This window comes from Triticum urartu, chromosome 7A (genome assembly GCF_056163025.1).
Source record: "Triticum urartu cultivar PI428250 chromosome 7A, HENAU_Tu73, whole genome shotgun sequence".
In the NCBI taxonomy this organism is placed as follows: domain Eukaryota; kingdom Viridiplantae; phylum Streptophyta; class Magnoliopsida; order Poales; family Poaceae; genus Triticum; species Triticum urartu.
This window is the reverse complement of record NC_141879.1, coordinates 745,671,910-745,743,553: the sequence shown is the minus strand read 5'-3', so window position 1 is coordinate 745,743,553 and position 71,644 is coordinate 745,671,910. Positions and strand designations below refer to the sequence as shown.

Genomic DNA, 71,644 nt, shown 5'->3' with positions numbered 1-71,644 from the left:
CAATATTGCCGCATCATCTTGGTTAGATCATCACACACTGAAGCCGGCAGTTTGAACACACTCATTACATAGGTAGGAATCGCCTGAGCCACAGCCTTGATAAGAATCTCTTTATTTCCAACTGAAACATATTGTTCACTCCAATCAACAAGAATTTTCCTCAATCTATCTTGCAGTGTCTCAAATTGCCCCTTGTGAACTCTTCCTTCAGGGACCGGGAGTCCAAGGTATTTTGGTTCAAACACCTGCTGCGTTACCTCCAATGTACTCTTGATCTCATCCACGACTGACCCACCGCAGTTGTCAGAAAACAGGATGGAACACTTCTCGGGATTTATAAGTTGACCCGTCGCCGAGGAATAAGTGTTCAACAAACCTTTAACAACATCCGCCTGCTGGCCTGAAGCTTCAAAAAATAGCAAGGTATCATCCGCAAAGAGGAGATGAGAGATCTCTGGTGCACCCCGACAAATGCTCACCCCGTTCAAACTGCCTTCATTCACTGATTTAGATAGGAGAGAAGATAACGCGTCAGCGACAAAGGGAAACAAAAACGGAGACAATGGGTCACCTTGACAAAGGCCTCGTGATGGTGAAAAAACCTCCAGAAGTTTCCCATTCAGTTTAACCGAGTAACGGACAGATTTAACACAAGACATTATCCAAGCTATCCACTGTTCCGAGAAGCCCCATCTACTCAGCGCCTTCTCTAGAAAATCCCAGTCGACCCGATCGTACGCCTTTGAGAGATCGAGCTTGTATGCACAGGCCGCCCGACTGGTATTTTTCAATGATTGTATGTGGTGGATGCACTCAAAGGCAATAATAGAATTATCCGAGATGAGCCGGCCCGGAATAAAATCACTTTGATTTTCAGAGATCAACTCCGACAGACAAGGCCGGAGATGGTTAACCAAACATTTATACACCAACTTGTAAATAACATTGCAGAGGCTGATCGGCCTGAAATCCTTAAGCTCCTTGGGATGAGGAACTTTCGGGATGAGGACGATCGCCGTATCATTAACCCCCTCTGGCATGGAGCCAGAGACAAAGAACTCCAACACGGCAGCAGTGATTTCAGATTTTAGAGTTGCCCAATTCCGTTGATAAAACCTTGTCGGGAAGCCATCCGTGCCCGGAGCTTTAAGCGGGCCAATTTGAAACAGTGGATTCGACACTTCCTCCTCGGTAAATGATGCACATAACATGGCGTTCATCTGGTCAGTTACCTTAGGGACAATAGCCTAGAGAACGACATCGGGGTTGAGAGTCGGGTCCTTGGTGTACACTTCCTTGAAGTAGGAAGTAGCCATGCGTTCCATGTCCGATGGAGAGGAGCACCATGAGCCATCAGACCGCCGAAGTCTCTGTATGTAGTTCCTCCGCGCCCGCCATACAGCTCGCCTATGCAAATATGCCATGTTTCGTTCTCCCTCCTTCAGCCACGTAATGCGCGATCTCTGTAACCACATCATCTCTTCCCTATATAATAGCTCATCGAGTTGGGCCATCTTCTAGCGAATCAACGAGCGATCCGCATCTCTTAGCTGTAGATCAGCCAGCTCGGATCTCAACTTCTCCAATTCTGTGACAACGTGCCCAAAATTCTTCTTACTCCACGCCCTAAGGTCATTCATCATTTCATGTAGGGCGTCCCGCACCGCCGCCAGATTGCCGGCCGGTCTGCTTTTCCTCCATCCATTCGCCACCACCTCTGCCAGCGCCGGGTGGCGTTCCCACATAATCTCATATCGAGGGGAAGCAGAAGTCCTCCTCGAATCCTCAAGAACCAGTCGAACCAAGATCGGACAGTGGTCAGAACATGACGAAGCAAGGTGAACAACTTGCGCGGTCGGGAAGAGCTCCCTCCACCCCTCATCCGCACAGGCACGATCCAGGCGAAATCGCACGTTCCTCTCTCCAAACTGCCCATTATCATATGTAAATGGATACCCCGAAAAACCGAGGTCCCATAATTCGCATGCCAACAAACAGTCCCGGAATAACCCCATTTGATTTTCAGAGCGCTGGGCTCTAGACATATGCTCATGCTGCCACATTGCCTCATTAAAGTCTCCACATACTAACCACGGCTCCGACGAAACCGCACGAAGCTGGGATAGAGAACTCCACATGAGATGACGGTTTTCAACTCGGGGTTCACCATAGGGGCTCAACTTGCATATACGTAAGCCTAAATGTGATTGCTGTCTACTGTGTGTACCACCGGAACAATAGAGGGATGGTTAACGGCAGTCACGGTGAGCCTAAGCCTGTATATTCAAGTCAAATATAGGAGAGCAAATATAAAGGAACAACAATAATTTTGATAGTTGTTCAATCTAGTTCATTCTCTACTAGGAGCTAACGCCCGCTTTGCCACGCCGTTCTTCATTTGTGGGATCTTTTTTCCTTTAGCAGATTACTGCAGTCGGTTGTTTTGTTTTCGTTTTATCTGTATTGGCTGGGGTTTCAATTATGTTTTGGTTTTTTTGGGGGGGTTTATATGGGGTACTGCTAGAGAAGGTATTTGTTCTGAGAGCAGAGTGGAGTTGTTTGGTACGTGGTGTGGTGTCCTTACAAATTTCAGCCTTGGTGTCAGCTGGGGGTCGTTGTGTGAACGCCTTGGGAGATCCTATTCCAAGCTGAAGTCATGGAATTTCAACCATAACGTTCACATGGGCCTGCCCACGAAGCTCCCACTCACCTCAGTCAGCTCCCTTCTACACTCGCTCGCTTAACAATTTCCACTCGCTCGACTCTGATCTTATAAAAAGCCAGCTAGTTCCTTTCAAAAAAGTTTGTTATATCAAAAGATGTTCATGGATTTATAAGAATCTTCAATTTTTATAAATGTTGCTAATTAGAAAGCATGAATTTTTAAAATGTTTGGGAATTCTAAAAATAATCATGGATTTAGAAATATTTGCAAATTCAATAGAAATTAAACTTTAAAATATTCATGATTTTTAAATTTTTTCATGAATTTAAAAAACATTAGTATTTTTCAATCATCACAAATTTTAATAAATATTCTTTAATTAAGGTAAAAATGTTAAAATAGAAAATAGAGGAAAATTGTAACAAAAATTAATAAAAAGAAAGATAAATGTCAACCAACGACACACATCCTTACAGGTGGCCCTAGTGACTCCACAACCTTAGTATCTTAATATTCTATATGCCAACACCATGCCCCCCCCCTCCAATTACAAATAATCACCAAATTTGTCCATAATAATTGTGCGTTGGATGTGTTGTTTTATGTTGGATCCCTAATTCGTCAAGTGTGGATCTCTCTTTGCTTTGAGGTCACGGTTGTGTGTTGGATGTTGTCTGGATGGCTGATGCATGGCGTCATGTTGCAGCATGACTTGCCATGGGCACCGGCCACGTCAAATAGGTCCCTCTCACCGATATGTGGACGAAGCTCTAGAACCTACATAATTAAATATAGGTATATGCATCGATGAATATAGTAGACTAAATATTGAGGTGCCGTGGTAATTTGTATGGTAGTTCAATCTAGTTCATTGTATATGTCAACGCCCTCACAGTTGGGGAACGTAGTAATTTCAAAAAAAATTCTACGCACACGCAAGATCATGGTGATGCATAGCAACGAGAGGGGAGAGTGTTGTCCACGTACCCTCGTAGACCGAAAGCAGAACTGTTAGCACAACGCGCGCGGTTGATGTAGTCGTACGTCTTCACGATCCGACCGATCAAGTACCGAACACACGGCACCTCCGAGTTCAGCACATGTTCAGCCCGATGACGTCCCTCGAACTCCGATCCAGCCGAGTGTTGAGGGAGAGTTTCGTCAGCACGACGGTGTGGTGACGATGTTGATGTTCTACCGATGCAGGGCTTCGCCTAAGCACCGCTACAGTATTATCGAGGTGGACTATGGTGGAGGGGGGCACCGCACACGGCTAAAAGATCAACTTTATCAATTGTTGTGTCTATGGGGTGCCCCCTGCCCCCGTATATAAAGGAGCAAGGGCGGTGGCGGCCGGCCTAGGAGGAGGGCGCACCAAGGGGGGAGTCCTACTCCCACCGGGAGTAGGACTCCTCCTTTCCTTGTTGGAGTAGGAGAGAAGGAAAGAGGGGGAGAGGAAGAAGGAAAAGGGGGCTTTCCTTGTTGGAGTAAGAGAGAAGGAAAGAGGGGGAGAGGAAGAAGGAAAAGGGGGCTGCACCCCTTGTCCAATTCGGACTAGAGGGGGGCGCGCGCCTCTTCCTTTTGGCCTCTCTCCTCTATTCCCGTATAGCCCAATAAGGCCCATATACTCTCCGGCGAATTCCCATAACTCTTCGGTACTCCGATAAATACCCGAATCACTCGGAACCTTTCCGATGTCCGAATATAGTCGTCCAATATATCGATCTTTACGTCTCGACCATTTCGAGACTCCTCGTCATGTCTCCGATCTCATCCGGGATTCCGAACTCCTTCGGTATATCAAAACATATAAACTCATAATATAACTGTCATCGAAACGTTAAGCGTGCAGACCCTACGGGTTCGAGAACTATGTAGACATGACCGAGACACATCTCCTGTAAATAACCAATAGCGGAACCTGAATGCTCATATTGGCTCCCACATACTCTACGAAGATCTTTATCGGTCAGACCGCATAAGAACATATGTTGTTCCCTTTGTCATCGGTATGTTACTTGCCCGAGATTCGATCGTCGGTATCTCAATACCTAGTTCAATCTCGTTACCGGCAAGTCTCTTTACTCGTTCCGTAATACATCATCCCTCAAATATCTCATTAGTTGCAATGCTTGCAAGGCTTAAGTGATGTGCATTACCGAGAGGGCCCAGAGATACCTCTCCGACAATCGGAGTGACAAATCTTAATCTCGAAATACGCCAACCCAACAAGTACCTTCGGAGACACCTGTAGAGCACCTTTATAATCACTCAGTTACGTTGTGACGTTTGGTAGCACACAAAGTGTTCCTCCGGTAAACGGGAGTTGCATAATCTCATAGTCATAGGAACATGTATAAGTCATGAAGAAAGCAATAGCAACATACTAAACGATCGTGTGCTAAGCTAACGGAATGGGTCATGTCAATCACATCATTCTCCTAGTGATGTGATCCCGTTAATCAAATAACAACTCTTTGTCCATGGTTAGGAAACATAACCATCTTTGATTAACGAGCTAGTCAAATAGAGACATACTAGTGACACTCTGTTTGTCTATGTATTCACACATGTATTATGTTTCCGGTTAATACAATTCTAGCATGAATAATAAACATTTATCATGAAAGAAGGAAAAAAATAATAACTTTATTATTGCCTCTAGGGCATATTTCTTTCAATCTCCCAGTTGCACTAGAGTCAATAATCTAGATCACATCATCATGTGGTTAACATTGATAGTTCACATCATCATGTGATTAACGCCCATAGTTCACATCGCCATGTGACCAACACCCAAAGGGTTTACTAGATTCAGTAATCTAGTTCACATCGCTATGTGATTAACACCCAAAGAGTACTGAGGTGTGATCATGTTTTGCTTGTGAGAGAATCTTAGTCAACGGGTCTTTCACATTCAGATCCGTTATGTATTTTGCAATTTTCTATGTCTACAATGCTCTGCACGGAGCTACTCTAGCTAATTGCTCCCACTTTCAATATGTATCTAGATCGAGACTTAGAGTCATCCAGATCGGTGTCAAAGCTTGCATCGACGTAACTCTTTACGACGAACCTTTTGACACCTCCATAATCGAGAAACATATCCTTATTCCACTAAGGATAATTTTGACCGCTGTCTAGTGATCTACTCCTAGATCACTATTGTACTCCCTTGCCAAAATCAGTGTAGGGTATGCAATAGATCTGGTACACAGCATGACATACTTTATAGAACCTATGGCTGAGGCATAGGGAATGACTTTCACTCTTTTTCTATCTTCTGCCATCGTCGGGCTTTGAGTCTTACTCAATTTCACACCTTGTTACACAGGCAAGAACTCTTTCTTTGACTGTTCCATTTTGAACTACTTCAAAATCTTGTCAAGGTTTGTACTCATTGAAAAAACTTATCAAGCGTCTTGATCTATCTCTATAGATCTTGATGTTCAATATGTAAGCAGCTTCACCGAGGTCTTTCTTTGAAAAACTCCTTTCAAATACTCCTTTATGCTTTGCGGAATAATTCTACATTATTTCCGATCAACAATATGTCATTCACACATACTTATCAGAAATGTTGTAGTGCTCCCACTCACTTTCTTGTAAATACAGGCTTCACCGTAATTCTTTGACGGTGCTTTCTTTCAGCAGATCCGTTTTGTTGGTGAGCATGAGGACAAGAGACATGGTGTGATATGCCAAGCTTTTGAAAGAAAGAATTTAATTTTTCATACTCACCACCCCAGTCACTTTGCATAGCAATGATTTTAGAGTTCAGTTTGCGTTCAACAAGATTTTGGAAATTGAGAAAAACTTGGAATACATCAGATCGTTTTTTCAATAGGTAAATCCAAGTAAATTTACTATAGCCATCAATAAAACTTACATAATAGGAAAATCTACCAACTGAAGTAGGAGCTGGCCCCCATACATCTAAAATGATAAGTTGTAAAGGGGCAGTAGACACACTAGTATAAATTAGGTAAGGTAACTGATGACTTTTTGCTTGTTGACACGGATCACAAACTGACTCAACACTAGGCTCATAAGAGAGTTTATTTTTGCTAAGAACATATCTAACTATGACTGAAGATGGATGACCCAAACGACTATGCCATCTTGATGTAGATATCTTGGTGACAATATTTGCTTGTTTATTGGACCATGAAGATGATGATGATATGAGTGGGTAGAGGCCTCCCACGCACCGTCCTCTAAGAATGACTCTCCTTGTTCTCAAGTCCTTAACCAAGAAAAAATAAGGAGAAAATTCAATAAGAACATTGTTATCAAGAGTGAATCGATGAACGGAAACAAGATTTTTAGATGTTTGAGGGACATGCAAGACATTGGTCAAGTGTAAATTTTTCACAGGGTTTTCAACAAATGAACTGCCAATGTGTGTGATATCCATACCAGAACCGCTTGCCGTGCGAATTTGGTCGCCTCCATTGTACTTCTCCCGCATCGTCAACTTGTCAAGTTCACCTGTGATGTGGTTTGTTGTTGCACTATCGGCATACCAGTTGGTGTCCACGCCATAGGAGACTGCATGCGCCTCCTTTTCTTCTTGTTCGTTTTCTTCATAACGCCACCAGCAAACTCGTGCACCTCCTGGATGGTGTCTGTAGCATATCTGACACTCTGGATAGTCATGTTGTTGCTCATGAACCTGCTGTTGCTGTTGCTGTCGAGGGCGGCCTCTGAATCCGCCGCCTCCATTGGAGCAAGAGGACTGACGATCACCGCGGTCACCACTATCACCACGGCCACACGCCCTTCCTCCGCACCCGCGAGATCTGCCGCGGGACTGGCCACGGCCTCTGTAGACCGCATTGGCGGATGAGTGGAACCCGCCTGAAGATGAGTCGCCTAGCATCTCCATCCTTTGATCAAGGGCAGAGATCTGAGCAAATAGATCGTCGGCTGTGATGGTGTTTTTCACAGCGCCGATCGCCGCCACCACGGAGTCGTAGTCACGGTCCAGTCCGGCCAAGATATAGTCCACCATCTCCGGATCAGATACGGGACAACCGACAGCAGGTAGTTCACCCCCAAGACTTTTCATCTTCGCCATATACGCCGAGCTTGACATGGTGCCCTTCTTGGTATTGGTGATGGCAGTTCTTAGATTAGTAATCCGAGACTGAGATTGTGAGGCGAAGAGATTTTTCACCGTCGTCCAGAGCTCAAAGGTGGAATCTTTCCCAACGACTTGTGCAAGAATTTCTGGAGACATGGAATTGAGAAGGTATGATAGAACCTGCTGGTCTTTGGCGATCCAGGGTCCGTATAGGTGGTTCGGCTCTAGGGCCGTGGTCTTGTCTGCCTTCGTGATCTCCACCATCCTGGGCGGAGCGGCGTCGGTGTTGTCCAGGAGCCCCGTCACCTGCGCGCCTCGCAGGGCTGGGAGGACCTGCGTCTTCCAGAGGATAAAATTACCTCTTGCGAGCTTCTCAGACGGCGGCGATCCGAGGTTGAGGGAGACGCCGGCGGAGGAAGCCATGGAGACGATGATATGTGGTTTCTAGGGTTTTGGTTTGTGGCTAGATGTATAAAAAGAGGTGGCTCTGATTACCATGAAAGATATCAAGCGTTCCTACTCCATTGAGGGAGCCGCGTGGTGTTTATATTGATATGTGGCCGCAGCCCTTGGCTTGGCGTACAAGGTTATACAAGAGGAGTTTGAGTAGAATACAAGAGAAGGAAGGAGGTTGAGATTACAACACGTATATTCTAACACGCATATATTGTGATATACAATTATACATGATGAATGGTGAATTAGCAGCAGATGCCACATCAGAAAAAACAGAGAAGAGGGGGGGGGGTGCAACTGCAATGTCGTCTGACGACTCCGTGATCCCGTCATGTGACCGTCACTATGAGGAACAAGGATTGAGGTGGCAGAAGATCATGTCCAACCAAGCCTCCTCTCTCATTTCCCTCAACTCAGCTCACATGAATGGCATGACAGATGGAGTTTGCAGCAGCAGAGCGGTCCTATTGGCCGGTACATAGGCTCAATCGAGAGCAGCTTTCATCCTGCGAGCAATGGACGGGTGAAGGACTCGTGGATGAAGGTCCATTTGGAGCTCGACCACATGGAGACCCCGCCATTCTCTGCATCGGCAAAGCTCGGCGGCCTTGGCGATTTCGGCACTACGGATTTCAACCCGTTCAGAAACGAGCCAGTGTTCTTCGCGCTGGTATCCAGGCTGCTCGTGTCCATATTCAAACGCATACTGGAAATAGGCCTCGGCAAAAAACTTTGGGAGAAGAAGAAACTGGGAGCATTTCGCTGCCAATACCTTGGGAGCTTCCCTTGCTGTACAAGGACATCTCAGTACTGCAATCCATGTCGTCTCCTCTTTGAGAACTCAGGCCGTAGTAGCTCTGCAAGCTGCTCATTGCGAGCGACGACTGCTGCTGTCTAGACTTGTCAGAATCTAATGAATTCACAATGTCTACACGTCGTTTGCACTTTACAAAATTCATGGCATATCAGCATCAGATACATACATAAATGTACGTGCTCATGTACTAGTGTCTTTGAATGTTGGAAACAATCATCAGTCAAGCCACCGACAGAGAAGATGTACACTCTTTTGCAGAAGATGTATACTCAGCCGCCTTTCACACATATCGTGTATATATGGATCATTACGTACAAAAAAGGTTTAGATTGCCGCGGCGACTCCCGCCGCGTCAGCCTACGTATCAGAGCAAGACGCCGTCGTTCCCGAGCACGAACCCTTGGTTGTCGCCAATGAACCTTCAACATCCATTGTGTTATTTGGCTGGCATAGTTTCAGACAGACGATAAATAGACTAAAACTGCAGAATTCAGTTGAGCCAAGTGCTTACTTTACGGAGTAGAGGTTCCCGGGGATGTTATCAGCGGACCCTCAATTGAGCGTTCCTCCGCCATCAAGGATGGAGAGGGAGGCGAAGCCCTGATGGTAGCAATACAGCGCTCCAAGCGCCCAATCTGCTTCCGAATAGAGCCGAAGGCCTCCTTGCTCCAGGATCGCAAAGAGCCATCAACATGCTTCAGGTTAGACCATGTTGACTGAAGTGAAGGACAGCCATCCCTCCCCTCAAGTCCTCAACCCACACCCGCTCAAGAGTTTCTCTGTAATCATCAGCCAGTAGCCACATCTCCTCATAACGGAACCCTTGCTGGACCGGAGATCGTCGTGCCTGTTGGGTCCTGCCTCCCAACAGAACCAGCATGGGGTAGTGATCCAAAGAAGTGGCAATGAGATTCTCCACCCCGCACCCATCGAACATACCAGTAAAAGCTCCATTGGCCGCAGCCCTATCCAAGCGACATTTAACATGACAATCCGGGTCTTGTTTGTTGCACCACGTAAACTTCGGACCGGAGTAGCCCACATCAGTCAAGCTACAGTCCATCAGGCAATCCCTAAAAGCAGTTATCTGAGCCTCTGACCGGTCTTGAGGACCACAATGTTCATCCTAAGCCAAGACTTCATTGAAGTCCCCACAACATAGCCACGGTCCATCCCACATTGGTTGAAGACGTCTGAGAAGCTCCCAAAACTGAGGTCTATCTTCTCTCCTGGGCTCCCCATAAACAAAGGAGGCACGCCAGACCACCCCCTCGTTGATCTTCACATGAGTATCAATACATGTTCAACTTGAGCATGAGTTTCCTACCTAGCTTCAAGTTGAGCATGCAGTGGATGCAGCAGGAAATTAGATGCAGATTAATTGCATAGTACAAGAAACAACAAGTTGTGCCTCTGTTTTGGTTGATCTGTAACTCTGTTTGATTGGAACATGTACTAATTAATGTGCTGGTTCTAGATTTAAATTAGCAAGATTAGTTGCAAGCCCGAGGTCGAAGCAGAGAGGTCCACGCGCACGCCCTCCTAGTCAACCGCCTCGCCGCCGAACTTGTCAGAGTTCTCTGCAATTTTCTCCAATCACTGAACTTGTGAAGATTTACCACACAATGCTTGTTCTTCTTGTGTTTGTCCTCGGTGCCGGGAGGAACGGCACGAGTAAATATAGTAGAGTAAATATCAAGGAACTACAATAATTTTGATGGTTGTTCAATCTAGCACATTCTATATGTCAATGCCCTCTCTCAAGTAAAGAGAAAGACCATGAAGGGCTTGGGGGGGGGGGGCTGGCCCCCACCCCAATCCAAATGATTTGTGTTCTAAAGTAATAGCAAACATGGTTCGTCCCACGCTTATGCGTGAAAAACATTCTTAGGTGCAATTAAAATGAAGAAGCAAGAAGTTTCGAGGATACTGAAGGCGGGTTTTTGTTGGACATCGAAATTGATATCACAAGTTTTCAGGTGTTCAGACAGGTCACTTGCGTGAACGAACCGTTCCTCGAGAAGGGTCAACCGAGCGAATAAATTAATTTCCCTCTGACGTTCGCTACGCGCGGATTCTAGAGCAATGCAAGCTAGCCCAGAAAAAGGGCTATGCCCAATCAGTTGCTTTTTTGAAAAACAAAGCGTCAGCAAAAATCAAATATTTTGTGCAGAAAAGACAGAAAAACCATAAATTTAACAGGAGAGAGAAACATAAATGTTTCCATACCCATAAAATTTCCATCTCAAAAACAATCGTGAAAAGGGGGGAAATACATAAACATCGATATTGGGATAAAAATGACAGAAAAGTAAGGTTGCCATGATCATGATTAAAATCTACCTATATATAACAGAAAAATTGACCGTGTTCAAGATTTCGTATAAATGGATAAGTATAAAAACTGAGATAAATTTCCGTGACATGATGAAAATTAATCCACCTATAGGTAAATGTAAAATTTCCATACTGCATTAAAACATTTTTCCATGGTATGCTCAATAAATTTTCCATGCTATATAAAATAAATTTGCCATGTAACAATACAGACACAAACATATGGATGATAAATGTCCATGATATTGTATGAGTAAACATGCACAACTAAAATTTGATGGAAAATGTTCTATACAGTAAGGAAAAATCATGACAAGTTGTTAGAAACTTGTTGGGGGGAAAAGTTGAACTTATCATGTGACAAATTAGAGAAAGAAAACAGAATTCACTAAAAAAATTATACACAACCATACCAAATTGTGAGCATGTATGTTTTGTTCACTTTTTTTTTGTTTCGTTAGTTTTATATAGATGGCAGGGCAGAGTACGTGGAGGTGGAGGCCTTCGCCAGCTCCAACTTGCGAGTTTTGTTGTTCATGGCTCCTGAGATCTGCCAGTGTATGGAAGATGGTCAGGAACCACTTGTTAGCAATGGTCAGGAACCGCCCGTGTATGGAAGCAGCCGATCAAATTGGCAGGGGAGGTGTAAGGGTTGTCGGCATAACAGCGCGTGAAGTCAGAGTCCGTTGTTTCAGAGTAGAACAGGCAAGAAAGCTCCATAGTCTTGTGAACCATGGTTGATCTTAGGAACTGCTGCGGTGCAGATCCTCTGTAACCTTGCATACATATTGCTGTCACTCTGAACTGAAATGAACTGAAGCCATTGCAGAGCCGCTATTGTACGAAGAAAATAGAAATGCCAACAGTTTTTCGATGCTACCGTCGCAAAACTGTAGCAAAATTAGAACTTCCTACATTTTCACCTGTAGCAGGATGAAAAAGAAAAACAATCAAGAGAACTCGTGCTGCCTCGGTACTGAATATTTCAGACATAATAAGCTCAGTTCAACAAATGGTCTGTGCGTCTGCAGAGCAGAGTATTCAACGAACGGGTGAAGGACTCGTGGTTTGTGGTCCACTTGGAGCTCGACCACATGGAGACCCCGCCGCCATTGCTGTACGAGCACATTTCAGTACTGCAATCCATGTCATGTCCTCTCTGAGAACTCAGGCCTTAGTAGCTCTGCAAGCGACGACTGCAACCTGGAGAAAGCACCTGGATATTGCCACATGTTGACAGGAGATATATATATCCTGACCACAACCTGTTTTCATGTTTTGCAGCAGGGAAGTACGTACTGGCAGCCTTGATGTATGCAGTTCTTTTGCACCTCACAAAATCCATCGCATATCAGGATCAGATACATACATAAATGTATGTGCTCACGTCGTACTGTACTGTATGCCTTTGAATGCTGGAAACAATCATCGGTCAAACAACAGTAATAGACAGATAAGATTTACACTCTCTTGCGGAAGACAGAACGTCGGGACAATCAGCAGCCTTTCACGTGTGTGTCTATATATGGATCATTCTTACATACAAAAAGGGTTTCAGATAGCCGTGGTTTTTTCCGCCGCTTCAGCCAACATATCGGAGCAAGACACCGTCATTTCCGAGCACAAAACCTTGGTTGTCTCCAATGAACCTGCAACATCCATCACAACCATTGTAAAATGTTGGCAGAGTTTCAGACGTGAAACAGACTCAGACCCTGAACAAGTAAGATAATGATATCTCCTGCGGAATTCAGGCGATCCGAGTGCTTACTTTACAGAGTATAGGTTGCCGGGGATGTTATCTGCGGCCCTGTCGTGCACCCAGGTCTTGCCGCCCTTGGTTGTTTTCAGCAGGACACCGCTACCACCGGCAGCCCATGCCTCATCCTTTAAAACAGAACCACAGATCAGCTAGTTGTTGTTCAAGGTTACTTAGTAGTATCATGTAAACATAGTACAGTTCGTTTCAGTTAGTGTTACCTTTGAGCGGTAGCCCACGTCCAGAATCCCAAACCCCCGGCTTTGCACCAACGCTTCCTCGAAGTCCTCAACTATCTGGAAATGGATCCTAGTTAGAATATGTTAATGAGCGCTTAAAGGAACTGCATTATGCTGTGTTTGCCCATTTTGCTAACTAAACTGATCGAATCGAATAAGAACTAGCACTCACCCCTGTTCCTTTACTGAGGAAGAGCCCACCGCCGCGCACGAGGAGCCAGAGACCACCATCTGCTCTCCATCCCATGTTCTATATCCGCCGTGCCACAGCCCTGTTGTGCGGTTGCCAATATAGCTGCAATTGCAGGTGTACATAGACACTTCAGAACAAAACCCCGGCCAGATATTTCACCCGAATCGATACTGCTAAGTAGTAGCATAATATCATCGAACCTGCCCAGGCTCCCATGTCAAGAAGAAGTTGCCGCGGCTGGAGACAGCGACGTAGCTGCCGTCAGGTGAGCGGTTCACCGTGTTGAAACTTGAAAGTGCCGGTGTAGTAACTCGCACCGCTAATGCCGCTTGAAACTGTTCTGCACCACAGACAAAAACGACAGAGCAAACAATGTCATGCCTTGATCGCCCAAGTGGATTTTCCGGCACGAGTTTCATCCGGACGGCACTCTCGCCCGGTACAAGGCGCGGTGGGTGCTTCGCGGCTTCACGCAACAGGCCGGCGTCGACTACGGCGAGACCTTCAGTCCGGTGGTCAAACCAGCCACCGTCCGGACTGTCCTGAGCCTCGCCGCCGGCAAGTCGTGGCCCATACATCAGCTGGACATCAAGAACGCCTTCCTCCACGGCCATCTTGCGTAGACGGTCTACAGCCACAAGCCTTCCGGCTTCGTCGACGCCACCTCGCCCTCGCATGTGTGCCGGCTAAACCGTTCTTTCTACGGTCTCAAGCAGGCGCCTCGGGCGTGGTTCACCAGGTTCACGACGTACCTGCGGAGCCTTGGCTTCGTCGCGTCGCGGGCGGACTCATCGCTCTTCGTCCTTCGACGTGGTGCTCACCTCGCCTACCTGCTCCTCTACGTCGATGACATCATCCTCACCGCCAGCTCGGGCGCGGTGCTCGACTCCGTCATCCAGGCTCTTCACCGCGAGTTCTCCATGACCGACCTCGGCGCGCTCCACCACTTCCTCAGCATCAACGTCACCACCACTGCGCGTGGCTTGTTCCTTTCCCAGGAACAGTACGCCCTGGAGATCCTCGACCGTGCCGGCATGCTCAACTGCAAGCCCATCTCCACTCCGGTCGACACGCTGGCCAAGCTCTCCACCGACACTGGCCCGCTCTTCCACGACCTGTCGCTCTACCGCAGCCTGGCCGGGGCGCTGCAGTACATCACGTTGACGCGGCCCGATCTCTCTTATGCCGTTCAACAGTGTTGTATGTTCATGCATGCCCCCCGCGACTGCCACTTCCAGCTCATGAAGCGCATCCTTCGGTATCTGCGTGGCACGACTCACCTTGGCCTTCAGATCCATCGCGACGCCGACACCGAGCTCGTGGCTTACTCCGACGCCGACTGGGCCGGCTGCCCCGACACGTGCAAGTCCACCTCGGGCGATTGTGTCTTCCTCGGCTCCAACCTCCTCACGTGGTCATCTAAACGGCAGAGCACCGTTTCTCGTTCGAGCGCCGAGGCCGAGTACCGGGCGGTCGCCAACGCCGTCGCCGAGTCGGTGTGGCTACGCCAACTACTTGGCGAGCTCCACCAACCGCCATCCCGTGCCACGGTCGTCTACTGCGACAACATAAGTGCTGTGTACATGTCGAGCAACCCGGTGCAACACCAACGCACGAAGCACATCGAGATCGACCTTCACTTCGTGCGCGAGCGTGTGGCACTGGGTGAGATCCGTGTTCTCCACGTACCGACGAGCTCGCAGTTCGCCGACATCTTCACCAAGGGGCTGCCAACGGGCGTCTTCCTCGACTTTCGGTCCAGTCTCAATGTCGACGAACCCCACGTTTCGACTGCGGGAGGGTGTTGGAACGTGCCCACGTCCCTCTCGTCAGGTGGCTAGCCATGCAGCCCGCGTCGTGCGCGTCTCCAACAGCCCACGTACTTCATGTTTATCCTCTCCTGCATGGTAGCGATAGCCGGCTAAGGCCGTTGTACTCTCCCACGTTCCTCTGCTTCCTCTCCTGTAAACTGTATAAATATACCCGATGGATGAATAGAAGCAGTGTGTGAGTGTTACATATCTCAACTATTAGCTTACTCGTTGCTCATTACAAAATGTGCCATAGAACAAAAAAGACAATCAGAAAACCATGATACAACTCACGAATCATGATTCTATCGCTAGCATGCATATGCCACCCATACCGTAGTTCAGTATGTCACATGTATGTCTATTTGCACCCCACCTCTCGCCCCTTGTAACCTGTAGGTACCGTATGTTTCCTGTGCTAGTGATAAGTTTATAAAGGTTACAAAAAGTATTTTATTGGATTTGTATTTAAAGGTAGTTTACAATGAAACTATATTTGTTACATAGTTAAATTTATAATTAAATATTGACTCAAAATACAAAGGAGACCTAGATGGAGTAATTAACTACTACCTCCATTTGAAATTAGTTGTCGCTCAAACGAATCTATCTAGACGTATTTTAGTTTAGATACATCCGTTTAAGCAACAACTAATTTCGGATGGAGGAAGTATTTGCATAACCAGACAATATCTTACCACATGCCAGCCTCGACGCTTGTTCGTGGTTTTCTCTTCGACGGCGTGTGTGCGTTCTTGTGTAGGTTGCCAGGTCGCCCTGTGTGCCTTGTTTTTGCGGGCATGTTGACGGTTTTCGCCCGGTTTTCCGTTAATTAACTGGACACCTCTCTTCGACCTTTTTTAATGAATTGGGCTCTAAGGACCGCATTTCCAAAAATAAAATATCTTACCACATGGGCGAACATTAATGTGGTCCAGACTTTTCAACTCTAGGCATGGACTGTCTATCTGATTCCTAAAGAGACGTGCGGCTGGTTTGGGTGGTGTACACTTGCACTTGTGTTAACGGACAGCAACAGCCACACACATGGTCATCAGTCATGAGTACACTACTGACTAGTATTCACTTTCCTCTTAGGTTGAGAATTAAGATACCAAGATATTATTCGCGTTTTCTACACCAATCTCTTTTATCTATGTGAACTCTAGCTACTTGTAAACCAAGGAAATGCTCTCCAGCTTGCCACTTTTCTTACCCAACACTTCAATGGCGCCCCTGAAGGAACTCTTCCATATCTCACTTCTCTTGCTAGTATGCGCAGCCAAGGCCACCAACCTGGAAGCAGAAGCACTTCTCCGATGGAAGTCCAGTTTGGTTGGCGCCAACTCGCTGTCCTCATGGTCGACTATGAATTCCACCTGCTCTTGGTTTGGCATCTCATGTGACACTGCCGGGCATGTTACAGAGCTCAGCCTTCCCAACACTGAACTCAAAGGTACGCTCGATTACTTGTATTCGGCAGCATTCTTGAACCTCACCAAGATCAAACTCAACAACAACAGCCTTGCTGGAGCCATCCCGGCAAACATATCCAAGTTGCTCACGCTCACCTTTCTGGACTTGAGCAGCAACAATCTTGTTGGCTTAATACCCCGCTCATTCTCAAGGCTCCAAAATCTCAAGGCACTGCAGCTCTCTGCAAATAATCTCACGGGAGGAATTCCAGAGGAGCTGGGGATGATATCTGGGTTGCGAGATCTTATAGTGGGCAACAACCCACTTGGTGGGTCGATCCGAGCCTCACTCGGGAAACTTCAGTTCCTACAGGAGCTCAACTTCAGAAACGCTAGTCTGGTTTCTACTCTCCCACTAGAGCTAGGGAACCTCACTAGTCTTAAGTACATGACCCTGGGACAGAATCAGTTATATGGAAGTGTGCCACCATGTTTTGCCAGGATACAAACATTGTTGACATTTTACTTGGTTGAAAATAATATAAATGGTACCATCCCGAGAGAGATGTTTACAAACTGTACCAAGCTCGAGTTATTTATGGTATCCAGAAACTTGTTAATTGGAAGCATCCCATCGCATATCAGCAAGTGCAAGCAGCTCCAGATATTTGATGTATCCGGAAACATGTTAACTGGAAGCATCCCATCGCATATCAGCAAGTGCAAGGAGCTCAAGGGTTTTGATGTATCCAGCAACTTGTTAACTGGAAGCATCCCGGCGGAGATAGGGAGCATGCGGAACTTGCAAGCATTGTCCTTGTCCAAAAATCACCTTACTGGAATTGTGCCAACAAATATTGGTAATGCAATATCTTTGATATTCCTTGAGGTCAACTCCAACCATCTCGAGGGTGAGCTTCCTGAAACCATCTCCTTGCTGGTAAATCTCATTGCTCTCGACATGTCGGGCAACAAGTTTACGGGTATCATTCCTAATCATGACAACAGGCAGTTGCCAATTGTCAAGGTGGCTAACAGTACAGACAATAGCAGCTTCTCAGGAGAATCATGGTCTCCCTTTTGTCAATTAACACTCCTGGTGCTCTTGGATCTATCAAACAATGAGTTGTTTGGAGATCTTCCTGGTTGCATCTGGAACTTGAAAGATTTACAGTTCTTGGATTTGTCGGGCAATGCTTTAGCTGGGGAAGTTCCAACCTCAACTTTCTTCAACTCTTCACTAAGGTCACTGCACTTGTCAAGTAATAAATTCACAGGTTGCTTTCCAATGGTGTTGAAGAAGTTCAAAAGCCTTGTTGTTTTGGATCTCCGGGACAATAAGATTTCTGGTGTAATTCCTCCGTGGATAGGGGAAAGCAATCCTTCGTTGAGGATTCTCAGCCTCCGCTCAAACAAGTTCTACGGGAGTATTCCTTGGCAGCAGTTATCACAACTCCCCCATCTCCAACTGCTAGATCTTGCTGAAAACAATTTTGTAGGTTCCATACTAGAAAGTTTGGTCAACATCTCCCTGATGAGACAGACATTTGTGACACAACCAGTTGTAAAAATTGACATAGCACTTACTTCCCACAGATATTTTTATGTTTACAATGGAAGCATGGACATAATTTGGAAGGGACGGGAGTGCACCTTCAAGGGAAGGCATGCATTTGTGACTGGTATTGATCTCTCTGGTAATTCTCTATCTGGTGAGATCCCTTCAGAGCTCACAAGTCTCAGAGGCATGCGGTTACTAAATATTTCAAGAAATAATCTGTCTGGTAGTATCCCCAAGGATATTGGCAATCTAAAGCTATTAGAGTCCCTTGACCTCTCCTGGAACAAACTATCAGGTCATATTCCGCCTAGTGTTTCAAACCTGATGTCCCTCAGCAACCTCAATCTCTCCAATAACCTTCTGTCTGGAGAGATACCTACAGGCAGTCAGCTTCAAACACTCGATGACCCATCAATCTATGGCAATAATCTTGGACTCTGTGGTCCCCCCTTAAGACCATGCACAAATAATTCGAGTAGTACAACACCAATGGATGGAGCAGAGGAACATCACCATGAACTCGAAACACTGTGGCTGTACTACTCGGTGATTGCTGGAATTGTCTTTGGTTTCTGGGTATGGTTTGGAGCATTATTTTTCTGCAAGATCTGGCGGGTTGCTTTCTTCAGTTCTGTCGATGCCATGCAGCAGAATATTGTGCACAAGATGAAGCGTATCTGACTGTATTTATGATGCTTCGCACTAGATGCACAATTTGGCAGAAGAGGCTGCTTTATCTGCAGTCCGCATTGTATAATGTATTTTTCATGACCCTGCAGCTGCGGTTGCAGCTGTTTGTTTTGTTTCACCAATAAGCTACAAATTTATGTGCCTTTTGTGGGCAGAATTGGCTTGTAGTTGTTGTATGATGTGACCAGTGTTCTACAGGATTGCATTAGGTTTTATTATCTGAATTTTTGTGCTTTCCTACAATATTAGTTCGACCGGATATTTAGCAAGAGGTATAACCTCGATAAATTCTTTGGAGTGACATCCACTCAATCTCCATAGTATTTTTTGTGTTTTTTACGTGGTGCAACCAAAGAACAACAATTATAGTATATTGTGTTTCCGCTTGCTGTAGGATTTGAGATGTCAACGATTATAGTATGTTTTGGAGCATTATAGTATATTGTATTTCTGCTTTTTCATGTTCCAGTGTTTGTTGAATCATGCGACCAAAAAGGCCCTTACGCATGATTTACTGCTGTATGAGAAAAGTCAAGATTGATGTTTCAAACTCTAATGAGAAAATGTACATCGATAAGCAAATACCTCTGGGGAGGATTAATATTGCATTTAAGTAGAGACTAGAGTATTAAATCAACTCAATTAACAAGTTTTTTGTGTGGACGTGTATAATAAAAACCAACCACAGATTTTTGTCTCCTCTCTAAAAGAAATTAACCTTGACAGGGATTAGCATTTGAAGTATTTTTTCCCCATCTGCATCAATTACGATGAAAGACTGAAATGATCTGCCAGGAGTACCTGGCACGGGAGGTGTAAGAGCTTGTCGACCTAACGCCGTGTGGATCCAGAGTGGTTTGTTTGTTCTGCCTTGCATTTACCGTCGGTTTTTGAGCGCTGTGAGTGCTGCACTTCAGATTCTACAGCTTTGTATACACATTGCTATGTATGCAGGGTTGGATTTTGTGTTTGTCGAGACGCTCTCAACTGAACTGAAACCATTGCAGAGCTGCTGCTGCCGACCAAGAAAAAGAAACCCTGCCGCCATCATCACAAAATCTGAATATCCTGCCTTTTATTGTGTTATCAGATTGAAATATTCAATCTTATGTGGATGGTCTGTTTTGATAACATAATAAGTTTACCAAACGGACTACGTATCTACATAGCATAGTTTTCAACCTGCGGGCAAAAGGTGTCCTGTTTCTGCTGTATAGTGAAGCCCTTCCTTCTGCTATCTTCCAATGCATAGTTGCAATCATGATTGTTCAAAGCCTTCTACTTCTTATTTTTCTTCATCAGGCATAGAGGCGGCGGTGGAATCCGGAAAGAGCAAACAAACAATGTACATGCATGACGAAGATGGATGCTTGACAGCTCGATGACTGGTGGACGCAATGGAAATATTGACCCACGATGGATAGTACTCTCTCCGTCCGAAAATACTTGTCGAAGAAATGGATAAAAATGAATGTATCTAGAACTAAGATATGTCTAGATACATCCATTCCTCCGACAAGTATTTCCGGACGGAGAGAGTATATGCAGAGGAAGATAAACCGCTTGCGTTTGCCCGCGGTTCAGGTTAGACTTAATGGACATAGATTAAAGGTTTCGTTGAACAACTTTGGTCATGATTCAAAACCGTCTAAGATTCAACCCTGAGACCGGTTTTGACCTTGTTGACCGGTTTTGAACCCATTGACCAGCCAGTCAGCGTGTCACATGAGCGACACTGTTCATAACACTGTTCATGAATTCATTTTCTGCCAAAAAATCAGAAAATTTCATTTTCTGGAAAATTCTCACGCGAACAGTACTGTTCACGTGGCGAAAAATGAAATATTCCCGAATTCACTGCATATGCGGTGAAAAAAATCATTTTGAAAAAAGTTTGAAGAATTCCGTTTTCGCCACGTGAACAGTAATTTCGGGATTTCGTTATCCCCCGCATGAACAGTACATTTGAAATTTTTTTGTCCACTAGTACTGTTCACATGTGTGAAAACTGGGAATTTTCGAAAATTTGTGCTGATACTTTTTATATTTTTTTCAAACTTTTCCTGAGTTACTGTTCACGAGACGAAAAATTATTTTTCCTTCTAAAAATGGTACTTTTTATTTTTTTTTGAATTTACTATTCATGCAGGATTTTTCCCCTAGAAATTGAATTTCTCAGTTTTTTGGGGGGGAAAGTTTCAGAAAATGAATTTGTGAACAGTGTCGCTGATGTGGCACGCTGACTGGGCGGTCAACAGGTTCAAAACCGGTCAACAGGGTCAAAACCGGTCTCAGGGTTGAATCTTAGATGGTTTTGAGAGTTGGGGGTTGTAGATTAGACGCTTTTGAAGTTGAGGGTTGTATATTAGACTAGGGCAAAAGTTGGGGGTTGAAATATGCACTTCTCTCTTCAGAAAAGGCTCAATGCTACTGGCTTCTTCAGGTATAATGTACCGAGTGAGCCTTAATGACGGTATGGGCCTTCATGGGAGAGGTATGAGCAATGTACGGAGTGATGCCCGATACTAGGAACCTACTTTTGTTCGTCGTTGATCACAAGCTCTTGAATATCTACAATCTGATTACGCCTAGTTTTGAGATATTGCCTACCTAGGTCAGTTTACGCCTGATGTTGTGAAAGGGGCCGGGCTGGGAAGGAGACACTGGAACAAGGATGTGCTGCAAGCTCAAGCACATAGTCCTGATGATCAGAACAGCATAGTGCTGATGCGAATGCTGGAACCAGGAGATGGTGGTGATGTCGTGCTGCAACTCCAGAGTCGATCACAGGTTCATCAGTCATAGGGTCATCTAGAACTGACCTGGAGTTCACCTTGTGTGGCTTCATGTGACGATGATTGGTACGCTTCCTGGGTAAGGTACGTAGCGAGAATCATCAACGATGTTTAGTTTCTGCACAATCAGCAGGTTTTTTTTTGCGACAGAAAGAGAGTTTTATTCCATAATCAGAGGGTTACAATCGAGAGGCACCAACTCCTCAATACAAGGTGGGCTCCTTCCCAGCCATACGGCAGTAGTGGACTCCGTACGACTATACAATGCCAACCGATGTGCTACCCTATTTTGATCACGCTTTATTTTTGATGGAACAAACTCTCGATCCTGAAGATGACGCTTGATCTCTAGTACCAAGTGCCCATAAACAGACCTGGACAAACCGTCCCCGGGGTCATTGCAGCTAGTGCCGTAGATGAGTCTGACTGAACCACAATTGGCAAGGATGAATGCTGCAGGGCCAAGGCCATACCCTGCATTATTGCATGTAGTTCCGCTTCCAGCGCGTCGTTACAGTTGAAGATGCATCTATATGCCGCGAAGATCACACCACCCTCATGATTCCGAAGTATCATACCTGCTGCCGCCGACCCGTCCTCTTGCATGAAGGCACCATCCACCGAAAGCGCTGCCCAGCCCGTGGGCGGCCGCGGCCAGTGAAGGGGTATTGGCGGTGCGGATGCTTCGGCGTTTGCAACTCGGACCACAGGCATCTTCCCTTTGAGAATTTCATCCGTGGAGAAAGGCCCACACAGGGTCAAAGAATTCATATAACTTTGAAGGTAATCTGACGTTGCCGTTACGGACGGAACATCCTTTCTGTGTGTAAGGTCCGATCGTAGCGACCAAATCCTCCATAACAACATGATCGTGCAATCCCGCATGTGATCATCGCAATTTGCCAGGACGTTTAAAAGCCATTCCTTCCCAGTATCATGAAGGAGCTCCTGACTCGGTAGACGCCACACAGTTCTCATCTGAGCCCATATCCCCTGCGCATGTTCACATGACACTAGAGCATGAAAGCTAGTCTCCTTTTCTCAGCCACACACCCGACAGCTATCTCTCGTAGATATGTGACGATACTTCTTGCATTCATTTGTAGCTAAAGCTCCAGAGACCACCTTCCAGGCCATAATTCTCATTTTCAGAGGCACTTTAGAGCTCCAAATCCGCTGCCAAATCGGCCTCCGACCCGAAGCATTACTGCTTGACGAGCTGAGCCTCATGGAGTGTTGGACTTCCATTGCAAGATGATAAGCACTACGCACAGAGAACTGTCCAGACCTCTCCGGGGCCCAAGCGATGAAATCCTGCCCGTTCCTTGGAGATGTGCGTATCTTCACAATCTCCCTGACATCCATGTCCCAAAAATGCTCCCTGAGCCGTTCCACATCCCATGCTCCATGTTCATTCAGAAAATCAGCTACCCGATTGAACCGACAATTCCTTTTAGGAGTAATCGGTCTGAAATTGTGACCACGAGGGATCCAAGCATCTCTCCAGGTTTTTATCATTTCGCCGTTGCACACGCGCCATATAATGCCCTTTTTCACCAAATCAAGACCATGAACAATACCCTTCCAGACCGCCGAACTGTTAGACGAGAAAACAATGTCAAGCAGGTTTCCCCTAGGGTAGTATTTGGCCTTCAATAATCTCGCACAAAGGCTATCTGGGCTATCTAAGAGGCGCCAAGCCTGCTTGGCAAGCAGAGCTTGATTAAACGCCCTCATGTCTCGGAATCCCATGCCCCCCATTGCTTTGGGTAACATCATTCTCTCCCAACTTGGAAGGGACGGGAGTGCACCTTCAAGGGAAGGCATGCATTTGTGACTGGTATTGATCTCTCTGGTAATTCTCTATCTGGTGAGATCCCTTCAGAGCTCACAAGTCTCAGAGGCATGCGGTTACTAAATATTTCAAGAAATAATCTGTCTGGTAGTATCCCCAAGGATATTGGCAATCTAAAGCTATTAGAGTCCCTTGACCTCTCCTGGAACAAACTATCAGGTCATATTCCGCCTAGTGTTTCAAACCTGATGTCCCTCAGCAACCTCAATCTCTCCAATAACCTTCTGTCTGGAGAGATACCTACAGGCAGTCAGCTTCAAACACTCGATGACCCATCAATCTATGGCAATAATCTTGGACTCTGTGGTCCCCCCTTAAGACCATGCACAAATAATTCGAGTAGTACAACACCAATGGATGGAGCAGAGGAACATCACCATGTACTCGAAACACTGTGGCTGTACTACTCGGTGATTGCTGGAATTGTCTTTGGTTTCTGGGTATGGTTTGGAGCATTATTTTTCTGCAAGATCTGGCGGGTTGCTTTCTTCAGTTCTGTCGATGCCATGCAGCAGAATATTGTGCACAAGATGAAGCGTATCTGACTGTATTTATGATGCTTCGCACTAGATGCACAATTTGGCAGAAGAGGCTGCTTTATCTGCAGTCCGCATTGTATAATGTATTTTTCATGACCCTGCAGCTGCGGTTGCAGCTGTTTGTTTTGTTTCACCAATAAGCTACAAATTTATGTGCCTTTTGTGGGCAGAATTGGCTTGTAGTTGTTGTATGATGTGACCAGTGTTCTACAGGATTGCATTAGGTTTTATTATCTGAATTTTTGTGCTTTCCTACAATATTAGTTCGACCGGATATTTAGCAAGAGGTATAACCTCGATAAATTCTTTGGAGTGACATCCACTCAATCTCCATAGTATTTTTTGTGTTTTTTACGTGGTGCAACCAAAGAACAACAATTATAGTATATTGTGTTTCCGCTTGCTGTAGGATTTGAGATGTCAACGATTATAGTATGTTTTGGAGCATTATAGTATATTGTATTTCTGCTTTTTCATGTTCCAGTGTTTGTTGAATCATGCGACCAAAAAGGCCCTTACGCATGATTTACTGCTGTATGAGAAAAGTCAAGATTGATGTTTCAAACTCTAATGAGAAAATGTACATCGATAAGCAAATACCTCTGGGGAGGATTAATATTGCATTTAAGTAGAGACTAGAGTATTAAATCAACTCAATTAACAAGTTTTTTGTGTGGACGTGTATAATAAAAACCAACCACAGATTTTTGTCTCCTCTCTAAAAGAAATTAACCTTGACAGGGATTAGCATTTGAAGTATTTTTTCCCCATCTGCATCAATTACGATGAAAGACTGAAATGATCTGCCAGGAGTACCTGGCACGGGAGGTGTAAGAGCTTGTCGACCTAACGCCGTGTGGATCCAGAGTGGTTTGTTTGTTCTGCCTTGCATTTACCGTCGGTTTTTGAGCGCTGTGAGTGCTGCACTTCAGATTCTACAGCTTTGTATACACATTGCTATGTATGCAGGGTTGGATTTTGTGTTTGTCGAGACGCTCTCAACTGAACTGAAACCATTGCAGAGCTGCTGCTGCCGACCAAGAAAAAGAAACCCTGCCGCCATCATCACAAAATCTGAATATCCTGCCTTTTATTGTGTTATCAGATTGAAATATTCAATCTTATGTGGATGGTCTGTTTTGATAACATAATAAGTTTACCAAACGGACTACGTATCTACATAGCATAGTTTTCAACCTGCGGGCAAAAGGTGTCCTGTTTCTGCTGTATAGTGAAGCCCTTCGTTCTGCTATCTTCCAATGCATAGTTGCAATCATGATTGTTCAAAGCCTTCTACTTCTTATTTTTCTTCATCAGGCATAGAGGCGGCGGTGGAATCCGGAAAGAGCAAACAAACAATGTACATGCATGACGAAGATGGATGCTTGACAGCTCGATGACTGGTGGACGCAATGGAAATATTGACCCACGATGGATAGTACACTCTCCGTCCGAAAATACTTGTCGAAGAAATGGATAAAAATGAATGTATCTAGAACTAAGATATGTCTAGATACATCCATTCCTCCGACAAGTATTTCCGGACGGAGAGAGTATATGCAGAGGAAGATAAACCGCTTGCGTTTGCCCGCGGTTCAAGTTAGACTTAATGGACATAGATTAAAGGTTTCGTTGAACAACTTTGGTCATGATTCAAAACCGTCTAAGATTCAACCCTGAGACCGGTTTTGACCTTGTTGACCGGTTTTGAACCCATTGACCAGCCAGTCAGCGTGTCACATGAGCGACACTGTTCATAACACTGTTCATGAATTCATTTTCTGCCAAAAAATCAGAAAATTTCATTTTCTGGAAAATTCTCACGCGAACAGTACTGTTCACGTGGCGAAAAATGAAATATTCCCGAATTCACTGCATATGCGGTGAAAAAAATCATTTTGAAAAAAGTTTGAAGAATTCCGTTTTCGCCACGTGAACAGTAATTTCGGGATTTCGTTATCCCCCGCATGAACAGTACATTTGAAATTTTTTTGTCCACTAGTACTGTTCACATGTGTGAAAACTGGGAATTTTCGAAAATTTGTGCTGATACTTTTTATATTTTTTTCAAACTTTTCCTGAGTTACTGTTCACGAGACGAAAAATTATTTTTCCTTCTAAAAATGGTACTTTTTATTTTTTTTTGAATTTACTATTCATGCAGGATTTTTCCCCTAGAAATTGAATTTCTCAGTTTTTTGGGGGGGAAAGTTTCAGAAAATGAATTTGTGAACAGTGTCGCTGATGTGGCACGCTGACTGGGCGGTCAACAGGTTCAAAACCGGTCAACAGGGTCAAAACCGGTCTCAGGGTTGAATCTTAGATGGTTTTGAGAGTTGGGGGTTGTAGATTAGACGCTTTTGAAGTTGAGGGTTGTATATTAGACTAGGGCAAAAGTTGGGGGTTGAAATATGCACTTCTCTCTTCAGAAAAGGCTCAATGCTACTGGCTTCTTCAGGTATAATGTACCGAGTGAGCCTTAATGACGGTATGGGCCTTCATGGGAGAGGTATGAGCAATGTACGGAGTGATGCCCGATACTAGGAACCTACTTTTGTTCGTCGTTGATCACAAGCTCTTGAATATCTACAATCTGATTACGCCTAGTTTTGAGATATTGCCTACCTAGGTCAGTTTACGCCTGATGTTGTGAAAGGGGCCGGGCTGGGAAGGAGACACTGGAACAAGGATGTGCTGCAAGCTCAAGCACATAGTCCTGATGATCAGAACAGCATAGTGCTGATGCGAATGCTGGAACCAGGAGATGGTGGTGATGTCGTGCTGCAACTCCAGAGTCGATCACAGGTTCATCAGTCATAGGGTCATCTAGAACTGACCTGGAGTTCACCTTGTGTGGCTTCATGTGACGATGATTGGTACGCTTCCTGGGTAAGGTACGTAGCGAGAATCATCAACGATGTTTAGTTTCTGCACAATCAGCAGGTTTTTTTTTGCGACAGAAAGAGAGTTTTATTCCATAATCAGAGGGTTACAATCGAGAGGCACCAACTCCTCAATACAAGGTGGGCTCCTTCCCAGCCATACGGCAGTAGTGGACTCCGTACGACTATACAATGCCAACCGATGTGCTACCCTATTTTGATCACGCTTTATTTTTGATGGAACAAACTCTCGATCCTGAAGATGACGCTTGATCTCTAGTACCAAGTGCCCATAAACAGACCTGGACAAACCGTCCCCGGGGTCATTGCAGCTAGTGCCGTAGATGAGTCTGACTGAACCACAATTGGCAAGGATGAATGCTGCAGGGCCAAGGCCATACCCTGCATTATTGCATGTAGTTCCGCTTCCAGCGCGTCGTTACAGTTGAAGATGCATCTATATGCCGCGAAGATCACACCACCCTCATGATTCCGAAGTATCATACCTGCTGCCGCCGACCCGTCCTCTTGCATGAAGGCACCATCCACCGAAAGCGCTGCCCAGCCCGTGGGCGGCCGCGGCCAGTGAAGGGGTATTGGCGGTGCGGATGCTTCGGCGTTTGCAACTCGGACCGCAGGCATCTTCCCTTTGAGAATTTCATCCGTGGAGAAAGGCCCACACAGGGTCAAAGAATTCATATAACTTTGAAGGTAATCCGACGTTGCCGTTACGGACGGAACATCCTTTCTGTGTGTAAGGTCCGATCGTAGCGACCAAATCCTCCATAACAACATGATCGTGCAATCCCGCATGTGATCATCGCAATTTGCCAGGACGTTTAAAAGCCATTCCTTCCCAGTATCATGAAGGAGCTCCTGGCTCGGTAGACGCCACACAGTTCTCATCTGAGCCCATATCCCCTGCGCATGTTCACATGACACTAGAGCATGAAAGCTAGTCTCCTTTTCTCAGCCACACACCCGACAGCTATCTCTCGTAGATATGTGACGATACTTCTTGCATTCATTTGTAGCTAAAGCTCCAGAGACCACCTTCCAGGCCATAATTCTCATTTTCAGAGGCACTTTAGAGCTCCAAATCCGCTGCCAAATCGGCCTCCGACCCGAAGCATTACTGCTTGACGAGCTGAGCCTCATGGAGTGTTGGACTTCCATTGCAAGATGATAAGCACTACGCACAGAGAACTGTCCAGACCTCTCCGGGGCCCAAGCGATGAAATCCTGCCCGTTCCTTGGAGATGTGCGTATCTTCACAATCTCCCTGACATCCATGTCCCAAAAATGCTCCCTGAGCCGTTCCACATCCCATGCTCCATGTTCATTCAGAAAATCAGCTACCCGATTGAACCGACAATTCCTTTTAGGAGTAATCGGTCTGAAATTGTGACCACGAGGGATCCAAGCATCTCTCCAGGTTTTTATCATTTCGCCGTTGCACACGCGCCATATAATGCCCTTTTTCACCAAATCAAGACCATGAACAATACCCTTCCAGACCGCCGAACTGTTAGACGAGAAAACAATGTCAAGCAGGTTTCCCCTAGGGTAGTATTTGGCCTTCAATAATCTCGCACAAAGGCTATCTGGGCTATCTAAGAGGCGCCAAGCCTGCTTGGCAAGCAGAGCTTGATTAAACGCCCTCATGTCTCGGAATCCCATGCCCCCCATTGCTTTGGGTAACATCATTCTCTCCCAACTTGGAAGGGACGGGAGTGCACCTTCAAGGGAAGGCATGCATTTGTGACTGGTATTGATCTCTCTGGTAATTCTCTATCTGGTGAGATCCCTTCAGAGCTCACAAGTCTCAGAGGCATGCGGTTACTAAATATTTCAAGAAATAATCTGTCTGGTAGTATCCCCAAGGATATTGGCAATCTAAAGCTATTAGAGTCCCTTGACCTCTCCTGGAACAAACTATCAGGTCATATTCCGCCTAGTGTTTCAAACCTGATGTCCCTCAGCAACCTCAATCTCTCCAATAACCTTCTGTCTGGAGAGATACCTACAGGCAGTCAGCTTCAAACACTCGATGACCCATCAATCTATGGCAATAATCTTGGACTCTGTGGTCCCCCCTTAAGACCATGCACAAATAATTCGAGTAGTACAACACCAATGGATGGAGCAGAGGAACATCACCATGAACTCGAAACACTGTGGCTGTACTACTCGGTGATTGCTGGAATTGTCTTTGGTTTCTGGGTATGGTTTGGAGCATTATTTTTCTGCAAGATCTGGCGGGTTGCTTTCTTCAGTTCTGTCGATGCCATGCAGCAGAATATTGTGCACAAGATGAAGCGTATCTGACTGTATTTATGATGCTTCGCACTAGATGCACAATTTGGCAGAAGAGGCTGCTTTATCTGCAGTCCGCATTGTATAATGTATTTTTCATGACCCTGCAGCTGCGGTTGCAGCTGTTTGTTTTGTTTCACCAATAAGCTACAAATTTATGTGCCTTTTGTGGGCAGAATTGGCTTGTAGTTGTTGTATGATGTGACCAGTGTTCTACAGGATTGCATTAGGTTTTATTATCTGAATTTTTGTGCTTTCCTACAATATTAGTTCGACCGGATATTTAGCAAGAGGTATAACCTCGATAAATTCTTTGGAGTGACATCCACTCAATCTCCATAGTATTTTTTGTGTTTTTTACGTGGTGCAACCAAAGAACAACAATTATAGTATATTGTGTTTCCGCTTGCTGTAGGATTTGAGATGTCAACGATTATAGTATGTTTTGGAGCATTATAGTATATTGTATTTCTGCTTTTTCATGTTCCAGTGTTTGTTGAATCATGCGACCAAAAAGGCCCTTACGCATGATTTACTGCTGTATGAGAAAAGTCAAGATTGATGTTTCAAACTCTAATGAGAAAATGTACATCGATAAGCAAATACCTCTGGGGAGGATTAATATTGCATTTAAGTAGAGACTAGAGTATTAAATCAACTCAATTAACAAGTTTTTTGTGTGGACGTGTATAATAAAAACCAACCACAGATTTTTGTCTCCTCTCTAAAAGAAATTAACCTTGACAGGGATTAGCATTTGAAGTATTTTTTCCCCATCTGCATCAATTACGATGAAAGACTGAAATGATCTGCCAGGAGTACCTGGCACGGGAGGTGTAAGAGCTTGTCGACCTAACGCCGTGTGGATCCAGAGTGGTTTGTTTGTTCTGCCTTGCATTTACCGTCGGTTTTTGAGCGCTGTGAGTGCTGCACTTCAGATTCTACAGCTTTGTATACACATTGCTATGTATGCAGGGTTGGATTTTGTGTTTGTCGAGACGCTCTCAACTGAACTGAAACCATTGCAGAGCTGCTGCTGCCGACCAAGAAAAAGAAACCCTGCCGCCATCATCACAAAATCTGAATATCCTGCCTTTTATTGTGTTATCAGATTGAAATATTCAATCTTATGTGGATGGTCTGTTTTGATAACATAATAAGTTTACCAAACGGACTACGTATCTACATAGCATAGTTTTCAACCTGCGGGCAAAAGGTGTCCTGTTTCTGCTGTATAGTGAAGCCCTTCCTTCTGCTATCTTCCAATGCATAGTTGCAATCATGATTGTTCAAAGCCTTCTACTTCTTATTTTTCTTCATCAGGCATAGAGGCGGCGGTGGAATCCGGAAAGAGCAAACAAACAATGTACATGCATGACGAAGATGGATGCTTGACAGCTCGATGACTGGTGGACGCAATGGAAATATTGACCCACGATGGATAGTACTCTCTCCGTCCGAAAATACTTGTCGAAGAAATGGATAAAAATGAATGTATCTAGAACTAAGATATGTCTAGATACATCCATTCCTCCGACAAGTATTTCCGGACGGAGAGAGTATATGCAGAGGAAGATAAACCGCTTGCGTTTGCCCGCGGTTCAGGTTAGACTTAATGGACATAGATTAAAGGTTTCGTTGAACAACTTTGGTCATGATTCAAAACCGTCTAAGATTCAACCCTGAGACCGGTTTTGACCTTGTTGACCGGTTTTGAACCCATTGACCAGCCAGTCAGCGTGTCACATGAGCGACACCGTTCATAACACTGTTCATGAATTCATTTTCTGCCAAAAAATCAGAAAATTTCATTTTCTGGAAAATTCTCACGCGAACAGTACTGTTCACGTGGCGAAAAATGAAATATTCCCGAATTCACTGCATATGCGGTGAAAAAAATCATTTTGAAAAAAGTTTGAAGAATTCCGTTTTCGCCACGTGAACAGTAATTTCGGGATTTCGTTATCCCCCGCATGAACAGTACATTTGAAATTTTTTTGTCCACTAGTACTGTTCACATGTGTGAAAACTGGGAATTTTCGAAAATTTGTGCTGATACTTTTTATATTTTTTTCAAACTTTTCCTGAGTTACTGTTCACGAGACGAAAAATTATTTTTCCTTCTAAAAATGGTACTTTTTATTTTTTTTTGAATTTACTATTCATGCAGGATTTTTCCCCTAGAAATTGAATTTCTCAGTTTTTTGGGGGGGAAAGTTTCAGAAAATGAATTTGTGAACAGTGTCGCTGATGTGGCACGCTGACTGGGCGGTCAACAGGTTCAAAACCGGTCAACAGGGTCAAAACCGGTCTCAGGGTTGAATCTTAGATGGTTTTGAGAGTTGGGGGTTGTAGATTAGACGCTTTTGAAGTTGAGGGTTGTATATTAGACTAGGGCAAAAGTTGGGGGTTGAAATATGCACTTCTCTCTTCAGAAAAGGCTCAATGCTACTGGCTTCTTCAGGTATAATGTACCGAGTGAGCCTTAATGACGGTATGGGCCTTCATGGGAGAGGTATGAGCAATGTACGGAGTGATGCCCGATACTAGGAACCTACTTTTGTTCGTCGTTGATCACAAGCTCTTGAATATCTACAATCTGATTACGCCTAGTTTTGAGATATTGCCTACCTAGGTCAGTTTACGCCTGATGTTGTGAAAGGGGCCGGGCTGGGAAGGAGACACTGGAACAAGGATGTGCTGCAAGCTCAAGCACATAGTCCTGATGATCAGAACAGCATAGTGCTGATGCGAATGCTGGAACCAGGAGATGGTGGTGATGTCGTGCTGCAACTCCAGAGTCGATCACAGGTTCATCAGTCATAGGGTCATCTAGAACTGACCTGGAGTTCACCTTGTGTGGCTTCATGTGACGATGATTGGTACGCTTCCTGGGTAAGGTACGTAGCGAGAATCATCAACGATGTTTAGTTTCTGCACAATCAGCAGGTTTTTTTTTTGCGACAGAAAGAGAGTTTTATTCCATAATCAGAGGGTTACAATCGAGAGGCACCAACTCCTCAATACAAGGTGGGCTCCTTCCCAGCCATACGGCAGTAGTGGACTCCGTACGACTATACAATGCCAACCGATGTGCTACCCTATTTTGATCACGCTTTATTTTTGATGGAACAAACTCTCGATCCTGAAGATGACGCTTGATCTCTAGTACCAAGTGCCCATAAACAGACCTGGACAAACCGTCCCCGGGGTCATTGCAGCTAGTGCCGTAGATGAGTCTGACTGAACCACAATTGGCAAGGATGAATGCTGCAGGGCCAAGGCCATACCCTGCATTATTGCATGTAGTTCCGCTTCCAGCGCGTCGTTACAGTTGAAGATGCATCTATATGCCGCGAAGATCACACCACCCTCATGATTCCGAAGTATCATACCTGCTGCCGCCGACCCGTCCTCTTGCATGAAGGCACCATCCACCGAAAGCGCTGCCCAGCCCGTGGGCGGCCGCGGCCAGTGAAGGGGTATTGGCGGTGCGGATGCTTCGGCGTTTGCAACTCGGACCGCAGGCATCTTCCCTTTGAGAATTTCATCCGTGGAGAAAGGCCCACACAGGGTCAAAGAATTCATATAACTTTGAAGGTAATCCGACGTTGCCGTTACGGACGGAACATCCTTTCTGTGTGTAAGGTCCGATCGTAGCGACCAAATCCTCCATAACAACATGATCGTGCAATCCCGCATGTGATCATCGCAATTTGCCAGGACGTTTAAAAGCCATTCCTTCCCAGTATCATGAAGGAGCTCCTGGCTCGGTAGACGCCACACAGTTCTCATCTGAGCCCATATCCCCTGCGCATGTTCACATGACACTAGAGCATGAAAGCTAGTCTCCTTTTCTCAGCCACACACCCGACAGCTATCTCTCGTAGATATGTGACGATACTTCTTGCATTCATTTGTAGCTAAAGCTCCAGAGACCACCTTCCAGGCCATAATTCTCATTTTCAGAGGCACTTTAGAGCTCCAAATCCGCTGCCAAATCGGCCTCCGACCCGAAGCATTACTGCTTGACGAGCTGAGCCTCATGGAGTGTTGGACTTCCATTGCAAGATGATAAGCACTACGCACAGAGAACTGTCCAGACCTCTCCGGGGCCCAAGCGATGAAATCCTGCCCGTTCCTTGGAGATGTGCGTATCTTCACAATCTCCCTGACATCCATGTCCCAAAAATGCTCCCTGAGCCGTTCCACATCCCATGCTCCATGTTCATTCAGAAAATCAGCTACCCGATTGAACCGACAATTCCTTTTAGGAGTAATCGGTCTGAAATTGTGACCACGAGGGATCCAAGCATCTCTCCAGGTTTTTATCATTTCGCCGTTGCACACGCGCCATATAATGCCCTTTTTCACCAAATCAAGACCATGAACAATACCCTTCCAGACCGCCGAACTGTTAGACGAGAAAACAATGTCAAGCAGGTTTCCCCTAGGGTAGTATTTGGCCTTCAATAATCTCGCACAAAGGCTATCTGGGCTATCTAAGAGGCGCCAAGCCTGCTTGGCAAGCAGAGCTTGATTAAACGCCCTCATGTCTCGGAATCCCATGCCCCCCATTGCTTTGGGTAACATCATTCTCTCCCAACTTAACCAGGCCATCTTCCTTTTGCCATTTTCCACCCCCACCAATATTGCCGCATCATCTTGGTTAGATCATCACACACTGAAGCCGGCAGTTTGAACACACTCATTACATAGGTAGGAATCGCCTGAGCCACAGCCTTGATAAGAATCTCTTTATTTCCAACTGAAACATATTGTTCACTCCAATCAACAAGAATTTTCCTCAATCTATCTTGCAGTGTCTCAAATTGCCCCTTGTGAACTCTTCCTTCAGGGACCGGGAGTCCAAGGTATTTTGGTTCAAACACCTGCTGCGTTACCTCCAATGTACTCTTGATCTCATCCACGACTGACCCACCGCAGTTGTCAGAAAACAGGATGGAACACTTCTCGGGATTTATAAGTTGACCCGTCGCCGAGGAATAAGTGTTCAACAAACCTTTAACAACATCCGCCTGCTGGCCTGAAGCTTCAAAAAATAGCAAGGTATCATCCGCAAAGAGGAGATGAGAGATCTCTGGTGCACCCCGACAAATGCTCACCCCGTTCAAACTGCCTTCATTCACTGATTTAGATAGGAGAGAAGATAACGCGTCAGCGACAAAGGGAAACAAAAACGGAGACAATGGGTCACCTTGACAAAGGCCTCGTGATGGTGAAAAAACCTCCAGAAGTTTCCCATTCAGTTTAACCGAGTAACGGACAGATTTAACACAAGACATTATCCAAGCTATCCACTGTTCCGAGAAGCCCCATCTACTCAGCGCCTTCTCCAGAAAATCCCAGTCGACCCGATCGTACGCCTTTGAGAGATCGAGCTTGTATGCACAGGCCGCCCGACTGGTATTTTTCAATGATTGTATGTGGTGGATGCACTCAAAGGCAATAATAGAATTATCCGAGATGAGCCGGCCCGGAATAAAATCACTTTGATTTTCAGAGATCAACTCCGACAGACAAGGCCGGAGACGGTTAACCAAACATTTATACACCAACTTGTAAATAACATTGCAGAGGCTGATCGGCCTGAAATCCTTAAGCTCCTTGGGATGAGGAACTTTCGGGATGAGGACGATCGCCGTATCATTAACCCCCTCTGGCATGGAGCCAGAGACAAAGAACTCCAACACGGCAGCAGTGATTTCAGATTTTAGAGTTGCCCAATTCCGTTGATAAAACCTTGTCGGGAAGCCATCCGTGCCCGGAGCTTTAAGCGGGCCAATTTGAAACAGTGCATTCGACACTTCCTCCTCGGTAAATGATGCACATAACATGGCGTTCATCTGGTCAGTTACCTTAGGGACAATAGCCTAGAGAACGACATCGGGGTTGAGAGTCGGGTCCTTGGTGTACACTTCCTTGAAGTAGGAAGTAGCCATGCGTTCCATGTCCGATGGAGAGGAGCACCATGAGCCATCAGACCGCCGAAGTCTCTGTATGTAGTTCCTCCGCGCCCGCCATACAGCTCGCCTATGCAAATATGCCATGTTTCGTTCTCCCTCCTTCAGCCACGTAATGCGCGATCTCTGTAACCACATCATCTCTTCCCTATATAATAGCTCATCGAGTTGGGCCATCTTCTAGCGAATCAACGAGCGATCCGCATCTCTTAGCTGTAGATCAGCCAGCTCGGATCTCAACTTCTCCAATTCTGTGACAACGTGGCCAAAATTCTTCTTACTCCACGCCCTAAGGTCATTCATCATTTCATGTAGGGCGTCCCGCACCGCCGCCAGATTGCCGGCCGGTTTGCTTTTCCTCCATCCATTCGCCACCACCTCTGCCAGCGCCGGGTGGCGTTCCCACATAATCTCATATCGAGGGGAAGCAGAAGTCCTCCTCGAATCCTCAAGAACCAGTCGAACCAAGATCGGACAGTGGTCAGAACATGACGAAGCAAGGTGAACAACTTGCGCGGCCGGGAAGAGCTCCCTCCACCCCTCATCCGCACAGGCACGATCCAGGCGAAATCGCACGTTCCTCTCTCCAAACTGCCCATTATCATATGTAAATGGATACCCCGAAAAACCGAGGTCCCATAATTCGCATGCCAACAAACAGTCCCGGAATAACCCCATTTGATTTTCAGAGCGCTGGGCTCTAGACATATGCTCATGCTGCCACATTGCCTCATTAAAGTCTCCACATACTAACCACGGCTCCGACGAAACCGCACGAAGCTGGGATAGAGAACTCCACATGAGATGACGGTTTTCAACTCGGGGCTCACCATAGACAAACGTCGTTCTCCAACTTTTATCATTTGCCACATCTACAATCCGCACGTCAATGTACCGTGCACAAGAATCCAGCACCGTAACCTGCAACTTCTCATCCCAAAAGAGTGCCAGGCCTCCACTAAGGCCGTCACTCGACACACCAACAAAACCCTTCATCTGCAATCTCCACCTCAATTTCTCCATCTTTGAAGAGGCCTGTCTTGTCTCCGACAGAAACACAAGCCCCGGGGAATTGGCTTTAGAGAGGGCCAACACCTCACGAACTGTCCGGCGGTGCCCCCCCCCCCGGCAGTTCCAAGCTAGGATATTCATTGCATCTGGCGGTCCTCCTCGAAGGAGGCCGCCGATCTATCACCTGACATACCTCTTGACTCCATACGAGCCCTCTTACTGCTAGCACTACTGGTAGGCGAGGCCTGTGCACCATCCTCACCATTCCCCTGGGTAAGTGCTAGCACACCTCTCGGCCCTACCAACGCATTGGCATCCGGTCCAACATCCTCCATGGAGAGCCTTTTGCGAGCTGCTGGATCTCCTTGCTTGGATATGCGTCCATCCTTGGCAGGGCTTGTAGCCGTATCTAGCATGTCCGGGTCGACCACTGTCTTTCCCGGCGACTTCTGCTGATGAGATTGAGACGGCTGTTGCTTCTGACTCCTTCCCCGGCCATAACCATCATTGGACGGCTGTTTATTTAGTCCATCAGCATAGAGCCAAGACCCATACTTCTTGTCCTTCTCCTCATGCACCCCTGATCCGCACTCTTTGCAATCATGACCGATGAGCCCACATACACTGCAGAAGTGTGCCAGTTTCTCGTAACGCACCAAGTAGACTTGGCGTTCTTTCCCCCTGACAATACTGACAAACTTGGTGAGAGGCCGGCGAACATCATGCCGAACCCTAACCCTAATGTAGTCACCACGGGTGCTCCCGTTCAGTCTCATCTCCAGGATCTCGCCAGAGTTTTTCAGCAAATTTTCCACAATGTTCTTCCTGCAGAAACCCTCCAGGATCTTGTGAATTTTAGCCAGATTGGCATAAACATCATGGGAACCTCCTCTGCCTTTGTGAAACCATCATATGGAACCATCAACACGAGTAGATTCCTGAATAGCCAGGGCCCTTGATCCAGCATACGTTCCCAGTCTCCCAAGCAAGATGCTTGTACAACGAAGAGTTTCGGCCCAACCGGGCGAAACCTTACCGGCTGCGCGGGGTTCCAAGCCGCCCGCATATCCTTGTAGAAGGCCGCTTGGCTGAAGGTTTTCTCTGTATGAACCCTAGCCAGCGCGAGCCATCTCACGCTCTCATTGATCTCCGGATCAGCCTCATCTATCACCAGATCATCGAAGTCTTCATCTTCCAGGTTGAGTTGTTCCATGAAATCTCCAAGGTCCGGCGTTCCGTGAGAGCCGCCGCCGCCAGCGCTGGTGCCTGACAGGGCGTCTGCGGGAGGCTCCATCGCTACCGAGGGGCAGGGAGGAGCGAGGTTTGGCCGATCGAGAGAACCGCTCACAGGGAGGGAGATCGATCGGGGTAAGGTACTCAGGGGCGGCGGCGTCGCCCGAGAGGAGAGAAACCCTAGCCTTGCGCGAGGGGAAACTAACTGACAATCAGCAGGTTGATTAAGGCCACGTAAGGCTGCGATCTTGTAGTGCGCTGCACTGCTGCCCATCGATGGACCAGCAACTGTTTCACTTCAGAATAGGGGTCCCGCTTATCCTACTTATTTGATTTTATCTGTCAATCTCCTACCTAACCTTTAATTTTAGAACACTTTATTTTACAATAGATATGACAAATTTATGAGAGTCACATCATCCAACCATAATTAATATATATAGTAGAGAACCCTAGGCACCATCACTGAGTTTCAGGTGCTACTTTTCCTTGCTTTCCCGCTGGGCCAGGCCTAAGCCTGTATATTCAAGTCACGTTCGGCCATTTCGGAAGCAGTACACACAGCAGCTTGTATACTAGGGGCTCAACTTGCATATACGTAAGCCTAAATGTGATTGCTGTCTACTGTGTGTACCACCGGAACAATAGAGGGATGGTTAACGGCAGTCACGGTGAGCCTAAGCCTGTATATTCAAGTCAAATATAGGAGAGCAAATATAAAGGAACAACAATAATTTTGATAGTTGTTCAATCTAGTTCATTCTCTACTAGGAGCTAACGCCCGCTTTGCCACGCCGTTCTTCATTTGTGGGATCTTTTTTCCTTTAGCAGATTACTGCAGTCGGTTGTTTTGTTTTCGTTTTATCTGTATTGGCTGGGGTTTCAATTATGTTTTGGTTTTTTTGGGGGGGTTTATATGGGGTACTGCTAGAGAAGGTATTTGTTCTGAGAGCAGAGTGGAGTTGTTTGGTACGTGGTGTGGTGTCCTTACAAATTTCAGCGTTGGTGTCAGCTGGGGGTCGTTGTGTGAACGCCTTGGGAGATCCTATTCCAAGCTGAAGTCATGGAATTTCAACCATAACGTTCACATGGGCCTGCCCACGAAGCTCCCACTCACCTCAGTCAGCTCCCTTCTACACTCGCTCGCTTAACAATTTCCACTCGCTCGACTCTGATCTTATAAAAAGCCAGCTAGTTCCTTTCAAAAAAGTTTGTTATATCAAAAGATGTTCATGGATTTATAAGAATCTTCAATTTTTATAAATGTTGCTAATTAGAAAGCATGAATTTTTAAAATGTTTGGGAATTCTAAAAATAATCATGGATTTAGAAATATTTGCAAATTCAATAGAAATTAAACTTTAAAATATTCATGATTTTTAAATTTTTTCATGAATTTAAAAAACATTAGTATTTTTCAATCATCACAAATTTTAATAAATATTCTTTAATTAAGGTAAAAATGTTAAAATAGAAAATAGAGGAAAATTGTAACAAAAATTAATAAAAAGAAAGATAAATGTCAACCAACGACACACATCCTTACAGGTGGCCCTAGTGACTCCACAACCTTAGTATCTTAATATTCTATATGCCAACACCATGCCCCCCCCCCCTCCAATTACAAATAATCACCAAATTTGTCCATAATAATTGTGCGTTGGATGTGTTGTTTTATGTTGGATCCCTAATTCGTCAAGTGTGGATCTCTCTTTGCTTTGAGGTCACGGTTGTGTGTTGGATGTTGTCTGGATGGCTGATGCATGGCGTCATGTTGCAGCATGACTTGCCATGGGCACCGGCCACGTCAAATAGGTCCCTCTCACCGATATGTGGACGAAGCTCTAGAACCTACATAATTAAATATAGGTATATGCATCGATGAATATAGTAGACTAAATATTGAGGTGCCGTGGTAATTTGTATGGTAGTTCAATCTAGTTCATTGTATATGTCAACGCCCTCACAGTTGGGGAACATAGTAATTTCAAAAAAAATCCTACGCACACGCAAGATCATGGTGATGCATAGCAACGAGAGGGGAGAGTGTTGTCCACGTACCCTCGTAGACCGAAAGCAGAACTGTTAGCACAACGCGCGCGGTTGATGTAGTCGTACGTCTTCACGATCCGACCGATCAAGTACCGAACACACGGCACCTCCGAGTTCAGCACATGTTCAGCCCGATGACGTCCCTCGAACTCCGATCCAGCCGAGTGTTGAGGGAGAGTTTCGTCAGCACGACGGTGTGGTGACGATGTTGATGTTCTACCGATGCAGGGCTTCGCCTAAGCACCGCTATAGTATTATCGAGGTGGACTATGGTGGAGGGGGGCACCGCACACGGCTAAAAGATCAACTTTATCAATTGTTGTGTCTATGGGGTGCCCGCTGCCCCCGTATATAAAGGAGCAAGGGGGGTGGCGGCCGGCCTAGGAGGAGGGCGCACCAAGGGGGGAGTCCTACTCCCACCGGGAGTAGGACTCCTCCTTTCCTTGTTGGAGTAGGAGAGAAGGAAAGAGGGGGAGAGGAAGAAGGAAAAGGGGGCTTTCCTTGTTGGAGTAAGAGAGAAGGAAAGAGGGGGAGAGGAAGAAGGAAAAGGGGGCTGCACCCCTTGTCCAATTCGGACTAGAGGGGGGCGCGCGCCTCTTCCTTTTGGCCTCTCTCCTCTATTCCCGTATAGCCCAATAAGGCCCATATACTCTCCGGCGAATTCCCATAACTCTTCGGTACTCCGATAAATACCCGAATCACTCGGAACCTTTCCGATGTCCGAATATAGTCGTCCAATATATCGATCTTTACGTCTCGACCATTTCGAGACTCCTCGTCATGTCTCCGATCTCATCCGGGATTCCGAACTCCTTCGGTATATCAAAACATATAAACTCATAATATAACTGTCATCGAAACGTTAAGCGTGCAGACCCTATGGGTTCGAGAACTATGTAGACATGACCGAGACACATCTCCTGTAAATAACCAATAGCGGAACCTGAATGCTCATATTGGCTCCCACATACTCTACGAAGATCTTTATCAGTCAGACCGCATAAGAACATATGTTGTTCCCTTTGTCATCGGTATGTTACTTGCCCGAGATTCGATCGTCGGTATCTCAATACCTAGTTCAATCTCGTTACCGGCAAGTCTCTTTACTCGTTCCGTAATACATCATCCCGCAAATAACTCATTAGTTGCAATGCTTGCAAGGCTTAAGTGATGTGCATTACCGAGAGGGCCCAGAGATACCTCTCCGACAATCGGAGTGACAAATCTTAATCTCGAAATACGCCAACCCAACAAGTACCTTCGGAGACACCTGTAGAGCACCTTTATAATCACTCAGTTACGTTGTGACGTTTGGTAGCACACAAAGTGTTCCTCCGGTAAACGGGAGTTGCATAATCTCATAGTCATAGGAACATGTATAAGTCATGAAGAAAGCAATAGCAACATACTAAACGATCGTGTGCTAAGCTAACGGAATGGGTCATGTCAATCACATCATTCTCCTAGTGATGTGATCCCGTTAATCAAATAACAACTCTTTGTCCATGGTTAGGAAACATAACCATCTTTGATTAACGAGCTAGTCAAATAGAGACATACTAGTGACACTCTGTTTGTCTATGTATTCACACATGTATTATGTTTCCGGTTAATACAATTCTAGCATGAATAATAAACATTTATCATGAAAGAAGGAAAAAAATAATAACTTTATTATTGCCTCTAGGGCATATTTCTTTCAATCTCCCAGTTGCACTAGAGTCAATAATCTAGATCACATCATCATGTGGTTAACATTGATAGTTCACATCATCATGTGATTAACGCCCATAGTTCACATCGCCATGTGACCAACACCCAAAGGGTTTACTAGATTCAGTAATCTAGTTCACATCGCTATGTGATTAACACCCAAAGAGTACTAAGGTGTGATCATGTTTTGCTTGTGAGAGAATCTTAGTCAACGGGTCTTTCACATTCAGATCCGTTATGTATTTTGCAATTTTCTATGTCTACAATGCTCTGCACGGAGCTACTCTAGCTAATTGCTCCCACTTTCAATATGTATCTAGATCGAGACTTAGAGTCATCCAGATCGGTGTCAAAGCTTGCATCGACGTAACTCTTTACGACGAACCTTTTGACACCTCCATAATCGAGAAACATATCCTTATTCCACTAAGGATAATTTTGACCGCTGTCTAGTGATCTACTCCTAGATCACTATTGTACTCCCTTGCCAAAATCAGTGTAGGGTATGCAATAGATCTGGTACACAGCATGACATACTTTATAGAACCTATGGCTGAGGCATAGGGAATGACTTTCACTCTTTTTCTATCTTCTGCCATCGTCGGGCTTTGAGTCTTACTCAATTTCACACCTTGTTACACAGGCAAGAACTCTTTCTTTCACTGTTCCATTTTGAACTACTTCAAAATCTCGTCAAGGTTTGTACTCATTGAAAAAACTTATCAAGCGTCTTGATCTATCTCTATAGATCTTGATGTTCAATATGTAAGCAGCTTCACCGAGGTCTTTCTTGGAAAAACTCCTTTCAAATACTCCTTTATGCTTTGCGGAATAATTCTACATTATTTCCGATCAACAATATGTCATTCACACATACTTATCAGAAATGTTGTAGTGCTCCCACTCACTTTCTTGTAAATACAGGCTTCACCGTAATTCTTTGACGGTGCTTTCTTTCAGCAGATCCGTTTTGTTGGTGAGCATGAGGACAAGAGACATGGTGTGATATGCCAAGCTTTTGAAAGAAAGAATTTAATTTTTCATACTCACCACCCCAGTCACTTTGCATAGCAATGATTTTAGAGTTCAGTTTGCGTTCAACAAGATTTTGGAAATTGAGAAAAACTTGGAATACATCAGATCGTTTTTTCAATAGGTAAATCCAAGTAAATTTACTATAGCCATCAATAAAACTTACATAATAGGAAAATCTACCAACTGAAGTAGGAGCTGGCCCCCATACATCTAAAATGATAAGTTGTAAAGGGGCAGTAGACACACTAGTATAAATTAGGTAAGGTAACTGATGACTTTTTGCTTGTTGACACGGATCACAAACTGACTCAACACTAGGCTCATAAGAGAGTTTATTTTTGCTAAGAACATATCTAACTATGACTGAAGATGGATGACCCAAACGACTATGCCATCTTGATGTAGATATCTTGGTGACAATATTTGCTTGTTTATTGGACCATGAAGATGATGATGATGATATGAGTGGGTAGAGGCCTCCCGCGCACCGTCCTCTAAGAATGACTCTCCTTGTTCTCAAGTCCTTAACCAAGAAAAAATAAGGAGAAAATTCAATAAGAACATTGTTATCAAGAGTGAATCGATGAACGGAAACAAGATTTTTAGATGTTTGAGGGACATGCAAGACATTGGTCAAGTGTAAATTTTTCACAGGGTTTTCAACAAATGAACTGCCAATGTGTGTGATATCCATACCAGAACCGCTTGCCGTGCGAATTTGGTCGCCTCCATTGTACTTCTCCCGCATCGTCAACTTGTCAAGTTCACCTGTGATGTGGTTTGTTGTTGCACTATCGGCATACCAGTTGGTGTCCACGCCATAGGAGACTGCATGCGCCTCCTTTTCTTCTTGTTCGTTTTCTTCATAACGCCACCAGCAAACTCGTGCACCTCCTGGATGGTGTCTGTAGCATATCTGACACTCTGGATAGTCATGTTGTTGCTCATGAACCTGCTGTTGCTGTTGCTGTCGAGGGCGGCCTCTGAATCCGCCGCCTCCATTGGAGCAAGAGGACTGACGATCACCGCGGTCACCACTATCACCACGGCCACACGCCCTTCCTCCGCGCCCGCGAGATCTGCCGCGGGACTGGCCACGGCCTCTGTAGACCGCATTGGCGGATGAGTGGAACCCGCCTGAAGATGAGTCGCCTAGCATCTCCATCCTTTGATCAAGGGCAGAGATCTGAGCAAATAGATCGTCGGCTGTGATGGTGTTTTTCACAGCGCCGATCGCCGCCACCACGGAGTCGTAGTCACGGTCCAGTCCGGCCAAGATATAGTCCACCATCTCCGGATCAGATACGGGACAACCGACAGCAGGTAGTTCACCCCCAAGACTTTTCATCTTCGCCATATACGCCGAGCTTGACATGGTGCCCTTCTTGGTATTGGTGATGGCAGTTCTTAGATTAGTAATCCGAGACTGAGATTGTGAGGCGAAGAGATTTTTCACCGTCGTCCAGAGCTCAAAGGTGGAATCTTTCCCAACGACTTGTGCAAGAATTTCTGGAGACATGGAATTGAGAAGGTATGATAGAACCTGCTGGTCTTTGGCGATCCAGGGTCCGTATAGGTGGTTCGGCTCTAGGGCCGTGGTCTTGTCTGCCTTCGTGATCTCCACCATCCTGGGCGGAGCGGCGTCGGTGTTGTCCAGGAGCCCCGTCACCTGCGCGCCTCGCAGGGCTGGGAGGACCTGCGTCTTCCAGAGGATAAAATTACCTCTTGCGAGCTTCTCAGACGGCGGCGATCCGAGGTTGAGGGAGACGCCGGCGGAGGAAGCCATGGAGACGATGATATGTGGTTTCTAGGGTTTTGGTTTGTGGCTAGATGTATAAAAAGAGGTGGCTCTGATTACCATGAAAGATATCAAGCGTTCCTACTCCATTGAGGGAGCCGCGTGGTGTTTATATTGATATGTGGCCGCAGCCCTTGGCTTGGCGTACAAGGTTATACAAGAGGAGTTTGAGTAGAATACAAGAGAAGGAAGGAGGTTGAGATTACAACACGTATATTCTAACACGCATATATTGTGATATACAATTATACATGATGAATGGTGAATTAGCAGCAGATGCCACATCAGAAAAAACAGAGAAGAGGGGGGGGGTGCAACTGCAATGTCGTCTGGCGACTCCGTGATCCCGTCATGTGACCGTCACTATGAGGAACAAGGATTGAGGTGGCAGAAGATCATGTCCAACCAATCCTCCTCTCTCATTTCCCTCAACTCAGCTCACATGAATGGCATGACAGATGGAGTTTGCAGCAGCAGAGCGGTCCTATTGGCCGGTACATAGGCTCAATCGAGAGCAGCTTTCATCCTGCGAGCAATGGACGGGTGAAGGACTCGTGGATGAAGGTCCATTTGGAGCTCGACCACATGGAGACCCCGCCATTCTCTGCATCGGCAAAGCTCGGCGGCCTTGGCGGCCTTGGCGATTTCAGCACTACGGATTTCAACCCGTTCAGAAACGAGCCAGTGTTCTTCGCGCTGGTATCCAGGCTGCTCGTGTCCATATTCAAACGCATACTGGAAATAGGCCTCGGCAAAAAACTTTGGGAGAAGAAGAAACTGGGAGCATTTCGCTGCCAATACCTTGGGAGCTTCCCTTGCTGTACAAGGACATCTCAGTACTGCAATCCATGTCGTCTCCTCTTTGAGAACTCAGGCCGTAGTAGCTCTGCAAGCTGCTCATTGCGAGCGACGACTGCTGCTGTCTAGACTTGTCAGAATCTAATGAATTCACAATGTCTACACGTCGTTTGCACTTTACAAAATTCATGGCATATCAGCATCAGATACATACATAAATGTACGTGCTCATGTACTAGTGTCTTTGAATGTTGGAAACAATCATCAGTCAAGCCACCGACAGAGAAGATGTACACTCTTTTGCAGAAGATGTATACTCAGCCGCCTTTCACACATATCGTGTATATATGGATCATTACGTACAAAAAGGGTTTAGATTGCCGCGGCGACTCCCGCCGCGTCAGCCTACGTATCAGAGCAAGACGCCGTCGTTCCCGAGCACGAACCCTTGGTTGTCGCCAATGAACCTTCAACATCCATTGTGTTATTTGGCTGGCATAGTTTCAGACAGACGATAAATAGACTAAAACTGCAGAATTCAGTTGAGCCAAGTGCTTACTTTACGGAGTAGAGGTTCCCGGGGATGTTATCAGCGGACCCTCAATTGAGCGTTCCTCCGCCATCAAGGATGGAGAGGGAGGCGAAGCCCTGATGGTAGCAATACAGCGCTCCAAGCGCCCAATCTGCTTCCGAATACAGCCGAAGGCCTCCTTGCTCCAGGATCGCAAAGAGCCATCAACATGCTTCAGGTTAGACCATGTTGACTGAAGTGAAGGACAGCCATCCCTCCCCTCAAGTCCTCAACCCACACCCGCTCAAGAGTTTCTCTGTAATCATCAGCCAGTAGCCACATCTCCTCATAACGGAACCCTTGCTGGACCGGAGATCGTCGTGCCTGTTGGGTCCTGCCTCCCAACAGAACCAGCATGGGGTAGTGATCCAAAGAAGTGGCAATGAGATTCTCCACCCCGCACCCATCGAACATACCAGTAAAAGCTCCATTGGCCGCAGCCCTATCCAAGCGACATTTAACATGACAATCCGGGTCTTGTTTGTTGCACCACGTAAACTTCGGACCGGAGTAGCCCACATCAGTCAAGCTACAGTCCATCAGGCAATCCCTAAAAGCAGTTATCTGAGCCTCTGACCGGTCTTGAGGACCACAATGTTCATCCTAAGCCAAGACCTCATTGAAGTCCCCACAACATAGCCACATTGGTTGAAGACGTCTGAGAAGCTCCCAAAACTGAGGTCTATCTTCTCTCCTGGGCTCCCCATAAACAAAGGAGGCACGCCAGACCACCCCCTCGTTGATCTTCACATGAGTATCAATACATGTTCAACTTGAGCATGAGTTTCCTACCTAGCTTCAAGTTGAGCATGCAGTGGATGCAGCAGGAAATTAGATGCAGATTAATTGCATAGTACAAGAAACAACAAGTTGTGCCTCTGTTTTGGTTGATCTGTAACTCTGTTTGATTGGAACATGTACTAATTAATGTGCTGGTTCTAGATTTAAATTAGCAAGATTAGTTGCAAGCCCGAGGTCGAAGCAGAGAGGTCCACGCGCACGCCCTCCTAGTCAACCGCCTCGCCGCCGAACTTGTCAGAGTTCTCTGCAATTTTCTCCAATCACTGAACTTGTGAAGATTTACCACACAATGCTTGTTCTTCTTGTGTTTGTCCTCGGTGCCGGGAGGAACGGCACGAGTAAATATAGTAGAGTAAATATCAAGGAACTACAATAATTTTGATGGTTGTTCAATCTAGCACATTCTATATGTCAATGCCCTCTCTCAAGTAAAGAGAAAGACCATGAAGGGCTTGGGGGGGGGGGCTGGCCCCCACCCCAATCCAAATGATTTGTGTTCTAAAGTAATAGCAAACATGGTTCGTCCCACGCTTATGCGTGAAAAACATTCTTAGGTGCAATTAAAATGAAGAAGCAAGAAGTTTCGAGGATACTGAAGGCGGGTTTTTGTTGGACATCGAAATTGATATCACAAGTTTTCAGGTGTTCAGACAGGTCACTTGCGTGAACGAACCGTTCCTCGAGAAGGGTCAACCGAGCGAATAAATTAATTTCCCTCTGACGTTCGCTACGCGCGGATTCTAGAGCAATGCAAGCTAGCCCAGAAAAAGGGCTATGCCCAATCAGTTGCTTTTTTGAAAAACAAAGCGTCAGCAAAAATCAAATATTTTGTGCAGAAAAGACAGAAAAACCATAAATTTAACAGGAGAGAGAAACATAAATGTTTCCATACCCATAAAATTTCCATCTCAAAAACAATCGTGAAAAGGGGGGAAATACATAAACATCGATATTGGGATAAAAATGACAGAAAAGTAAGGTTGCCATGATCATGATTAAAATCTACCTATATATAACAGAAAAATTGACCGTGTTCAAGATTTCGTATAAATGGATAAGTATAAAAACTGAGATAAATTTCCGTGACATGATGAAAATTAATCCACCTATAGGTAAATGTAAAATTTCCATACTGCATTAAAACAATTTTCCATGGTATGCTCAATAAATTTTCCATGCTATATAAAATAAATTTGCCATGTAACAATACAGACACAAACATATGGATGATAAATGTCCATGATATTGTATGAGTAAACATGCACAACTAAAATTTGATGGAAAATGTTCTATACAGTAAGGAAAAATCATGACAAGTTGTTAGAAACTTGTTGGGGGGAAAAGTTGAACTTATCATGTGACAAATTAGAGAAAGAAAACAGAATTCACTAAAAAAATTATACACAACCATACCAAATTGTGAGCATGTATGTTTTGTTCACTTTTTTTTTGTTTCGTTAGTTTTATATAGATGGCAGGGCAGAGTACGTGGAGGTGGAGGCCTTCGCCAGCTCCAACTTGCGAGTTTTGTTGTTCATGGCTCCTGAGATCTGCCAGTGTATGGAAGATGGTCAGGAACCACTTGTTAGCAATGGTCAGGAACCGCCCGTGTATGGAAGCAGCCGATCAAATTGGCAGGGGAGGTGTAAGGGTTGTCGGCATAACAGCGCGTGAAGTCAGAGTCCGTTGTTTCAGAGTAGAACAGGCAAGAAAGCTCCATAGTCTTGTGAACCATGGTTGATCTTAGGAACTGCTGCGGTGCAGATCCTCTGTAACCTTGCATACATATTGCTGTCACTCTGAACTGAAATGAACTGAAGCCATTGCAGAGCCGCTATTGTACGAAGAAAATAGAAATGCCAACAGTTTTTCGATGCTACCATCGCAAAACTGTAGCAAAATTAGAACTTCCTACATTTTCACCTGTAGCAGGATGAAAAAGAAAAACAATCAAGAGAACTCGTGCTGCCTCGGTACTGAATATTTCAGACATAATAAGCTCAGTTCAACAAATGGTCTGTGCGTCTGCAGAGCAGAGTATTCAACGAACGGGTGAAGGACTCGTGGTTTGTGGTCCACTTGGAGCTCGACCACATGGAGACCCCGCCGCCATTGCTGTACGAGCACATTTCAGTACTGCAATCCATGTCATGTCCTCTCTGAGAACTCAGGCCTTAGTAGCTCTGCAAGCGACGACTGCAACCTGGAGAAAGCACCTGGATATTGCCACATGTTGACAGGAGATATATATATCCTGACCACAACCTGTTTTCATGTTTTGCAGCAGGGAAGTACGTACTGGCAGCCTTGATGTATGCAGTTCTTTTGCACCTCACAAAATCCATCGCATATCAGGATCAGATACATACATAAATGTATGTGCTCACGTCGTACTGTACTGTATGCCTTTGAATGCTGGAAACAATCATCGGTCAAACAACAGTAATAGACAGATAAGATTTACACTCTCTTGCGGAAGACAGAACGTCGGGACAATCAGCAGCCTTTCACGTGTGTGTCTATATATGGATCATTCTTACATACAAAAAGGGTTTCAGATAGCCGTGGTTTTTTCCGCCGCTTCAGCCAACATATCGGAGCAAGACACCGTCATTTCCGAGCACAAAACCTTGGTTGTCTCCAATGAACCTGCAACATCCATCACAACCATTGTAAAATGTTGGCAGAGTTTCAGACGTGAAACAGACTCAGACCCTGAACAAGTAAGATAATGATATCTCCTGCGGAATTCAGGCGATCCGAGTGCTTACTTTACGGAGTATAGGTTGCCGGGGATGTTATCTGCGGCCCTGTCGTGCACCCAGGTCTTGCCGCCCTTGGTTGTTTTCAGCAGGACACCGCTACCACCGGCAGCCCATGCCTCATCCTTTAAAACAGAACCACAGATCAGCTAGTTGTTGTTCAAGGTTACTTAGTAGTATCATGTAAACATAGTACAGTTCGTTTCAGTTAGTGTTACCTTTGAGCGGTAGCCCACGTCCAGAATCCCAAACCCCCGGCTTTGCACCAACGCTTCCTCGAAGTCCTCAACTATCTGGAAATGGATCCTAGTTAGAATATGTTAATGAGCGCTTAAAGGAACTGCATTATGCTGTGTTTGCCCATTTTGCTAACTAAACTGATCGAATCGAATAAGAACTAGCACTCACCCCTGTTCCTTTACTGAGGAAGAGCCCACCGCCGCGCACGAGGAGCCAGAGACCACCATCTGCTCTCCATCCCATGTTCTATATCCGCCGTGCCACAGCCCTGTTGTGCGGTTGCCAATATAGCTGCAATTGCAGGTGTACATAGACACTTCAGAACAAAACCCCGGCCAGATATTTCACCCGAATCGATACTGCTAAGTAGTAGCATAATATCATCGAACCTGCCCAGGCTCCCATGTCAAGAAGAAGTTGCCGCGGCTGGAGACAGCGACGTAGCTGCCGTCAGGTGAGCGGTTCACCGTGTTGAAACTTGAAAGTGCCGGTGTAGTAACTCGCACCGCTAATGCCGCTTGAAACTGTTCTGCACCACAGACAAAAACGACAGAGCAAACAATGTCATGCCTTGATCGCCCAAGTGGATTTTCCGGCACGAGTTTCATCCGGACGGCACTCTCGCCCGGTACAAGGCGCGGTGGGTGCTTCGCGGCTTCACGCAACAGGCCGGCGTCGACTAAGGCGAGACCTTCAGTCCGGTGGTCAAACCAGCCACCGTCCGGACTGTCCTGAGCCTCGCCGCCGGCAAGTCGTGGCCCATACATCAGCTGGACATCAAGAACGCCTTCCTCCACGGCCATCTTGCGTAGACGGTCTACAGCCACAAGCCTTCCGGCTTCGTCGACGCCACCTCGCCCTCGCATGTGTGCCGGCTAAACCGTTCTTTCTACGGTCTCAAGCAGGCGCCTCGGGCGTGGTTCACCAGGTTCACGACGTACCTGCGGAGCCTTGGCTTCGTCGCGTCGCGGGCGGACTCATCGCTCTTCGTCCTTCGACGTGGTGCTCACCTCGCCTACCTGCTCCTCTACGTCGATGACATCATCCTCACCGCCAGCTCGGGCGCGGTGCTCGACTCCGTCATCCAGGCTCTTCACCGCGAGTTCTCCATGACCGACCTCGGCGCGCTCCACCACTTCCTCAGCATCAACGTCACCACCACTGCGCGTGGCTTGTTCCTTTCCCAGGAACAGTACGCCCTGGAGATCCTCGACCGTGCCGGCATGCTCAACTGCAAGCCCATCTCCACTCCGGTCGACACGCTGGCCAAGCTCTCCACCGACACTGGCCCGCTCTTCCACGACCTGTCGCTCTACCGCAGCCTGGCCGGGGCGCTGCAGTACATCACGTTGACGCGGCCCGATCTCTCTTATGCCGTTCAACAGTGTTGTATGTTCATGCATGCCCCCCGCGACTGCCACTTCCAGCTCATGAAGCGCATCCTTCGGTATCTGCGTGGCACGACTCACCTTGGCCTTCAGATCCATCGCGACGCCGACACCGAGCTCGTGGCTTACTCCGACGCCGACTGGGCCGGCTGCCCCGACACGTGCAAGTCCACCTCGGGCGATTGTGTCTTCCTCGGCTCCAACCTCCTCACGTGGTCATCTAAACGGCAGAGCACCGTTTCTCGTTCGAGCGCCGAGGCCGAGTACCGGGCGGTCGCCAACGCCGTCGCCGAGTCGGTGTGGCTACGCCAACTACTTGGCGAGCTCCACCAACCGCCATCCCGTGCCACGGTCGTCTACTGCGACAACATAAGTGCTGTGTACATGTCGAGCAACCCGGTGCAACACCAACGCACGAAGCACATCGAGATCGACCTTCACTTCGTGCGCGAGCGTGTGGCACTGGGTGAGATCCGTGTTCTCCACGTACCGACGAGCTCGCAGTTCGCCGACATCTTCACCAAGGGGCTGCCAACGGGCGTCTTCCTCGACTTTCGGTCCAGTCTCAACGTCGACGAACCCCACGTTTCGACTGCGGGAGGGTGTTGGAACGTGCCCACGTCCCTCTCGTCAGGTGGCTAGCCATGCAGCCCGCGTCGTGCGCGTCTCCAACAGCCCACGTACTTCATGTTTATCCTCTCCTGCATGGTAGCGATAGCCGGCTAAGGCCGTTGTACTCTCCCACGTTCCTCTGCTTCCTCTCCTGTAAACTGTATAAATATACCCGATGGATGAATAGAAGCAGTGTGTGAGTGTTACATATCTCAACTATTAGCTTACTCGTTGCTCATTACAAAATGTGCCATAGAACAAAAAAGACAATCAGAAAACCATGATACAACTCACGAATCATGATTCTATCGCTAGCATGCATATGCCACCCATACCGTAGTTCAGTATGTCACATGTATGTCTATTTGCACCCCACCTCTCGCCCCTTGTAACCTGTAGGTACCGTATGTTTCCTGTGCTAGTGATAAGTTTATAAAGGTTACAAAAAGTATTTTATTGGATTTGTATTTAAAGGTAGTTTACAATGAAACTATATTTGTTACATAGTTAAATTTATAATTAAATATTGACTCAAAATACAAAGGAGACCTAGATGGAGTAATTAACTACTACCTCCATTTGAAATTAGTTGTCGCTCAAACGAATCTATCTAGACGTATTTTAGTTTAGATACATCCGTTTAAGCAACAACTAATTTCGGATGGAGGAAGTATTTGCATAACCAGACAATATCTTACCACATGCCAGCCTCGACGCTTGTTCGTGGTTTTCTCTTCGACGGCGTGTGTGCGTTCTTGTGTAGGTTGCCAGGTCGCCCTGTGTGCCTTGTTTTTGCGGGCATGTTGACGGTTTTCGCCCGGTTTTCCGTTAATTAACTGGACACCTCTCTTCGACCTTTTTTAATGAATTGGGCTCTAAGGACCGCATTTCCAAAAATAAAATATCTTACCACATGGGCGAACATTAATGTGGTCCAGACTTTTCAACTCTAGGCATGGACTGTCTATCTGATTCCTAAAGAGACGTGCGGCTGGTTTGGGTGGTGTACACTTGCACTTGTGTTAACGGACAGCAACAGCCACACACATGGTCATCAGTCATGAGTACACTACTGACTAGTATTCACTTTCCTCTTAGGTTGAGAATTAAGATACCAAGATATTATTCGCGTTTTCTACACCAATCTCTTTTATCTATGTGAACTCTAGCTACTTGTAAACCAAGGAAATGCTCTCCAGCTTGCCACTTTTCTTACCCAACACTTCAATGGCGCCCCTGAAGGAACTCTTCCATATCTCACTTCTCTTGCTAGTATGCGCAGCCAAGGCCACCAACCTGGAAGCAGAAGCACTTCTCCGATGGAAGTCCAGTTTGGTTGGCGCCAACTCGCTGTCCTCATGGTCGACTATGAATTCCACCTGCTCTTGGTTTGGCATCTCATGTGACACTGCCGGGCATGTTACAGAGCTCAGCCTTCCCAACACTGAACTCAAAGGTACGCTCGATTACTTGTATTCGGCAGCATTCTTGAACCTCACCAAGATCAAACTCAACAACAACAGCCTTGCTGGAGCCATCCCGGCAAACATATCCAAGTTGCTCACGCTCACCTTTCTGGACTTGAGCAGCAACAATCTTGTTGGCTTAATACCTCGCTCATTCTCAAGGCTCCAAAATCTCAAGGCACTGCAGCTCTCTGCAAATAATCTCACGGGAGGAATTCCAGAGGAGCTGGGGATGATATCTGGGTTGCGAGATCTTATAGTGGGCAACAACCCACTTGGTGGGTCGATCCGAGCCTCACTCGGGAAACTTCAGTTCCTACAGGAGCTCAACTTCAGAAACGCTAGTCTGGTTTCTACTCTCCCACCAGAGCTAGGGAACCTCACTAGTCTTAAGTACATGACCTTGGGACAGAATCAGTTATATGGAAGTGTGCCACCATGTTTTGCCAGGATACAAACATTGTTGACATTTTACTTGGTTGAAAATAATATAAATGGTACCATCCCGAGAGAGATGTTTACAAACTGTACCAAGCTCGAGTTATTTATGGTATCCAGAAACTTGTTAATTGGAAGCATCCCATCGCATATCAGCAAGTGCAAGCAGCTCCAGATATTTGATGTATCCGGAAACATGTTAACTGGAAGCATCCCATCGCATATCAGCAAGTGCAAGGAGCTCAAGGGTTTTGATGTATCCAGCAACTTGTTAACTGGAAGCATCCCGGCGGAGATAGGGAGCATGCGGAACTTGCAAGCATTGTCCTTGTCCAAAAATCACCTTACTGGAATTGTGCCAACAAATATTGGTAATGCAATATCTTTGATATTCCTTGAGGTCAACTCCAACCATCTCGAGGGTGAGCTTCCTGAAACCATCTCCTTGCTGGTAAATCTCATTGCTCTCGACATGTCGGGCAACAAGTTTACGGGTATCATTCCTAATCATGACAACAGGCAGTTGCCAATTGTCAAGGTGGCTAACAGTACAGACAATAGCAGCTTCTCAGGAGAATCATGGTCTCCCTTTTGTCAATTAACACTCCTGGTGCTCTTGGATCTATCAAACAATGAGTTGTTTGGAGATCTTCCTGGTTGCATCTGGAACTTGAAAGATTTACAGTTCTTGGATTTGTCGGGCAATGCTTTAGCTGGGGAAGTTCCAACCTCAACTTTCTTCAACTCTTCACTAAGGTCACTGCACTTGTCAAGTAATAAATTCACAGGTTGCTTTCCAATGGTGTTGAAGAAGTTCAAAAGCCTTGTTGTTTTGGATCTCCGGGACAATAAGATTTCTGGTGTAATTCCTCCGTGGATAGGGGAAAGCAATCCTTCGTTGAGGATTCTCAGCCTCCGCTCAAACAAGTTCTACGGGAGTATTCCTTGGCAGCAGTTATCACAACTCCCCCATCTCCAACTGCTAGATCTTGCTGAAAACAACATACTAGAAAGTTTGGTCAACATCTCCCTGATGAGACAGACATTTGTGACACAACCAGTTGTAAAAATTGACATAGCACTTACTTCCCACAGATATTTTTATGTTTACAATGGAAGCATGGACATAATTTGGAAGGGACGGGAGTGCACCTTCAAGGGAAGGCATGCATTTGTGACTGGTATTGATCTCTCTGGTAATTCTCTATCTGGTGAGATCCCTTCAGAGCTCACAAGTCTCAGAGGCATGCGGTTACTAAATATTTCAAGAAATAATCTGTCTGGTAGTATCCCCAAGGATATTGGCAATCTAAAGCTATTAGAGTCCCTTGACCTCTCCTGGAACAAACTATCAGGTCATATTCCGCCTAGTGTTTCAAACCTGATGTCCCTCAGCAACCTCAATCTCTCCAATAACCTTCTGTCTGGAGAGATACCTACAGGCAGTCAGCTTCAAACACTCGATGACCCATCAATCTATGGCAATAATCTTGGACTCTGTGGTCCCCCTTAAGACCATGCACAAATAATTCGAGTAGTACAACACCAATGGATGGAGCAGAGGAACATCACCATGAACTCGAAACACTGTGGCTGTACTACTCGGTGATTGCTGGAATTGTCTTTGGTTTCTGGGTATGGTTTGGAGCATTATTTTTCTGCAAGATCTGGCGGGTTGCTTTCTTCAGTTCTGTCGATGCCATGCAGCAGAATATTGTGCACAAGATGAAGCGTATCTGACTGTATTTATGATGCTTCGCACTAGATGCACAATTTGGCAGAAGAGGCTGCTTTATCTGCAGTCCGCATTGTATAATGTATTTTTCATGACCCTGCAGCTGCGGTTGCAGCTGTTTGTTTTGTTTCACCAATAAGCTACAAATTTATGTGCCTTTTGTGGGCAGAATTGGCTTGTAGTTGTTGTATGATGTGACCAGTGTTCTACAGGATTGCATTAGGTTTTATTATCTGAATTTTTGTGCTTTCCTACAATATTAGTTCGACCGGATATTTAGCAAGAGGTATAACCTCGATAAATTCTTTGGAGTGACATCCACTCAATCTCCATAGTATTTTTTGTGTTTTTTACGTGGTGCAACCAAAGAACAACAATTATAGTATATTGTGTTTCCGCTTGCTGTAGGATTTGAGATGTCAACGATTATAGTATGTTTTGGAGCATTATAGTATATTGTATTTCTGCTTTTTCATGTTCCAGTGTTTGTTGAATCATGCGACCAAAAAGGCCCTTACGCATGATTTACTGCTGTATGAGAAAAGTCAAGATTGATGTTTCAAACTCTAATGAGAAAATGTACATCGATAAGCAAATACCTCTGGGGAGGATTAATATTGCATTTAAGTAGAGACTAGAGTATTAAATCAACTCAATTAACAAGTTTTTTGTGTGGACGTGTATAATAAAAACCAACCACAGATTTTTGTCTCCTCTCTAAAAGAAATTAACCTTGACAGGGATTAGCATTTGAAGTATTTTTTCCCCATCTGCATCAATTACGATGAAAGACTGAAATGATCTGCCAGGAGTACCTGGCACGGGAGGTGTAAGAGCTTGTCGACCTAACGCCGTGTGGATCCAGAGTGGTTTGTTTGTTCTGCCTTGCATTTACCGTCGGTTTTTGAGCGCTGTGAGTGCTGCACTTCAGATTCTACAGCTTTGTATACACATTGCTATGTATGCAGGGTTGGATTTTGTGTTTGTCGAGACGCTCTCAACTGAACTGAAACCATTGCAGAGCTGCTGCTGCCGACCAAGAAAAAGAAACCCTGCCGCCATCATCACAAAATCTGAATATCCTGCCTTTTATTGTGTTATCAGATTGAAATATTCAATCTTATGTGGATGGTCTGTTTTGATAACATAATAAGTTTACCAAACGGACTAGTATCTACATAGCATAGTTTTCAACCTGCGGGCAAAAGGTGTCCTGTTTCTGCTGTATAGTGAAGCCCTTCCTTCTGCTATCTTCCAATGCATAGTTGCAATCATGATTGTTCAAAGCCTTCTACTTCTTATTTTTCTTCATCAGGCATAGAGGCGGCGGTGGAATCCGGAAAGAGCAAACAAACAATGTACATGCATGACGAAGATGGATGCTTGACAGCTCGATGACTGGTGGACGCAATGGAAATATTGACCCACGATGGATAGTACTCTCTCCGTCCGAAAATACTTGTCGAAGAAATGGATAAAAATGAATGTATCTAGAACTAAGATATGTCTAGATACATCCATTCCTCCGACAAGTATTTCCGGACGGAGAGAGTATATGCAGAGGAAGATAAACCGCTTGCGTTTGCCCGCGGTTCAGGTTAGACTTAATGGACATAGATTAAAGGTTTCGTTGAACAACTTTGGTCATGATTCAAAACCGTCTAAGATTCAACCCTGAGACCGGTTTTGACCTTGTTGACCGGTTTTGAACCCATTGACCAGCCAGTCAGCGTGTCACATGAGCGACACTGTTCATAACACTGTTCATGAATTCATTTTCTGCCAAAAAATCAGAAAATTTCATTTTCTGGAAAATTCTCACGCGAACAGTACTGTTCACGTGGCGAAAAATGAAATATTCCCGAATTCACTGCATATGCGGTGAAAAAAATCATTTTGAAAAAAGTTTGAAGAATTCCGTTTTCGCCACGTGAACAGTAATTTCGGGATTTCGTTATCCCCCGCATGAACAGTACATTTGAAATTTTTTTGTCCACTAGTACTGTTCACATGTGTGAAAACTGGGAATTTTCGAAAATTTGTGCTGATACTTTTTATATTTTTTTCAAACTTTTCCTGAGTTACTGTTCACGAGACGAAAAATTATTTTTCCTTCTAAAAATGGTACTTTTTATTTTTTTTTGAATTTACTATTCATGCAGGATTTTTCCCCTAGAAATTGAATTTCTCAGTTTTTTGGGGGGGAAAGTTTCAGAAAATGAATTTGTGAACAGTGTCGCTGATGTGGCACACTGACTGGGCGGTCAACAGGTTCAAAACCGGTCAACAGGGTCAAAACCGGTCTCAGGGTTGAATCTTAGATGGTTTTGAGAGTTGGGGGTTGTAGATTAGACGCTTTTGAAGTTGAGGGTTGTATATTAGACTAGGGCAAAAGTTGGGGGTTGAAATATGCACTTCTCTCTTCAGAAAAGGCTCAATGCTACTGGCTTCTTCAGGTATAATGTACCGAGTGAGCCTTAATGACGGTATGGGCCTTCATGGGAGAGGTATGAGCAATGTACGGAGTGATGCCCGATACTAGGAACCTACTTTTGTTCGTCGTTGATCACAAGCTCTTGAATATCTACAATCTGATTACGCCTAGTTTTGAGATATTGCCTACCTAGGTCAGTTTACGCCTGATGTTGTGAAAGGGGCCGGGCTGGGAAGGAGACACTGGAACAAGGATGTGCTGCAAGCTCAAGCACATAGTCCTGATGATCAGAACAGCATAGTGCTGATGCGAATGCTGGAACCAGGAGATGGTGGTGATGTCGTGCTGCAACTCCAGAGTCGATCACAGGTTCATCAGTCATAGGGTCATCTAGAACTGACCTGGAGTTCACCTTGTGTGGCTTCATGTGACGATGATTGGTACGCTTCCTGGGTAAGGTACGTAGCGAGAATCATCAACGATGTTTAGTTTCTGCACAATCAGCAGGTTTTTTTTTGCGACAGAAAGAGAGTTTTATTCCATAATCAGAGGGTTACAATCGAGAGGCACCAACTCCTCAATACAAGGTGGGCTCCTTCCCAGCCATACGGCAGTAGTGGACTCCGTACGACTATACAATGCCAACCGATGTGCTACCCTATTTTGATCACGCTTTATTTTTGATGGAACAAACTCTCGATCCTGAAGATGACGCTTGATCTCTAGCACCAAGTGCCCATAAACAGACCTGGACAAACCGTCCCCGGGGTCATTGCAGCTAGTGCCGTAGATGAGTCTGACTGAACCACAATTGGCAAGGATGAATGCTGCAGGGCCAAGGCCATACCCTGCATTATTGCATGTAGTTCCGCTTCCAGCGCGTCGTTACAGTTGAAGATGCATCTATATGCCGCGAAGATCACACCACCCTCATGATTCCGAAGTATCATACCTGCTGCCGCCGACCCGTCCTCTTGCATGAAGGCACCATCCACCGAAAGCGCTGCCCAGCCCGTGGGCGGCCGCGGCCAGTGAAGGGGTATTGGCGGTGCGGATGCTTCGGCGTTTGCAACTCGGACCGCAGGCATCTTCCCTTTGAGAATTTCATCCGTGGAGAAAGGCCCACACAGGGTCAAAGAATTCATATAACTTTGAAGGTAATCCGACGTTGCCGTTACGGACGGAACATCCTTTCTGTGTGTAAGGTCCGATCGTAGCGACCAAATCCTCCATAACAACATGATCGTGCAATCCCGCATGTGATCATCGCAATTTGCCAGGACGTTTAAAAGCCATTCCTTCCCAGTATCATGAAGGAGCTCCTGGCTCGGTAGACGCCACACAGTTCTCATCTGAGCCCATATCCCCTGCGCATGTTCACATGACACTAGAGCATGAAAGCTAGTCTCCTTTTCTCAGCCACACACCCGACAGCTATCTCTCGTAGATATGTGACGATACTTCTTGCATTCATTTGTAGCTAAAGCTCCAGAGACCACCTTCCAGGCCATAATTCTCATTTTCAGAGGCACTTTAGAGCTCCAAATCCGCTGCCAAATCGGCCTCCGACCCGAAGCATTACTGCTTGACGAGCTGAGCCTCATGGAGTGTTGGACTTCCATTGCAAGATGATAAGCACTACGCACAGAGAACTGTCCAGACCTCTCCGGGGCCCAAGCGATGAAATCCTGCCCGTTCCTTGGAGATGTGCGTATCTTCACAATCTCCCTGACATCCATGTCCCAAAAATGCTCCCTGAGCCGTTCCACATCCCATGCTCCATGTTCATTCAGAAAATTAGCTACCCGATTGAACCGACAATTCCTTTTAGGAGTAATCGGTCTGAAATTGTGACCACGAGGGATCCAAGCATCTCTCCAGGTTTTTATCATTTCGCCGTTGCACACGCGCCATATAATGCCCTTTTTCACCAAATCAAGACCATGAACAATACCCTTCCAGACCGCCGAACTGTTAGACGAGAAAACAATGTCAAGCAGGTTTCCCCTAGGGTAGTATTTGGCCTTCAATAATCTCGCACAAAGGCTATCTGGGCTATCTAAGAGGCGCCAAGCCTGCTTGGCAAGCAGAGCTTGATTAAACGCCCTCATGTCTCGGAATCCCATGCCCCCCATTGCTTTGGGTAACATCATTCTCTCCCAACTTAACCAGGCCATCTTCCTTTTGCCATTTTCCACCCCCACCAATATTGCCGCATCATCTTGGTTAGATCATCACACACTGAAGCCGGCAGTTTGAACACACTCATTACATAGGTAGGAATCGCCTGAGCCACAGCCTTGATAAGAATCTCTTTATTTCCAACTGAAACATATTGTTCACTCCAATCAACAAGAATTTTCCTCAATCTATCTTGCAGTGTCTCAAATTGCCCCTTGTGAACTCTTCCTTCAGGGACCGGGAGTCCAAGGTATTTTGGTTCAAACACCTGCTGCGTTACCTCCAATGTACTCTTGATCTCATCCACGACTGACCCACCGCAGTTGTCAGAAAACAGGATGGAACACTTCTCGGGATTTATAAGTTGACCCGTCGCCGAGGAATAAGTGTTCAACAAACCTTTAACAACATCCGCCTGCTGGCCTGAAGCTTCAAAAAATAGCAAGGTATCATCCGCAAAGAGGAGATGAGAGATCTCTGGTGCACCCCGACAAATGCTCACCCCGTTCAAACTGCCTTCATTCACTGATTTAGATAGGAGAGAAGATAACGCGTCAGCGACAAAGGGAAACAAAAACGGAGACAATGGGTCACCTTGACAAAGGCCTCGTGATGGTGAAAAAACCTCCAGAAGTTTCCCATTCAGTTTAACCGAGTAACGGACAGATTTAACACAAGACATTATCCAAGCTATCCACTGTTCCGAGAAGCCCCATCTACTCAGCGCCTTCTCCAGAAAATCCCAGTCGACCCGATCGTACGCCTTTGAGAGATCGAGCTTGTATGCACAGGCCGCCCGACTGGTATTTTTCAATGATTGTATGTGGTGGATGCACTCAAAGGCAATAATAGAATTATCCGAGATGAGCCGGCCCGGAATAAAATCACTTTGATTTTCAGAGATCAACTCCGACAGACAAGGCCGGAGACGGTTAACCAAACTTTATACACCAACTTGTAAATAACATTGCAGAGGCTGATCTGCCTGAAATCCTTAAGCTCCTTGGGATGAGGAACTTTCGGGATGAGGACGATCGCCGTATCATTAACCCCCTCTGGCATGGAGCCAGAGACAAAGAACTCCAACACGGCAGCAGTGATTTCAGATTTTAGAGTTGCCCAATTCCGTTGATAAAACCTTGTCGGGAAGCCATCCGTGCCCGGAGCTTTAAGCGGGCCAATTTGAAACAGTGCATTCGACACTTCCTCCTCGGTAAATGATGCACATAACATGGCGTTCATCTGGTCAGTTACCTTAGGGACAATAGCCTAGAGAACGACATCGGGGTTGAGAGTCGGGTCCTTGGTGTACACTTCCTTGAAGTAGGAAGTAGCCATGCGTTCCATGTCCGATGGAGAGGAGCACCATGAGCCATCAGACCGCCGAAGTCTCTGTATGTAGTTCCTCCGCGCCCGCCATACAGCTCGCCTATGCAAATATGCCATGTTTCGTTCTCCCTCCTTCAGCCACGTAATGCGTGATCTCTGTAACCACATCATCTCTTCCCTATATAATAGCTCATCGAGTTGGGCCATCTTCTAGCGAATCAACGAGCGATCCGCATCTCTTAGCTGTAGATCAGCCAGCTCGGATCTCAACTTCTCCAATTCTGTGACAACGTGGCCAAAATTCTTCTTACTCCACGCCCTAAGGTCATTCATCATTTCATGTAGGGCGTCCCGCACCGCCGCCAGATTGCCGGCCGGTTTGCTTTTCCTCCATCCATTCGCCACCACCTCTGCCAGCGCCGGGTGGCGTTCCCACATAATCTCATATCGAGGGGAAGCAGAAGTCCTCCTCGAATCCTCAAGAACCAGTCGAACCAAGATCGGACAGTGGTCAGAACATGACGAAGCAAGGTGAACAACTTGCGCGGCCGGGAAGAGCTCCCTCCACCCCTCATCCGCACAGGCACGATCCAGGCGAAATCGCACGTTCCTCTCTCCAAACTGCCCATTATCATATGTAAATGGATACCCCGAAAAACCGAGGTCCCATAATTCGCATGCCAACAAACAGTCCCGGAATAACCCCATTTGATTTTCAGAGCGCTGGGCTCTAGACATATGCTCATGCTGCCACATTGCCTCATTAAAGTCTCCACATACTAACCACGGCTCCGACGAAACCGCACGAAGCTGGGATAGAGAACTCCACATGAGATGACGGTTTTCAACTCGGGGTTCACCATAGACAAACGTCGTTCTCCAACTTTTATCATTTGCCACATCTACAATCCGCACGTCAATGTACCGTGCACAAGAATCCAGCACCGTAACCTGCAACTTCTCATCCCAAAAGAGTGCCAGGCCTCCACTGAGGCCGTCACTCGACACACCAACAAAACCCTTCATCTGCAATCTCCACCTCAATTTCTCCATCTTTGAAGAGGCCTGTCTTGTCTCCGACAGAAACACAAGCCCCGGGGAATTGGCTTTAGAGAGGGCCAACACCTCACGAACTGTCTGGCGGTGCCCCCCCCCCCCGGCAGTTCCAAGCTAGGATATTCATTGCATCTGGCGGTCCTCCTCGAAGGAGGCCGCCGATCTATCACCTGACATACCTCTTGACTCCATACGAGCCCTCTTACTGCTAGCACTACTGGTAGGCGAGGCCTGTGCACCATCCTCACCATTCCCCTGGGTAAGTGCTAGCACACCTCTCGGCCCTACCAACGCATTGGCATCCGGTCCAACATCCTCCATGGAGAGCCTTTTGCGAGCTGCTGGATCTCCTTGCTTGGATATGCGTCCATCCTTGGCAGGGCTTGTAGCCGTATCTAGCATGTCCGGGTCGACCACTGTCTTTCCCGGCGACTTCTGCTGATGAGATTGAGACGGCTGTTGCTTCTGACTCCTTCCCCGGCCATAACCATCATTGGACGGCTGTTTATTTAGTCCATCAGCATAGAGCCAAGACCCATACTTCTTGTCCTTCTCCTCATGCACCCCTGATCCGCACTCTTTGCAATCATGACCGATGAGCCCACATACACTGCAGAAGCGTGCCAGTTTCTCGTAACGCACCAAGTAGACTTGGCGTTCTTTCCCCCTGACAATACTGACAAACTTGGTGAGAGGCCGGCGAACATCATGCCGAACCCTAACCCTAATGTAGTCACCACGGGTGCTCCCGTTCAGTCTCATCTCCAGGATCTCGCCAGAGTTTTTCAGCAAATTTTCCACAATGTTCTTCCTGCAGAAACCCTCCAGGATCTTGTGAATTTTAGCCAGATTGGCATAAACATCATGGGAACCTCCTCTGCCTTTGTGAAACCATCATATGGAACCATCAACACGAGTAGATTCCTGAATAGCCAGGGCCCTTGATCCAGCATACGTTCCCAGTCTCCCAAGCAAGATGCTTGTACAACGAAGAGTTTCGGCCCAACCGGGCGAAACCTTACCGGCTGCGCGGGGTTCCAAGCCGCCCGCATATCCTTGTAGAAGGCCGCTTGGCTGAAGGTTTTCTCTGTATGAACCCTAGCCAGCGCGAGCCATCTCACGCTCTCATTGATCTCCGGATCAGCCTCATCTATCACCAGATCATCGAAGTCTTCATCTTCCAGGTTGAGTTGTTCCATGAAATCTCCAAGGTCCGGCGTTCCGTGAGAGCCGCCGCCGCCAGCGCTGGTGCCTGACAGGGCGTCTGCGGGAGGCTCCATCGCTACCGAGGGGCAGGGAGGAGCGAGGTTTGGCCGATCGAGAGAACCGCTCACAGGGAGGGAGATCGATTGGGGTAAGGTACTCAGGGGCGGCGGCGTCGCCCGAGAGGAGAGAAACCCTAGCCTTGCGCGAGGGGAAACTAACTGACAATCAGCAGGTTGATTAAGGCCACGTAAGGCTGCGATCTTGTAGTGCGCTGCACTGCTGCCCATCGATGGACCAGCAACTGTTTCACTTCAGAATAGGGGTCCCGCTTATCCTACTTATTTGATTTTATCTGTCAATCTCCTACCTAACCTTTAATTTTAGAACACTTTATTTTACAATAGATATGACAAATTTATGAGAGTCACATCATCCAACCATAATTAATATATATAGTAGAGAACCCTAGGCACCATCACTGAGTTTCAGGTGCTACTTTTCCTTGCTTTCCCGCTGGGCCAGGCCTAAGCCTGTATATTCAAGTCACGTTCGGCCATTTCGGAAGCAGTACACACAGCAGCTTGTATACTAGGGGCTCAACTTGCATATACGTAAGCCTAAATGTGATTGCTGTCTACTGTGTGTACCACCGGAACAATAGAGGGCTGGTTAACGGCAGTCACGGTGAGCCTAAGCCTGTATATTCAAGTCAAATATAGGAGAGCAAATATAAAGGAACAACAATAATTTTGATAGTTGTTCAATCTAGTTCATTCTCTACTAGGAGCTAACGCCCGCTTTGCCACGCCGTTCTTCATTTGTGGGATCTTTTTTCCTTTAGCAGATTACTGCAGTCGGTTGTTTTGTTTTCGTTTTATCTGTATTGGCTGGGGTTTCAATTATGTTTTGGTTTTTTTGGGGGGGTTTATATGGGGTACTGCTAGAGAAGGTATTTGTTCTGAGAGCAGAGTGGAGTTGTTTGGTACGTGGTGTGGTGTCCTTACAAATTTCAGCCTTGGTGTCAGCTGGGGGTCGTTGTGTGAACGCCTTGGGAGATCCTATTCCAAGCTGAAGTCATGGAATTTCAACCATAACGTTCACATGGGCCTGCCCACGAAGCTCCCACTCACCTCAGTCAGCTCCCTTCTACACTCGCTCGCTTAACAATTTCCACTCGGTCGACTCTGATCTTATAAAAAGCCAGCTAGTTCCTTTCAAAAAAGTTTGTTATATCAAAAGATGTTCATGGATTTATAAGAATCTTCAATTTTTATAAATGTTGCTAATTAGAAAGCATGAATTTTTAAAATGTTTGGGAATTTTAAAAATAATCATGGATTTAGAAATATTTGCAAATTCAATAGAAATTAAACTTTAAAATATTCATGATTTTTAAATTTTTTCATGAATTTAAAAAACATTAGTATTTTTCAATCATCACAAATTTTAATAAATATTCTTTAATTAAGGTAAAAATGTTAAAATAGAAAATAGAGGAAAATTGTAACAAAAATTAATAAAAAGAAAGATAAATGTCAACCAACGACACACATCCTTACAGGTGGCCCTAGTGACTCCACAACCTTAGTATCTTAATATTCTATATGCCAACACCATGCCCCCCCCCCTCCAATTACAAATAATCACCAAATTTGTCCATAATAATTGTGCGTTGGATGTGTTGTTTTATGTTGGATCCCTAATTCGTCAAGTGTGGATCTCTCTTTGCTTTGAGGTCACGGTTGTGTGTTGGATGTTGTCTGGATGGCTGATGCATGGCGTCATGTTGCAGCATGACTTGCCATGGGCACCGGCCACGTCAAATAGGTCCCTCTCACCGATATGTGGACGAAGCTCTAGAACCTACATAATTAAATATAGGTATATGCATCGATGAATATAGTAGACTAAATATTGAGGTGCCGTGGTAATTTGTATGGTAGTTCAATCTAGTTCATTGTATATGTCAACGCCCTCACAGTTGGGGAACATAGTAATTTCAAAAAAAATCCTACGCACACGCAAGATCATGGTGATGCATAGCAACGAGAGGGGAGAGTGTTGTCCACGTACCCTCGTAGACCGAAAGCAGAACTGTTAGCACAACGCGCGCGGTTGATGTAGTCGTACGTCTTCACGATCCGATCGATCAAGTACCGAACACACGGCACCTCCGAGTTCAGCACATGTTCAGCCCGATGACGTCCCTCGAACTCCGATCCAGCCGAGTGTTGAGGGAGAGTTTCGTCAGCACGACGGTGTGGTGACGATGTTGATGTTCTACCGATGCAGGGCTTCGCCTAAGCACCGCTACAGTATTATCGAGGTGGACTATGGTGGAGGGGGGCACCGCACACGGCTAAAAGATCAACTTTATCAATTGTTGTGTCTATGGGGTGCCCCCTGCCCCCGTATATAAAGGAGCAAGGGGGGTGGCGGCCGGCCTAGGAGGAGGGCGCACCAAGGGGGGAGTCCTACTCCCACCGGGAGTAGGACTCCTCCTTTCCTTGTTGGAGTAGGAGAGAAGGAAAGAGGGGGAGAGGAAGAAGGAAAAGGGGGCTTTCCTTGTTGGAGTAAGAGAGAAGGAAAGAGGGGGAGAGGAAGAAGGAAAAGGGGGCTGCACCCCTTGTCCAATTCGGACTAGAGGGGGGCGCGCGCCTCTTCCTTTTGGCCTCTCTCCTCTATTCCCGTATAGCCCAATAAGGCCCATATACTCTCCGGCGAATTCCCATAACTCTTCGGTACTTCGATAAATACCCGAATCACTCGGAACCTTTCCGATGTCCGAATATAGTCATCCAATATATCGATCTTTACGTCTCGACCATTTCGAGACTCCTCGTCATGTCTCCGATCTCATCCGGGATTCCGAACTCCTTCGGTATATCAAAACATATAAACTCATAATATAACTGTCATCGAAACGTTAAGCGTGCAGACCCTACGGGTTCGAGAACTATGTAGACATGACCGAGACACATCTCCTGTAAATAACCAATAGCGGAACCTGAATGCTCATATTGGCTCCCACATACTCTACGAAGATCTTTATCGGTCAGACCGCATAAGAACATATGTTGTTCCCTTTGTCATCGGTATGTTACTTGCCCGAGATTCGATCGTCGGTATCTCAATACCTAGTTCAATCTCGTTACCGGCAAGTCTCTTTACTCGTTCCGTAATACATCATCCCGCAAATAACTCATTAGTTGCAATGCTTGCAAGGCTTAAGTGATGTGCATTACTGAGAGGGCCCAGAGATACCTCTCCGACAATCGGAGTGACAAATCTTAATCTCGAAATACGCCAACCCAACAAGTACCTTCGGAGACACCTGTAGAGCACCTTTATAATCACTCAGTTACGTTGTGACGTTTGGTAGCACACAAAGTGTTCCTCCGGTAAACGGGAGTTGCATAATCTCATAGTCATAGGAACATGTATAAGTCATGAAGAAAGCAATAGCAACATACTAAACGATCGTGTGCTAAGCTAACGGAATGGGTCATGTCAATCACATCATTCTCCTAGTGATGTGATCCCGTTAATCAAATAACAACTCTTTGTCCATGGTTAGGAAACATAACCATCTTTGATTAACGAGCTAGTCAAATAGAGACATACTAGTGACACTCTGTTTGTCTATGTATTCACACATGTATTATGTTTCCGGTTAATACAATTCTAGCATGAATAATAAACATTTATCATGAAAGAGGGAAAAAAATAATAACTTTATTATTGCCTCTAGGGCATATTTCTTTCAATCTCCCAGTTGCACTAGAGTCAATAATCTAGATCACATCATCATGTGGTTAACATTGATAGTTCACATCATCATGTGATTAACGCCCATAGTTCACATCGCCATGTGACCAACACCCAAAGGGTTTACTAGATTCAGTAATCTAGTTCACATCGCTATGTGATTAACACCCAAAGAGTACTAAGGTGTGATCATGTTTTGCTTGTGAGAGAATCTTAGTCAACGGGTCTTTCACATTCAGATCCGTTATGTATTTTGCAATTTTCTATGTCTACAATGCTCTGCACGGAGCTACTCTAGCTAATTGCTCCCACTTTCAATATGTATCTAGATCGAGACTTAGAGTCATCCAGATCGGTGTCAAAGCTTGCATCGACGTAACTCTTTACGACGAACCTTTTGACACCTCCATAATCGAGAAACATATCCTTATTCCACTAAGGATAATTTTGACCGCTGTCTAGTGATCTACTCCTAGATCACTATTGTACTCCCTTGCCAAAATCAGTGTAGGGTATGCAATAGATCTGGTACACAGCATGACATACTTTATAGAACCTATGGCTGAGGCATAGGGAATGACTTTCACTCTTTTTCTATCTTCTGCCATCGTCGGGCTTTGAGTCTTACTCAATTTCACACCTTGTTACACAGGCAAGAACTCTTTCTTTGACTGTTCCATTTTGAACTACTTCAAAATCTCGTCAAGGTTTGTACTCATTGAAAAAACTTATCAAGCGTCTTGATCTATCTCTATAGATCTTGATGTTCAATATGTAAGCAGCTTCACCGAGGTCTTTCTTTGAAAAACTCCTTTCAAATACTCCTTTATGCTTTGCGGAATAATTCTACATTATTTCCGATCAACAATATGTCATTCACACATACTTACCAGAAATGTTGTAGTGCTCCCACTCACTTTCTTGTAAATACAGGCTTCACCGTAATTCTTTGACGGTGCTTTCTTTCAGCAGATCCGTTTTGTTGGTGAGCATGAGGACAAGAGACATGGTGTGATATGCCAAGCTTTTGAAAGAAAGAATTTAATTTTTCATACTCACCACCCCAGTCACTTTGCATAGCAATGATTTTAGAGTTCAGTTTGCGTTCAACAAGATTTTGGAAATTGAGAAAAACTTGGAATACATCAGATCGTTTTTTCAATAGGTAAATCCAAGTAAATTTACTATAGCCATCAATAAAACTTACATAATAGGAAAATCTACCAACTGAAGTAGGAGCTGGCCCCCATACATCTAAAATGATAAGTTGTAAAGGGGCAGTAGACACACTAGTATAAATTAGGTAAGGTAACTGATGACTTTTTGCTTGTTGACACGGATCACAAACTGACTCAACACTAGGCTCATAAGAGAGTTTATTTTTGCTAAGAACATATCTAACTATGACTGAAGATGGATGACCCAAACGACTATGCCATCTTGATGTAGATATCTTGGTGACAATATTTGCTTGTTTATTGGACCATGAAGATGATGATGATGATATGAGTGGGTAGAGGCCTCCCGCGCACCGTCCTCTAAGAATGACTCTCCTTGTTCTCAAGTCCTTAACCAAGAAAAAATAAGGAGAAAATTCAATAAGAACATTGTTATCAAGAGTGAATCGATGAACGGAAACAAGATTTTTAGATGTTTGAGGGACATGCAAGACATTGGTCAAGTGTAAATTTTTCACAGGGTTTTCAACAAATGAACTGCCAATGTGTGTGATATCCATACCAGAACCGCTTGCCGTGCGAATTTGGTCGCCTCCATTGTACTTCTCCCGCATCGTCAACTTGTCAAGTTCACCTATGATGTGGTTTGTTGTTGCACTATCGGCATACCAGTTGGTGTCCACGCCATAGGAGACTGCATGCGCCTCCTTTTCTTCTTGTTCGTTTTCTTCATAACGCCACCAGCAAACTCGTGCACCTCCTGGATGGTGTCTGTAGCATATCTGACACTCTGGATAGTCATGTTGTTGCTCATGAACCTGCTGTTGCTGTTGCTGTCGAGGGCGGCCTCTGAATCCGCCGCCTCCATTGGAGCAAGAGGACTGACGATCACCGCGGTCACCACTATCACCACGGCCACACGCCCTTCCTCCGCGCCCGCGAGATCTGCCGCGGGACTGGCCACGGCCTCTGTAGACCGCATTGGCGGATGAGTGGAACCCGCCTGAAGATGAGTCGCCTAGCATCTCCATCCTTTGATCAAGGGCAGAGATCTGAGCAAATAGATCGTCGGCTGTGATGGTGTTTTTCACAGCGCCGATCGCCGCCACCACGGAGTCGTAGTCACGGTCCAGTCCGGCCAAGATATAGTCCACCATCTCCGGATCAGATACGGGACAACCGACAGCAGGTAGTTCACCCCCAAGACTTTTCATCTTCGCCATATACGCCGAGCTTGACATGGTGCCCTTCTTGGTATTGGTGATGGCAGTTCTTAGATTAGTAATCCGAGACTGAGATTGTGAGGCGAAGAGATTTTTCACCGTCGTCCAGAGCTCAAAGGTGGAATCTTTCCCAACGACTTGTGCAAGAATTTCTGGAGACATGGAATTGAGAAGGTATGATAGAACCTGCTGGTCTTTGGCGATCCAGGGTCCGTATAGGTGGTTCGGCTCTAGGGCCGTGGTCTTGTCTGCCTTCGTGATCTCCACCATCCTGGGCGGAGCGGCGTCGGTGTTGTCCAGGAGCCCCGTCACCTGCGCGCCTCGCAGGGCTGGGAGGACCTGCGTCTTCCAGAGGATAAAATTACCTCTTGCGAGCTTCTCAGACGGCGGCGATCCGAGGTTGAGGGAGACGCCGGCGGAGGAAGCCATGGAGACGATGATATGTGGTTTCTAGGGTTTTGGTTTGTGGCTAGATGTATAAAAAGAGGTGGCTCTGATTACCATGAAAGATATCAAGCGTTCCTACTCCATTGAGGGAGCCGCGTGGTGTTTATATTGATATGTGGCCGCAGCCCTTGGCTTGGCGTACAAGGTTATACAAGAGGAGTTTGAGTAGAATACAAGAGAAGGAAGGAGGTTGAGATTACAACACGTATATTCTAACACGCATATATTGTGATATACAATTATACATGATGAATGGTGAATTAGCAGCAGATGCCACATCAGAAAAAACAGAGAAGAGGGGGGGGGGTGCAACTGCAATGTCGTCTGACGACTCCGTGATCCCGTCATGTGACCGTCACTATGAGGAACAAGGATTGAGGTGGCAGAAGATCATGTCCAACCAAGCCTCCTCTCTCATTTCCCTCAACTCAGCTCACATGAATGGCATGACAGATGGAGTTTGCAGCAGCAGAGCGGTCCTATTGGCCGGTACATAGGCTCAATCGAGAGCAGCTTTCATCCTGCGAGCAATGGACGGGTGAAGGACTCGTGGATGAAGGTCCATTTGGAGCTCGACCACATGGAGACCCCGCCATTCTCTGCATCGGCAAAGCTCGGCGGCCTTGGCGATTTCGGCACTACGGATTTCAACCCGTTCAGAAACGAGCCAGTGTTCTTCGCGCTGGTATCTAGGCTGCTCGTGTCCATATTCAAACGCATACTGGAAATAGGCCTCGGCAAAAAACTTTGGGAGAAGAAGAAACTGGGAGCATTTCGCTGCCAATACCTTGGGAGCTTCCCTTGCTGTACAAGGACATCTCAGTACTGCAATCCATGTCGTCTCCTCTTTGAGAACTCAGGCCGTAGTAGCTCTGCAAGCTGCTCATTGCGAGCGACGACTGCTGCTGTCTAGACTTGTCAGAATCTAATGAATTCACAATGTCTACACGTCGTTTGCACTTTACAAAATTCATGGCATATCAGCATCAGATACATACATAAATGTACGTGCTCATGTACTAGTGTCTTTGAATGTTGGAAACAATCATCAGTCAAGCCACCGACAGAGAAGATGTACACTCTTTTGCAGAAGATGTATACTCAGCCGCCTTTCACACATATCGTGTATATATGGATCATTACGTACAAAAAGGGTTTAGATTGCCGCGGCGACTCCCGCCGCGTCAGCCTACGTATCAGAGCAAGACGCCGTCGTTCCCGAGCACGAACCCTTGGTTGTCGCCAATGAACCTTCAACATCCATTGTGTTATTTGGCTGGCATAGTTTCAGACAGACGATAAATAGACTAAAACTGCAGAATTCAGTTGAGCCAAGTGCTTACTTTACGGAGTAGAGGTTCCCGGGGATGTTATCAGCGGACCCTCAATTGAGCGTTCCTCCGCCATCAAGGATGGAGAGGGAGGCGAAGCCCTGATGGTAGCAATACAGCGCTCCAAGCGCCCAATCTGCTTCCGAATACAGCCGAAGGCCTCCTTGCTCCAGGATCGCAAAGAGCCATCAACATGCTTCAGGTTAGACCATGTTGACTGAAGTGAAGGACAGCCATCCCTCCCCTCAAGTCCTCAACCCACACCCGCTCAAGAGTTTCTCTGTAATCATCAGCCAGTAGCCACATCTCCTCATAACGGAACCCTTGCTGGACCGGAGATCGTCGTGCCTGTTGGGTCCTGCCTCCCAACAGAACCAGCATGGGGTAGTGATCCAAAGAAGTGGCAATGAGATTCTCCACCCCGCACCCATCGAACAT

The 71,644-nt window shown here is 46.0% G+C and overlaps 6 protein-coding genes and 2 pseudogenes across 6 annotated transcripts; 4 read left to right on the top strand and 4 right to left on the bottom strand.

Annotated features, from left to right (window-relative positions):
* The first annotated feature begins 16,552 nt into the window (after nt 1-16,552).
* Nucleotides 16,553-19,148, top strand: LOC125523586 (receptor-like protein EIX2; annotated as a pseudogene).
* Nucleotides 19,149-21,504: 2,356 nt separating this feature from the next.
* LOC147962686 (receptor-like protein EIX2) lies at nt 21,505-24,311 on the top strand. The gene is made up of 3 exons (XM_087534271.1): nt 21,505-21,523; nt 21,644-21,819; nt 23,622-24,311. The coding sequence occupies exons 1-3, from the start codon at nt 21,505-21,507 to the stop codon at nt 24,222-24,224; spliced, it is 798 nt and encodes a 265-aa protein (XP_087390397.1). The 3' UTR covers nt 24,225-24,311.
* Nucleotides 24,312-26,708: 2,397 nt separating this feature from the next.
* On the top strand, nt 26,709-29,556 carry LOC147962685 (receptor-like protein EIX2). The gene is made up of 3 exons (XM_087534270.1): nt 26,709-26,727; nt 26,848-27,023; nt 28,826-29,556. Exons 1-3 carry the CDS (start codon nt 26,709-26,711, stop codon nt 29,426-29,428), a joined length of 798 nt encoding a protein of 265 aa, XP_087390396.1. The 3' UTR covers nt 29,429-29,556.
* A 6,024-nt stretch (nt 29,557-35,580) lies between these two features.
* On the bottom strand, nt 35,581-36,423 carry LOC147962684 (uncharacterized). Its single transcript, XM_087534269.1, has one exon. The coding sequence runs from the start codon at nt 36,421-36,423 to the stop codon at nt 35,581-35,583; it is 843 nt and encodes a 280-aa protein (XP_087390395.1).
* Nucleotides 36,424-42,938: 6,515 nt separating this feature from the next.
* Nucleotides 42,939-43,724, bottom strand: LOC147962683 (uncharacterized). Its single transcript, XM_087534385.1, has 2 exons — nt 43,141-43,724; nt 42,939-42,967 (listed from the first exon to the last, which is right to left on the bottom strand). The coding sequence occupies exons 1-2, from the start codon at nt 43,607-43,609 to the stop codon at nt 42,939-42,941; spliced, it is 498 nt and encodes a 165-aa protein (XP_087390511.1). The 5' UTR covers nt 43,610-43,724.
* An 8,879-nt stretch (nt 43,725-52,603) lies between these two features.
* LOC147962682 (receptor-like protein EIX2) lies at nt 52,604-55,180 on the top strand (annotated as a pseudogene).
* Nucleotides 55,181-61,207: 6,027 nt separating this feature from the next.
* Nucleotides 61,208-62,050, bottom strand: LOC147962681 (uncharacterized). Its single transcript, XM_087534268.1, has one exon. It carries the CDS (start codon nt 62,048-62,050, stop codon nt 61,208-61,210), a length of 843 nt encoding a protein of 280 aa, XP_087390394.1.
* A 6,515-nt stretch (nt 62,051-68,565) lies between these two features.
* On the bottom strand, nt 68,566-69,351 carry LOC147962680 (uncharacterized). The gene is made up of 2 exons (XM_087534386.1): nt 68,768-69,351; nt 68,566-68,594 (listed from the first exon to the last, which is right to left on the bottom strand). The coding sequence occupies exons 1-2, from the start codon at nt 69,234-69,236 to the stop codon at nt 68,566-68,568; spliced, it is 498 nt and encodes a 165-aa protein (XP_087390512.1). The 5' UTR covers nt 69,237-69,351.
* Between the last annotated feature and the right edge of the window lie 2,293 nt (nt 69,352-71,644).

Coding starts and splice junctions, on each gene's coding strand:
- LOC147962683 (XM_087534385.1), bottom strand. CDS start 43,609: ATGGAGATGCTAGGCGACTCATCTTCAGGCGGGTTCCACTCATCCGCC. Junction 42,968..43,140: donor TCGCACGGCAAGCGGTTCTG/GTATGGATATCA, acceptor TTCTTGGTTAAG/GACTTGAGAACAAGGAGAGT.
- LOC147962680 (XM_087534386.1), bottom strand. CDS start 69,236: ATGGAGATGCTAGGCGACTCATCTTCAGGCGGGTTCCACTCATCCGCC. Junction 68,595..68,767: donor TCGCACGGCAAGCGGTTCTG/GTATGGATATCA, acceptor TTCTTGGTTAAG/GACTTGAGAACAAGGAGAGT.
- LOC147962681 (XM_087534268.1), bottom strand. CDS start 62,050: ATGGAGAAATTGAGGTGGAGATTGCAGATGAAGGGTTTTGTTGGTGTG.
- LOC147962685 (XM_087534270.1), top strand. Junction 27,024..28,825: donor AACTCCAGAGTCGATCACAG/GTTCATCAGTCA, acceptor CCAACTTGGAAG/GGACGGGAGTGCACCTTCAA.
- LOC147962686 (XM_087534271.1), top strand. Junction 21,820..23,621: donor AACTCCAGAGTCGATCACAG/GTTCATCAGTCA, acceptor CCAACTTGGAAG/GGACGGGAGTGCACCTTCAA.
- LOC147962684 (XM_087534269.1), bottom strand. CDS start 36,423: ATGGAGAAATTGAGGTGGAGATTGCAGATGAAGGGTTTTGTTGGTGTG.